Below are 72,089 nucleotides of genomic sequence, written 5' to 3'. Positions count from 1 at the left end.
ACAGTTAGGGGTGACCGGGCCAGCAGAGGAGGGCAGTTGCGGGGGACCAGGCCAGCAGGGGAGAGCAGTTGAGGGTGACCAGGACCACAAGGGAGGGCAGTTAGGGGTGACCAGGCCAGCAGGGGAGGGCAGTTAGGGGTGACCAGGCCTGCAGGGGAGGGCAGTTGGGGGTGACCAGGCCTGCAGAGGAGGACAGTTAGGGGTGACCAGACTGGCAGGGGAGGCCAGTTAGGGGTGACCAGGCCTGCAGGGGAGGGCAGTTAGGGGTGACCAGGCCAGCAGGGGAGGGCAGTTAGGGGCAATCAGGCCGGCCGGGGAGCAGTTAGGCGTCGATCAGGCTGGCAGTGGAGTGGTTAGGGGGTGATCAGGCTGGCAGGCAGAAGCGGTTAGGTGCAATCAGGCAGAGGCAGGCAAGCGGTTGGGAGCCAGCAGTCCTGGATTGTGAGAGGGATGTCCGACCGCCCGTTTAGGCCTGATCTAGGTGGGATCGGGCCTAAACGGGTGGTCGGACATCCCTCAAGGGATCCCAGATTGGAGGGGGTGCAGCCTGGGCTGAGGGACAGTCCCCCGCCCCCCCGTGCACGAATTTTGTGCACCGGGCCTCTAGTTAAATAATAACACCTTAATTCTCTGCATTTGGTTAATCTGCGTTCACATGCAGGAACTGATCTGATGCTCTCAAGAGTGATACTGGTTAGGGAGACAGGAAAATGATGATTATAACAATAGCCAGTAGTAATAAAAACAGCAGCAGCAATCACAACCACCCTTATTGCTCTTTTAACTATGTCCTGCACTATGCAAAGCATATGACACCTATGAAGACAATGAAATTCACACCCCCATTAAGAGAAATACTCAGGCCCATTATAGCTCAAGACAGCAAAGACCCAAGCACAGATTTTTCTCACACTAAATTCCAGTATAAATTGTAATGACAGTGTGCCAGACACTCCTTCCAACATTCTTTTTTTTTTTTTTTTAATTATCCTCTCTCCACCACCCCCACCATCTGTATTTTTATACTGGGATTTGCCTTGTGTGTACCACATGACTTTAGCTTGGTGACAGTTGATGGGTACAGGGGTGGTCTCTGTACTCAAGCTAGACAAATCAGATTCCTCGCTAAAAATGTGTAACAGGCGCTAAGGCAGGTCAGATTAATCTTTCTCTGGATAGCGGATTGTAACATGTAGACTGGGAATTGTTGGCAGAAACTACTTTCATTGTGTGAAAATGGAGAAAACCAGACTGTGGTAAGAAGGGAAAATGAGGGAGAAATGTAAAGAGATGTATAAGTAAAGTGTTCACCAGTGAACCAATCCCGCATTCTGTTCCTGAGACAGGGGCAAACCTGTCCCTGGATTCCATGAATACTTCAGGAGCTTTCTAATGTATATCCTCCCCTACTTTAGGCTACCTCTACTTGGTCCTTGTTTCAAGCAAACAAAGGTCCTAAGTTGTAGAAAATAAATGGTATGAACAGGTATCAAGCCCTGCACTAGGAGACCTCACAAACACTGTCTTTATATTTTGTCTACTCAAGCAGTACCCTTCTCTCCTTCTGTAGCACTGCCCTCTCTATTTGGGAAACTGTTCCTTCCACTTTGCTGGCCATGTGGTTCCAGGGGGGATGCTTCCCAAGCCCTGGCTACACTTTATTAATATAACCCACAGACTCTACAACTTCCTTGTGAACTATAATTATAGCTATTTTTAAATGTGGCTTAAAGAAATTCAATATCTTGCCCCAAATTACAAAACAAATAAATAATACTGCCAGGATTTGAACCAAAATATCTCTGACTTTAAAAATCTATACTGTTTTCAATATGCCCCTTTCTCTCCCTTGTGACTTATAACATCTTAATTTATGAACAATATTTAGTGGCCACTTTTTGTACTTGGTATTACAAAGTAATGGGAAAAGAAATGCAATAGAATGGGGGGGAGAGGACAAATGTAATTTTTTATTATAAATGTCAGAATTTCCAAGTTATTTTGGATTTTGGGGGGTAGGCAAAGTGGGGAAGACAGGTAGGTAGGTGTGTGTGTATTATATACTGATGCCCAATGAAAGCACTCATCTACTGTGACCCAGGCAGAGTAACCTCAGTTCTAAAACACTTTCCCATGATTCCTGCGAAAATAAAAAAGTAATTTTCTACAAAATCTTACAGATAATTGCCTAGGGACACAGTTAAATGCTACACACAGACATTTTATCTCTAATAGAAAAAAATTAATTTAAAGAGAAAAAGCACCCAATATGTTTACGGTGCCATTTTTCAGCTAGTAAACCGTAGCAGTTAACAATAAGTGGATTTCAGACCTTGTTTAACCTTGCAAGCCTTTCTTTAAACAAACTGTTATATGGAAAACGCAGGAATAAAACGTCTAAAAGCAGACCCTGCCCACACATACACCCAAGCCTCATACATCCAGGAACCCCTGCATCTTCTCAGAACACCTCCATACTGCAATATTATGAAAGTTGACAATCAGGTAAAGTATACTCAAGTACATGTATTACAAAGCAAAGTGAAAGCATGATGTTAAATGTTACAAAGAAGGTGGTTTTTACTATCTAGCATAAACATTAAATTATTTTTGAAAACCCAGATATAACAATAAAATAGTAATAGCTATGGATAAAAAAGCTGTGGTACATTTACACAATGGAATACTATGAGGCTGTAAAAAAGAAAGATCTATTATCCTGTTTGATAGCATGGATGGACCTGAGGTTACTATGCTAAGTGAAATAAGCCAGTCAGTAAAACACAAATATCATATGATCTCACTTATATGTAGAATCAAATGAACATAAAATAGGTCCAAAAGCATGGAAGTATGGAATATACTGACAGATGTCAAAAGGGAGGTGGGAGGGGGGATGGGAAGAGACTAACAAAGAACATATATGCATATATGCGTAGCCCATGGACCCAGACAATAGAGTGGTGAAGGCCTGGGGTGTGGCAGGGGTTGGATGGGAGGGGGAGAAAAGGGGTGGGAGACATCTATAATACTGTCAACAGTAAAAAACAAAAGAGACAAATAGTTTCTTTCATTACTATATGCCAGACTTTCAAATACTTTACATGAATTCTCTTACTGAGGCCTCACCATAATTCTAGGTACCAGGTACCCTTACTATTCCCACATTGTAGATCAGCAATTTTCAACCTTTTTCATCTCATGGCACACATAAACAAATTACAAAAATTCTGTGGCACACCAAAAATATGTATTTTTTGCCGATCTGACAAAGAAATAGATATAATTTTGGTTCATTTCCACCAATGGCAATTGTTGGTTTGGCTGTTGTCATTTTTCTATTTGACAATCTAAGAGAAAAGAGGTCTGTGCCCCCTGATTAAATAGTCATGTGTTGCACGTAAGAATAAGAGTCACTGGGAACTTTTTTTAACCAAATCTTCATGATGAAGCATGCTGCTAAACTTCAAAACTGACAAAATTAGCCCTAGCCAGTTTGCTAAGTGGTTAGAGTGTCTCAGTTCGATTCCAGTCAAGGGCACGTACTTTGGTTGCAGGCTTGATTCCCAGCCCTGGTCAGAGCGCATGCAGGAGGTAACCAATCGATGTGTCTCACATTGATCTCTCTCTCTCTCTATGTCTCTTGCCCTCCCTTCTACTCTCTTTGAAGATCAATGGGGGGAAAAAAGTTCTCAGGTGAAGATTAACAAAAATAATAGTAATTTTAAAAAACTGACAAACTTAAAATGACTCCATAAACTTACACTTAAATTTAAAGATATACTGTATTTAGTCAAAAGAATACATTTCTCAAATGTAATCAAAAGAATATTTTTTCTGTGGCTGGCTAATCATATTTAAAATTAATTAGGATTAATTAAACACTAAAAAGTTTTGTCTAGCATATGTACCTCCTATATAACACCTAGTAACTGCAAAACTTTAATCTCAGACTTTAGTAGCTAAGTCTTTAACATCTAAGTAATTCATGTTGGTGGCTGATATTTACAAACAAAATTTAAAGCATGTTTCAAAAGCAGCTACATAAGAGTAACTGTTGACTTCCAGTCCAATAAAAAAGACTACTAACCAAGTGTGAGGGCAGTTGTTTGGTGTTTTTTTTAATATATATGGCAAGAAATATCACAAGAATAATGTAAGTTCTCAAATTATATAAAACATTAATTCATGCTTCTATTACTAAGATATGCTTATAAGTATTCTAAACTTAAGTTTGAATATTTATAATAAATGCAGTACAATGACAATCATCATTGCCAAAAAACCCCTTTAAAGACTAAGATGATCATATCATGATGTAAAGTATTTATGAATGTTTTATGCAACAGACATGCTTCCTTCCAGACAAAATGTTTTATAAAAATTGCAAAATTTATAAAGATAAAATACATAAATATGATTTTTAATTTTTTAAAAATTGAAAGGTAAAAAAGAGAGACAGAGATAGAGAGATATGATAAACAGAGACAAAGAGATCAAAGAAATATATCATCCAATGGAATGTCTAAGAAATAAAGATATACATTATAAAGTCAAAAAGAAATATACGTAAGTTAATCATACATGCACATTGAGATTTATTTAGGCTAATTTAGGATGGCTCTAAATTATTATCTGTATCCTCTTCAGAAGAAGAAATAAATGGGGGATTTCTTCTACCATTGCCTTCCTATCCGTAAACAGACCTTTGAGCCACCTAGACAAATTGTTCTGACTTTTCTTACAAAGATAAGGCAGCAACAATAAGTTTGAATCACCAGATCCCTCATTTCAGATAAAGAAAACAATGTCCACAGAGCAAGAAAAGCTTGTAAGTCAAGGAAAGAACAAAATCCAAGCCACTATCTCCTAATATAAATTAGCTTCTCAGCCCCTTCCAATTTTTGCAAAAATGCCAGCTTTTAAAATGTTACTTGAAACACTGCATTGTTTGTCAATGAAAAGATCTTCAAATTATCACTAGTTCTTCAAGGAACATCAGACTCTTCCCTTGTCACTTATTTTTTATAGTTACTAGGCTGAATTAACTGAGTCAAGGTGATGTTCTCATATTAAATGGAGACTGCAGGTGTGTACATAGCTGTGGTCAAATGCACCACAGGGAGGCTCAGCCTGCAGGGCCAGTGCTGTTAGGATGCTGGTAGGAAGGCAGTGCTGGCCTGCTTTTGTGAATTCAATGATGTAAGTGCACAGGCTAGAGGAAAGCAACTTCCAACCTTACAATTCCAGCCTTTTCCTTCTCTAACTGTATAAATGTATTTATGTATAAATTTCATAAAATCAATAACTAAACTTAATAATTTATCCATATAGAACATGTAAGTAATTTAACATATAGTTTCTGACAAAGAATTAACATGAAATTTCTTGTCCACAAATGATCAGTGCGTTCCTCATTAAACATCTCTGAAATAGATGACACCCCCCCACAAATGCAGCCATACAGAGGATATAGATAAACACTCTCATATAGAGAATCAACTGTGTGTAAACAAAGGTATCAGAGTATGATAAGTGTCTGTTTTCAGGTCATCTTCCAACATCTGAAAGTGTTTACCGTATCACTAAATTCTTAAGGCAGAAATGTTAATGTTTTTAAATAATGACATTATCTGGGAATAGCTCTTTGAGAATGAAAGGAGAAGTGCATAACATGGAGACTGGGGAAGATTTATGACTCTTTCTATATAAAACATACAGCTAGCAAGCTCATGACTTGATACTCAGAAGTTCTAAATATCTCCATTAATGTTGCAAAGCAAAGCTGTGAATATAACTTCAAATGGTCCAATTTCATATGTCCCAAAACAAATACTCATAGAAAGAAAATCTCACTGAATAAACTATGTTATGTCAGTAATATTTTGCTGAATACAGATGTTTGTTTTATGTCCATAAATACTGGGAAACTATCAAAATGCTAGATTTTCTCATTATTAGCCTGCTTTTTTCTAAAAGATTCAAGATGGTAAACTTTTGCTTTTAATGAAAAAGTATGAATTAATTGTATCCCCACAACCACAGGAAGATCTCATTTTACTCTAGCCAAAGAAACCACTATCTATGGAACAGATCTCTGCCTTACAAAGAGAACAAACAGCAGTAACTGGTAGTGAGGGTTCTAACCAAACCCTCCAACAAGGCATGAAGCACAATTCCCTAACAGAGCTCTGGGCCACAGGCACCAGAAGGCAAGCAGGAGGGAGGCTCCCCCAACAGTAGCTGAGATCCAGAACCTGGACACCAGGCCCTGGAGCTCACCTTTTCTCTAAAGGTCATACAGAGGCTCAAAACGCCTTCTCTTCTGAGTAGTCAGAAAACTTATTCACCATATATGTACTCCCCAATTTCCAGTAAAATATAGAAGAGAGTGTTCTAATTTCAATTTACCTAGAAATAATCACCGGGAAGGCCAAAGAAACCAGCACAAAGACACCCTGCTGCCATTACCAATTTAGCTAATTCAAATTAATTCTCTTGAGGAAGAAGCCTCAGATACTTGGCAAATGTGCCCTTGCTGGGAAATGAGTCTAGGAGGCTGAAGGATTAGCTGTCAGGGTGCTGCCTCCTCTAGGGCTCTCTTCTTCCTGGCCCCGCACTCAGAGGGTGTTTCTTTTCTTGGCCTCTCCCCTCTCCTTTAAACAAACATGCTGAGCATTCTCTTGAAAGCTGGGGCCAGGACAGGCAGCTGGTGGTCTCTTATCACACAGCCCTGCACCAAGTGGCTGTAGTAGCTTGTGTATGTTCATCAGAAATCTCCAAAAGCTACCAAGCCTAAGGCAAACTGTTCATAAAGCACTTTGAGGAAAAGGCCATTGCCGTTTGCAACCCCATTCTCAGACTGTCCAGTGTTAATGGTCACAAAGGGCTGTGGTTTGCCTTTGAACAATTACCAGGAGCTTCACTCACAAAATGTGGATGCAACATTACCTCATTTAGTCCTCACCACAACGCTGTGGGGCAGATATTAATAACATAGCCCCATTGTATAAAGAAATGGAGGCTCCACAATTAGTCACACAGCTAATAAGTGGTGAAACTGGAATTCAAAACCAAGTTCTGAGAGAAATGTAGAAGAAAGATTTTGTTGGGAAAACTTCCACTTGATCTTGTCCAAGGATGCCACATCAGCAAAATGCCCTTGGAGCTCACAGGGGAATCACAGGGAGAGCAAACACATAGGCCTACCTCCATCAAAGGCGCAGTAGTGTTGTTTCCCCTTCCGCCTTCTAAGCTCTCCTCAGTCACCTACACCCACTAATAATCTGCTTCACAGTGCTCTTCCATGAGTAGGAGTGAAGCACCCTTTTACTTATGTTTACCTGATGTCAACAGCATAAAAATGTGTGAGGTACAAATAGAGGAGAGAAAAACACCCACCGATTTTTGTTGAAGCCATAGCCCACATACTCCCAACCCAGGTACTTCCCCAAAGAAGGAAAAGCAAAATCAATTGGGTTTACTACTTTGCTAGAGACAGTGGGGTTTAGAAGAATAACAACAGCTACACAGCTGTTCATTGTGTGATGACCATCCACCAAGGACTCTTTTAAGCAGTTTACTCATTTGACTTCAAACAACCCTGAAGTATAGATATTATTATTATTATGGACGAAAGGGACCACATGCTGACCTGACAAGCTCAGGGGAGGCCTGCATGGCAGTCTTGCAAACTCAGAGACCTAAAGTAACCACAAAGGATGGTCTGAAATTAAACTTTAATTAAACGCAGTTATGGTGGGCAGTTACATCCTAGGCCAGTATCTTCATTGACAAGGTCAACCTTTACCTTAACTGAGCCTATCTGTCTTTTTGCATCTATGATAACATACCCTTGAAATGTCTGGGTAACTTGAAACTTCACTTTTTCTGGAGCCCCTGGGGCACAACCAAATGTGGTGGGCGCCAGGACAGATACCACAAATTCCTTCATTATCATGTTAGTGTATGTGTCCATCATTTTACTTTTTATCTAATCCCAGGGGTTTCCCACCACTTTGCTTTATCCCACCTCCTTAATCTATCACCAATGAATTTCATGTAACCCACCTATGTCTCTCCTTTGATTGCAATGTATAAACACAAATGTAACCCGCCATTCTCCAGAGCATTATCTCAATTCGTTGAGGTTCTGCTTCCCAGCATATGTCGACAGTTTGGCTCAAATAAACTCACAAAAATTCTTTACAGGTTCCAATGTTTTTTTTTTTTTTACATTATTATTCACATTTTTCAGATGAGAAAACTAAAGCATAGAGAGTTTAAGAAACTAAAATTACACAAAAGTAGTATGCCACATAATCCCTGACTTTCGAAGCTTACAACCCAATTATGGAAACAGGATTAATTCATTTAAAACAGCTAACAAACAAAACTGTCTAATTAAAGTTCTATACATGATATGGGCAAGACCTATAGTAATTCAAATGAGAGAAGGTAAGTAAGTTTCTGACTCTTATAGAGATGCTTCAGGAGAAGTAGGGCTAAAACATAGCAAGGGGCAGTAGTTGTCAACAGGGATCATTCTGTCCTCCAGGGGACTGGGGGTGGGGGTATTGGCATCTAGTGGGTAGAGGCCAGGGATTCTGCTAAACATCTTGCATAGCACAGGGCAAACCCTTACAACAAACAGTTATCTGGCCCCAAAATGTTAATAACTCTGAGGTTAAGACACCCTAAGCTAGAGGAATGAAGAGTATTTAGACAGGGTCATTCCAGACAACAAAATAACGTAAATGCTGGCTCAGACACCACAGATAAAAGCTCAGATACACAGGAGATGATTTATTATGGGGAATAAGAGGAAATGTTGTTGCTTAGGAAGGTTTAGTGGAGGGCTCTGAAAGCCAAGCAGAGGAATTACAACTGGATTTGGCTGGAAATGGGGATATATAATAGATTTGTGATGACACTCACAGGATGACAACCAATAGTCCGGGAGTTCCAGAGCCCAGCTAGAGGATTTATTATAATAGCCCAAGTGTAAGTAACAAAAAGTACCTAGTGGAGAGGAAAGAAAGTAGCAAAACACATTATAAAGAAAGAATGGACTTGTTTCAGTACTAGATACAGGGCTGAAGGAAAGGATAAGGTCAGGTTTATTCTGTCTGCTTCCTTACTTGTGCACCCCATCGTCATGCCCAGGACAGTGCTTAGCGGAGAACATGAGTAATTTATGATGCATGAATCATCAACCCAGTGAATTAACATCTCACAGGATGTCCTCATGTGAAGGAAAAAATAATGCACAGTCAGAGGGAGACACTGCTGGTTCTTCAGCTGAAGGCCAGCGGAACCAGCTGGCCTGTGTTTAGGGGCTACTGCGAGAAAACCATGCATGGTGTTCAGCAGTGTGACAGGCTCAGAGGCCTGCAGGAACTGAGCACAAGTGGAGAGAAGCACATTTCCATCTCTCGCCCCTGGTTCTGGGGGGAAGGGGGTCACAACCACTATTGGCCAAAAGAGATGAAGGCACCTAAATTAAATCAACATTCGATACAAAGGGTCTACTCTATGTACTGAAGAGAAGAGTGGGGAAGCTTGAGAAAGGGAGGTAGATGGTGCTTCTGACAGAGCCTTTCCCACAGGCCTACCACTGACTCTCCCCACTTGCATCATATTGGGGTTAAAACATTGCCCCTGACCATAAGAATATTTTTATTCTGTCTACTCAAGATAGGTGACTGTGGAGCAGCCCTCTCTCATTAACATTTCATCAGGATGAAGATGTTTATCGTTCTTCATTTGTCAAAATGGGTAAAGTACTCCCTGTGCACACAGCATTGAGCAAGACCCAGACACACCAAGGAGTACTGTCTAGTTGATTTATTAACTTAAACCAGAGATCAGCAACCTTTTTCTTTACAAGGCCAGACAGTAAATATTTAGGTTTTGAGGGCTGTAAGTCTTTGTTGCAACTACTTAACTCTACTGCTACAGTGGGAAAGGAGCCAAAGACATCATGTAAATGATGGGCATGGCTTTGTGCCAACACAAATGTTTACAAAAACAGGCAGTGGGCCCGACTTGACCAGTAAGCCATAGTTTGCCAACCGTGGCTTACACCAGTTCTGTTAGCTGAGTAAATAATATAGATGGCCAGGATTAGCAGAAGCTCAAAAACAGAGTTCTGAAAATGTAGGTGAAAAGCACACTATGATGGGAGAGGAAGAGCACCACACCTGCTGCCATGTGCATCAAACCCTGCGGAGAGCCTCTTGGGGATTTGAGGATGCTCAGAGCCCAGGGCAGCTTAGTCCCAATTCCAAAATATGCAAGCATAAAACACTCTTCAATCCTAAAGAAAGCTAACCCGGCCTGGAAAATAATCATCAGAAATTTCACCCAAATCCCTACACGAACAGATTTTATCTTTCAAAACTGGTCCACAGGACTTGATAAGGCAGGACAGCTAGTGCTTGGTAAGAGTACTTAGAGCAACTTCCTAAGTCAGCTATAAATTCATATATCACTTAACACGTCACCAGTGACTGACACTATACTTTCCGTCCGGAAGACAAAACAGGCTGGGCGCTTAATGTGTTAACTGAGATTAAGAAAATAGATGCAAACCTACAATGAAGCAAAAAGCCTACTTTGATCCTAAAACCTTGTGTTCCTTTTCAGATCGCTGTAAGGAAATACCTTTTTGAAAATGCCTGGATCATGAGCCCTCCTCAATAGTGTTTCTTCACCTTGTACTTTGATGCAAGCAAGACCTGATCTAGACCATTTCTTAGGGTTGTTTAGTCCAGCAGTCCCCAACCTTTCGTACCTCACGGACCACCAGTGGTCCAGTGACCACCGGTGGCAACCGCTGGTTTAGTCAGCTAGTAACCTTGACAGATGAATCAACCTCTCCGCCCCTTTCTCCACCTCCTCCTCTGCCCTGTCACCCCAGGAAGACTAGACTTACTTGCTGCTTGGTATAGAAGTGGCAGATGCCTCTCAGTGTGTAACTCAGCTGTGATGTAAGCACACTGTGTGCACAGCTTCCATCTGGGCCATATCAAGTTGCCCCTGTGGGGTTTGAAGAGCAAGGGAAACCGACATAAAAATGCTGATGCTAACTTTTGTGCCAAAAGTTGTAATCCCTTTATCTCTGACCTAGCAGTCTTGTGTCTTCTGCCAGCATTTGTTGAAACAGTAACAGGGGAACTTCTCAGTTTGTAAGTAGGGCAAAATAAAATCTCATAACCAACAATAATTCTCTTCAATATTAAATAGAAATTTTCAACTATTTTCTTTTCCTTTTTAAAAATATTCATTCTCTAGCAAGCTTTCTTATATTAAGGGTGATCAAAGATCCTGGTTTACACAGGATAGTCCAGTTCACATCTGCTGACCTACTATTTAGCATCCAGTAAGATCCCCCTTTCATTCTCAAAAGTGTCCTGACTTTTTTACTCTTTTTTATTGAATTTATTGGGGTGACACTGATTAACAAAATTATACAGGTTTCAGATGCATAATTGCATCTCTCAGAATGGCTATCATCAATAAATCAACAAACAAGTGTTGGCAAAGATATAGAGAAAAGGGAACCCTCATGCACTGTTGGTGGAAATATAGATTGGTGCAGCCATTGTCAAAGCAGTGTGAGTTATCTCAAAAAAATTAAAAATGGAACTGTCTTATGATCCATTGACTTCTGTGAATTTGTCCAAAGAAACCCCAAAAAACTAATTGGAAAAAATATATGCACTCCTATGGTCATCACAGCATTATTTACAATAGCCAAGATTTGGAAGCAGCCCAAGTGTCCATCAGCAAATGGATGGATAAACAAAATCTGTGGGTACATATACATAATGGCCATAAAAAAGAAGGAAACCTTACTATTTGCAACAACATGGATGGGCCTGAGAGTTTTATGGAAAGTGTTCTGACATACATTAAATTATACCACCACTAACTTATAATCTAATGGACAGACATATATTTTTGAAAATATATAAATTACTTCAATTATTTGTGATCATTTTTCTTTAAAAAAATGGAATATGGTCTGACTTAAATTCTTTCCCTTAAAACACATTTACCATGAGAAGCATAGTCAATAACATTGTAATAACTATGTATAGTATTAGACGATGGATAATAGACTTATCAGGGTGACCACTTTGTAAGTTATATAAATGTCTAATCATTATGCTGTACATCTGAAACTAATATAATATTGTATGTCAACTGTAATTGAAATTATTTTAAATTTTAATAAAATATAAATACCAAAAAGTACCTTTTATACCAAGAATTTAGCCCTCTATAATTATATTTGGCAAGTAATGGAGAGAAAGATTTAAATTCAGTATCCTCCTGACACAAGCTAACAATTAATGCTTGTTAAATGCTTTATTGTTGCAAAGCACATTCAGACATGAATTATTTTACCATTTAGGAAATCATCTAAACCTGGGAATGATGTAAAAATCATATACAGATGACACTTGAATAACACCAGTTTGAACTGTATGGGTCCATTTATATGTGGATTTTTTTCAATAGCTAAACAGTAAGCCATCTATATCCGAGATTTCAAATCCACAGATTCAACCAAAAGGGATCAACAATAGTATTCTCAATCCACATTTGGGAATCCATGGGTGCAGAGGGCCAAATGTATGCATTGATCTATGCCATTTTACGTAAGGGACTTGAGCATCATAGATTTCGGTGTCTGTAGGAGTCCTGGAACCAATCTTCTGTGGATATTGAGGGACAATTGCAGTTAAGTTTTGGAGGAGTCAAAGGTTATACTTAGATTTTCAACTGGGCAGGGGTGGGTGCCCTAACCCCCATGTTGTTCAAGGTCAACTGTACATTAGATTGTGTTTTATGTTGATATATAAACATGGGTCCTTGCACCACAATATTCTGGTGGGGGTGGGAAGTTCAGTAAACTTGAAAGTAATAATAAAAATAAAAATTGTTTGTTTTAATCTAGGAGGCAAAGCTAAACTATTGTTTTGTGTGTTTTTAAGGCTGGTTCTTTAAAATTCATAGCAGCAATAAAACTATATATTTAAAAATCAGATTTTAAAAAAAATTCTAATCTTTTCCACATGTACCAGTGGTCTTCTAACAAGTGAAAGTAGACTAAAAATTCTTCTGGGTCGCCCACATTTAGCCCATGAATGCACACAGTCAGCTGCACACGTCCTACTTGCACATCCTCCTGCATCATCTTCCCCAACAGCCAACTGTGGGACTAGAGTCTCTGGGTTCAAATCCAGCTCTGCCACATAAGAGCTGTGTGACTTAGGCAAGTTGTTCATCTTCTGTGCCCAAGTTCCCTTCTGTATAAAATACTACTAATAATAGGGCCGACCTCACAGAGCTGTCATGAGGATTAAGTGTGTTAATATTGGTAAAGTGTTTAGAACAAAGCCTGGCACACAGGTTTTGTAGTCCCCTTCTTGAGATTTTTTATGAAGACCCATGAAGAGAGCTACAAGGTAAGACCCCTTCTTCTTCCCCTTTTACACAAAAGGCAGGATTGGCACTTACTTCAGTTGCAAAAGCCACATTTTTTGGTAAGGTAATGCCTAACAGTGTCAACAAATATGTGTGGGACAGAAGATACAAAAAGCTCAAGAAAGGAAGAAAACAATCACCTCTTCTATTACATTTAAAATTCCAAAGAGCTTATTAAGTTCAAATAGCCAAGGTGGTAAGTTGGGGACTGAATGATATCTTCTCCACTAACAGGTACTTCCTTTCCACAGCCAGTCCTGGTTCCAATGGAAGCACCATAAATCCATTCGTCTGCCTGCCTCTGCCACACCACTCCCTTCCCATAATAAAAGTGGACAGTTTCCCACTTACACCATCACCCACACTTCCCACTGTCATTGTCCGCAACACCACATCTTCTATTGCCAGTATTTATCGCCAATACTAAAACACGAGGCAAAATGAAATTTCTAAAGGAGCGTGGCTTTCAATTTCATATTCAAATGGAATTCATTTCAGACCCAATTCAATAAAGCTTTCATATTCTGAAGACATTCCCATATTATGAAAAAGTGTTAGTTTCCAAAAAAAATTCTGCTTTAGTGTGTTTGGGAAATCTGGGCTGATACTATATCATAATTCAAATTTGATCTGATAAATTAATTTAGATATCCATACAGGAAACTCAAATTCTGACTCACTGGCCCTTTTCACTGGTAGCCTCCTAGATTACTGCATCAACCTCAACCATCACTTAACTCTAGTCTTTCTGCCCTCTAAATCTACTGTCCGTATGCAGCCATAAAATGCCCTTATGAACTCACCTCTGCCCTGTTGATCACCCTTCAGTGGCTCCTGTTGTCCCAAGGTAAGGTCCAGACTCCCTTGCTAACTCCCTACCAGCTCGCTGACCTCTAATCCTGCTAGACCATGCTGCAAACATACCTTGCTCTCTTCCCACCTCCCACCTGGAACATCCTTCCCACCTCCATCTGCCCTTTGGTATCATTTCCTAAGGTACCTCCCAAGTGAAGGACACTTGCTACAGGCTTCCATAGACAGCTTTTTCCTTAACATGGCACCATATTGCATCACTATTTTTTTAAATTCATCTGTCTTTCTTAATAGACTATAAGCTCCAAGAAGGCATCTTTATTGATGTTTCTCCAGCACCTTGAAAAATGACTGGCATTGAGGCAGTAGGAAATAAATATTAGTTTAATGGGTGAGGTGATAATGGATTAACCACAACAGTTAAGATGAAGAAATAGAGAAAAATGCACACAGAGCATGGTAGAATCAAGAAGGACCTGGTGATGGAACAGAACACAGGCAATAATAAATTAAAGAAGGGTCTACAATGTCAAATTTCCACCTTGGGTAACAAAATGAATAGTGTCATTCACTAAGAGCTAGGCAGAGGTGCAAGCTCAGGGGATGAAGTAATGAGTTTATAGTTTTAGACATGTTGAATTTGAGGTCCCTCAAGACACCTGTTTGAGAGGTCTTGGCTGAAAACATGTCATTCATCTGCTGAAGACATGAACAGCTTCCCAATGCACTTAAACTCCAAGTTCATCACTGTGTTCTCCAGAGCCTGCAAGGACTAGCCCTCTCTAACTCTCTGACCTCATTTTCTACCATCTGTTTTCCCATTGTCCACCTCCCTCTGGATCTCACTGTCCCTGAGAAGTGATAAGCAAGGTGCTCCTTAGCATCTCCGCACTCACTGTGCCCTCCGCCTGGAACACTTTGCCTAGATCCTCACATGGCTTCCTGCTTCTCATCACACAGGTCTTATTTAAGATACCACCTCCTCAGGGAGGCCCTCCCTGTCAATCATAACAGTCATCCAAAGCAGTCCTCCCTGCCAGACTGTTCTAGTTTCATCACTAAATACTTGATAAACTTATTTTATTTGCTTGTTTTACACACTTACTGTCTGTCTATCCTGTATACATTCTACAAAGTCTGGTCCCTCATCCTTGTTCTTTGCCAGCATTACCCTCTCCTCTCACCCCCAGCATTTAGAATAACATCTGGCCCTTGCTAATAGTTCAACAAGTTCATTGAATGAATAAGTGAACAAATGGATAAAGATAGCAAGACAGGCTTTGCCCTCCTCCTGCCTTAGCATTGGAATAGTTGTGAAAATACAAAAGGTAATAGCAAGTGTCAACTATACAAGAAAACTGAAAATGCTGACTAGTCATCTCACAAATTCCAGGAAGACTCCTACTAACAAAAGACAAAATAAAAGCTCTTGAGAGGAGCAACAAAGGGGAGAGGAAGAAGAGGGGTAATGGATTTCTACTGCCTCTACAGGCCTCCACAAGGCTGACCACTAGGAGTACTGTGTTTATTTTGTTTTGTTTACTTATTTTGTTAAATATTTATTCATTATTTTATTGAATAAGTGACATATTCTGGTTCAAAGGCTGAAACTATAAACAGGTTCATATGGAGAAATCTCACTTCCTCTCCTTACCTGTTCACTCCATTGTTCATAAAGGCTACAATGGGAAGTTTTCTAAGGTTTTTGCTTTGATAAGTCTCTTATGTGACCTGTGCATGTATTTCAGGCACTGGCTGCCATAACTGTGGAATAAAAACCTTGAAGTTAGACTTGAGGATAACGTATATTTTAAAAGATATTACCAAATTATCTCCATACAGAATATGCCATTTTATCCTTGGGAAATAATTAAAATAAAAATTCCCAGACCCACTCCAAGCCTATCAGATCAGAAACTCTAAGGGTAGAGGGGAAAATTGGCTTTAAATAAAACAGGTCCTTGTCACTGTGATGATCAGTCATATTTGGGAACTGCTGTCCTCCAACAGAGAGGAGTGGTCTTCACCAATCAGAGGGAGGAAGCCACTGCTGCCCTACTGTGCAGATCATGTTTACTAGAGCCCTTAATCTCCATATCACAATTTCTCTTCTAAAATATATAATCATACGTAGGTGGTTATATATACATATACACAAATACATATATACATATATATACACATACATGTGTTTGTGTATACATACACATGCATATACATATTCCTGTATTCACATGGAAATGGAATTTCTCTGGAAAGAAAGATACAAAATGGTTACATGGCTATCTTCAGGAGTGCAAGTGGGTAGCCAGGGTGAAGGGAGACTTACCACCCCTTTGAATTGTGTACTGCATGCATATATTATAACCTATTAAAATCAATAAAATTATAAAGCTCACTCTTCTTGCACTGAATCTGAGACATCATACCCAACAATGCTGTAATCATTTTAAATTATGTCCACAAAACACTCCCACATCAAGAGGTAGAATCTAATTCCACAGCCTTGAACGCAGGCCACTTCCACCAAAGAGACTGTGGAAGATGTGCTGCTCTGTGCATTCTAAGCCTGGTTCATAAAAGAGCTTCCACCTGGCCTGCTAACCCTTAGATAACCCACTCTGGGGAAAGCCAGCCACCATGCTGTGAGGACACTCAGCAGTCTGTGCACATGTGGAGGGACCAAGAGGAAGTACTTCTTGAAAGAAAAGGAACTGTACAGACCTACCTGAAGACGCAGAGAGGGGTGGGTAACAGCTCTGACAGAACCTCAGCCTGGGAAAGATGGAAGGACAAGTCTTCTTCTGTGGTAGAACAGAAGTAAGAGGTACAGAGATGTTGATGTAGAAGGGAGGGGATTTGATAAGTTCAAAGCAACAGATCTCACTTTTTCTGTGGAGCTAGACAGAGTGAGATAAAAGTGAAAAAGAAAAAGTAAAGATTTCTGAAAGTCACTAAAATATAGGGGGGAAAAAATAGATGACTAGGTTACCATTCAGAAGCACCATCTTCAACCAAGTTATAGAATTCAGCTCTTTAAAATTACTACTACCACCTTATTCAAAGCAACAGTGGTTTACTCACTTTTAGAGATATCCAAGAAAATATTTCAAGAGCTTTAAATTTATTAGTTCATGGTTCTGCCAAATGTTAAAGCTCAATTCTTAGTTATTATATAAATTCTTTATCCTTTTGAAGGGAAGAGTGATTGTTCAACATTACTTTCAGAAAACTCTTTCCTATTCCTAAATCACTCTCCAAAAGGCCAGATGAATTCAATTCCCATATGGTCCATTTGCCAGTCCTTTAATTTCTAATATTATCTTTAGGAAATTACAAAAGCTTGTCTTCCTTACATCAATTAGAATTTGAACCTGTCTCTAAATTTGAGCCAATGCCATGAATAAAGGCTTAAGTATCATTCATAATTCATCTCAATGATCACTTCACAAGTACCTGGCATGCCAAAACACCAGAACAAGCGCTAAGGGAATAGAAGGATTTCCTAAAGGCTATTTCAATCCAGGGGAGAGATAAGTCATGTATATAAATAGCTATAATACAAGACAGATGGTAATAAACAGAACTACAAATAGCACACTAGGCACACGGAGAAGACTGCTTAACTGCAACTTGGGAAGCAATGGTTTCATTGAAGAAACTGCATTTGAGTTGAGCTTGAAGAATGGGAAAGAGAAAATGTGAACATTGTGAACAAAGGCATAACAAGAAGGGGAGCATAACGCCTTAGCACAGCTGTCATGTAATCAATGTTTGCAATGTCATATCTGACCAGAAACAGTTTAGTTCAACTGGAGTCAAATATCAAGGGCCAGGAACAATATAGAAATATTCATTTGTTTATTCAACAGGTATTTTATTGAGCACTTACAAAGTACTAATAAGCACTGTTCAGGGCACTACATATATAACAGTGAACAAAAAATAGTCTCTGTCTTCATGAGCTTATAATCAGGGACTAAACCACAAACAGATAAATATATAACATATATGTCAGGTAGTAATAAGAGCTAAGGTAAAACATCTCTCTGATAAAGTAGAATTTGAACTCAAATCTGAATAATTGATTTAGTGAAAATTTGACATATCTATGTGAGGAGTGTCCCCTGCAAAGAAAGTATAAAAGTTCTGTCATGGTTACTTATTAATCTGCTCAGAGAATAGCAAGAAAACCAATGCAGTAGAGCAGAGTAAGCAAGGGGGAGAAGGTAGAAGATGGGACCATAGAGGTAGTGATGAATCAGATCATGGAAGACCCTGTAGATCACAGAAAGAGCTTTCATTTTATAATTAATAACATATAAATGGGATTAAGTGGTCTGGACACAGAAAAGCCCTTACGTGACCCTATGGGGACAAGGCTATAAACAAGGAGGCCAATTAGGAATCTAATGGCAGCAATGGTCCAGGTTTGGTGGGGTACAGGTGGCAGCAACAGAGGTCATAAGAAAGGGCCAGATTCAGGATATATTTCAAAGGTAGTGTCACCAGGATCTGGTGACAGATTGGATTATGGAGAAAAAGAAAGGCTCCAAGGTTATGGCCTGAGCATACACAAGAGAAAGTAAGGGTGGAAATATAGCTTGGAAATGACCACAAAAAAAGTACTTCTCTTTTATCATCTTGTAAATACTAAATATCAAATTAGTCTTGGGAACCACAATGAGAGAGTGTGATATGAGAACTTGTGAAAATCATGTCATCTGTCTTGCTACCACTCCCTTGTCTATAAAATAAAGCAAAGTAGGAAACTGCTCCTCAAAGTAGGAAGCCCATATGAGTACTCAAGCACTGTTTAGGGCACTAAATTTAAAAGGGCTCTCACTAGAGATGTGTGGAAGAAAAAGTAGCCTCTTGCTTGGGACTGGATACAGATGTAATTTTAGAAAGCAGTCTGAGATTTGTGACTTCATCAAGACAACAGAGTAGAGGACCTGAGCCCTCATCCCTCCAAGAACAGCAATTAGCTATCCAGGAACTATGTTAATAGCTCTGGGAGATCTCAGAAGTCCACTTAGGGAGTTTCATCAACACAATGGAGCAAAAGCCTTAGTATAACCACACAAAAAGAGTAAGGAGATGTTTCACTTGGCCTGCATCATCCCATCTGCTCAGCACCAAGAGAAAACTCCCAGGCCCAACAGAGCTCCCCCACCATGGAAAAAAGAGAAGAGGTGAGCCACCAGCTTCCTCAGCCTTTTGAGACATATGCACAAAGGATCTGTTTTGGTTTCACCCTCCCAGAGACTGGCATAACTGAGATATCTAGAGATAGCTAGGAAAAAGGAAGGACAAAGGCCACCTGTATCAGCCATGTGGTTGGAACAGCTGTGGTCCTCAGGGTCCTTCTCTGCAGAGGATCCCAGCTTTCATCACTGAGGACTTAGTCACAGACTTTAGCTCTGCAGAGGACCCCAGCAGCTTTTGCCACTGAGAAAAGCAAGGGTCAGCATAGTCACCATAGACCCCCTAGAATGTTTGCTGCTAAGGACTCCATAGGTTTTTGTGTTAAAGACACCCAGTTGTGTGAAGTACTCCCCATACCCCACTCCTCAGCCAGCCCAGTTGTAACACCACAGATGCCCCAGGCCCCAGATCCATACCGGCTGCCAGCCCCAGCCTCTGCGGCTTTTCCACAGCCAACCCTCACCTCCACATGCATGTCACAGCTAGCCCCTGAAGATACAGGAGTGCACACCGACAGCCTAGGTCCTCACAGCTACTCGTGCCCCCGGATCCAGCCCAACTACTGTCACCACTTCATTACACTAGTGCACCTGCAGCTGGACCCTGCAGCCATGCACCTGCACACCCCAGGCCCAGATTCCTGTCACTGGCCTCACTGCTGAGCACGTACTCAAGCCTAATCCCTACAGAGGTACAAGTGCACACCAATAGCCAAGATCCCCACAGCAGCTCATGGGCCTATATCTGGCCCCAACTCTGTCACTGGCCTGGACCACCCACACATGCCTGCAGCTAGCACCTGCAGCTCTGTACCTATCCAAAAAAGTCTAATACTGGCCCTCCTGCATGCCAGCACCCTCAGGCCTTAGGGGCATTCTTCTAGCTGCTCTGTCTCACTGGAACTCTAGCCCAGATATCATTCTCTTCACTGGAATCTCATCTCATGGAGGCCTATATCTGATGCCCAGCACACCCAGTACTTCTCTTTTATCATCTTTTAAATACTAAATAAGTTACCTATTTATTATTTCCATCAGTTGTTGACTGCCTCTCCCCCATTGGAATATAACAAAAGAATTTTGACATATTTTGTTTACTGATGTACCCAAAGGCCTATAACAGTGCCTGACACACAGTAGGCTCTCAATAATCATTTGTGGAATAAATAAACTAGATATGATATACCAGATATTAAGTAATTCAATTTGAAATAGTGCTACTATAATTACTTAATTCATCAACTTTTTAAATCTAATTTAAGCAAAAACCAACATCCCCCAAAAGAGACAGGGAGAGCTCCCACGTTACCACCAAGAATAAATTAGTCCAATTCTCCCATAGTTATACTATTTTTTAATATATATTTTTATTGATTTCAGAGAGGAAGGGAGAGAGATAGAGTGATAGAAACACCAATGATGAAGAGATTCAGTGATTGGCTGCCTCTTGCACACCCCACATTGGGGATCGAGACCACAACCCAGGCATGTGCCCCTTCTGGGAATCGAACCCATGACCTCCTGGTTCATAGGTCAATGCTCAACCACTGAGTCACACCAGCTGTGCTAGTTATACTATTTTTAAGATTGCTTATTGCACATATATGGGACAAAATACAGATAAAGATCATTTGCTTACCGATTTTTCAAATGTAATCTCAAGAAAATAAATTTATACCCTCTCAAAACACAAAAGAATGTAGCCCATTCTTTACAAAACTGATTGTTCTCAATACCTTGATATACATGCAGATTTCTTTCTCTAATGTCTGTTCCATTATTTTATAAAATACTACATGAGGCTGATATTTCCAGGATCACCTCTGTTATTGATAAATGATTATTATTCATGAACCAACAAACTTGTTTCTTCCATCATATTATGCTAGGTTAGCTGACCATTTGGCTCATTTCTATTCACTATATTCCACTTTCCACGTATTTCATCAAATACTTTTTCTGGGTTCTTATGGAAAAGATGACAAAAACATTTGATCCACCCTTATTAACATATAAAGTGGGGAAAAGAGGAAATATGTATGCATTGTGAAGATATACCTAAAGCAAAAAGGTCAATTCAGTCCAGAGTCTGGAAGATTTGTCTTAATTTTAAGAATTGTATTATTAATAAAGTTATATGTCTGACACAAAATTTGTGACAAGTGCACCTATGCCCAATCTACTGTTCTCAGGACTAAAATATGCACTGCAATATGTTTGGTGTATTAATTTTCATCACAGATCTCAAAAATACAATTAGTAGTAGCAGCATTTGAAAAGCTCACATAACTTTCACTGTTGGACACTTAAAATCATATTTAAACACTATAAACCCTTTTTGCTCCAGACAGCTAAGTACATTACCATATCACATGGGTATTCTATAATCAGTTTTCCTTTTGACTGATTTTATAATTTAACCTCCAGGGATATTATCTGCAATAAGGGAGCATAAAAGAGCACAGCATTGTAAAATTATTTCTTTCCCAAAGTCCCATAATTAGCATTATGCAAGACCAAGATTTGAACCCAAGTACATCTAGTACTAACACTGGCATATCCTCAATGCATATTAATCAATGTTTTCTTCTCTGTTTGGGATAAAAAACAAAAAAAAAAAACAAAAAAAATAACCCAACCTATATGGATTAAGAAAAAAATATAATTTTGATCTTATTATCTACCTATATAAGAGGCTAATATGCTAAGTGTCCAACCCTCCAACCAGTTGCTATGACATGCACCGACCACCAGGGGGCAGACACTCAATGCAGGTGCTACTGTGACATGCACTGGCCATTTACAGAGAAATGCTACCACAGACCTGGCGCCCACAAAGCAACACTCAGCTTCCCCCAGGTAGGACACAGGCCCGGCCACCACCCCAAAGTGACACCCTAGCAAATCACAGCCAACGCTGCCAAGACCCCCATGGTGCAAAATGCGGCCCACAGCCCAGCCCGGAAACAGTCGCTGTGGGTGCCGGGGAATGATGTCACATAGCAACACCTGGCTTCCTCTCCCTAGCGACTAGCCTCATTCAAGTTTCTTTAGCCCAGAACATGACTTGCTTTATAGCCAGGTGCAAACATTTTACACTTTAACCAAATGTCTGTGAAGCATTTTCCCGTGCCTCATTTCATTTGATCCTCACCGAAGTCCTGGAGTAGGTAGATAGGAAACTTGGTAGAATCCTATTTTCTTTTCATTAGCCAGAAAATGGAGATTTAGAAAGCTTAGTAACTTGACCCAACTGAAAAGAAGGAAGAAATGGTGGACCTTGGAAATGACTTCAGGTTTTCTCACTGTGCAGAATATAGTCAAATACTGCTGTAGTTAAATATTTTACCCTTTGTTCTCCCTGTGTGATCTACAATAATAATCTGCTTTGTGTTGATATTTACTGTTGTGTTGCTGACAATTACCTGAAAGAGAAGTTGGGGTGCTTCACTGGGCTGGAAAAAGTTTAGCTAAAGTAGAAAGTAGGTCTATTTAAGCAAGTTTATTCTATACATACAAAAGGCTAAGTTGACACCTGCATGCACAATACATATTAAGCTTTCGCTGGCGCCAATCGCACGCATATGTTCCTATCTGTCATTGTCAGTCGTGAATTTGGTTGACACTTCTATTATAGAGAAAGGGCAAATAGAGATATTAAAATATTTCTTCTAATTAATTTCCTTTCAATGTGCACGAATCTATGCACTGGGCCACTAGTAATAAATAAAGATGGGTCGCATTCTGAAAGTGAATTATTAGTATTTAAGAAATGAGTCATAAAAAGGTATCTCCCAAATGCAGATTTGAACAGAGCACTTTTTTTAAATTTCACAATTCTTTTAATACCATTTACACAACTTGTAAACAGTTGCTGTGTAACTGCACGGTTAATACAAAGTCTCAAGGAACCCATCGTGTAGACCAGATGGGCCTGCCACAAGTCTCCAGAGGGAATCTTGACTGCATGGTGTTGAATGATCACTGGGGGCCTGGAACTTCGCAATGTGGCCCTGAGTTCCAGGTATTGCCCAGAGAGGGAATGAACAGTCCCTTCTGCAGCCTGGACACCCAGGTGCCTTTCTGCCACCACTCACATGGTGAGCCCTGGTTGGCACCTCTCACTCCACCTAGAAGAATCCAAATTGCTCTACACAATGGGGTTAAGGAGTAAAGGATTTTGTGAGCATGCTGCAACTAACTAATGAGGAAGCACCCTGTGATCTACCAGGTGAAAACCACTCCTGTGACTGACAGGCAAAGGCAGTCTCCTTCCTTAAGAAAATTTGTTTCTCAGAATGTATTTACTTATTCTTTTGGGGAATCTCTCTATATGTAAAAGCCTAATATACTAAGTGTCCGACCGATTGGTCAACCGTTCTGTCGAGTATTTGGCCATCCGCTCAACCAGTCACTATGATGCACACTAACACCAGGGGGCAGATGCTCTGACCAGTAGGTTAGCTTGCTGCTGGGGTCTGGCTGACTGGGACTGGACGAGATCAGCCTGACACACCCTGGAGCCCTCCTGCAGTCCTTCCCCGGCCAGCCAGCCCTGATCAGCCCCAGTGGGGACTGGGTGAGATGGACCAGGCACGCCCTGGAGCCAACCTCCTGCGGTCCCTCCCTAGCCTCTAAAATATTTCTTTTAATTAATTTCCTTTCAATGTACACGAATTCATGCACTTGGCTTCTAGTAAGTATATAATGCTGCAAGTATGTAACTAAATATATAGCCCATTTGGGGCAATATTAAAGTACATTCCTATAAAAACAGATAATGAGATTCTGACAGGTAGGAACAATAGCTATTTACGGACTATGTTCTAAAGTTTTTATGCTTAGAAAGTCATTTAATCTTCACAGAAATCCTTTTGCCATCCCCACCTTACTAGCTGAGGAAGCTGAGGTGCATTAAATAAGCTGTCTCTGTTTACACAGCTACAAAGCCTTGTTGAGCAAGGAGTCAGAGCCCAGTGGGGCATTTCTGAACATTTAATTAAAGATTAAAACGTTTTAAGTGTAAAAATGCATGTTTAGGAATTTTGAGAAATTAAACAAAAACTGCTGATCAATAGTGAGCAGAAAAACAAACTACTGAAATGAAACTCAGATGAACAAAGGCACCAAAGACAGCGAGGAAAGAAGTACAGCAGGAGGCAGGACCAATCCGAAAAGGACTTCAGCATCCACAGACTAACCAGCAGACAAGGCCACAACACAGAGCACTTCCCCCGAGTGCCATAGTGCAAGACACTGGGGCAAACACTAAAAACAGCAAAGACACAATATTTCATTTTAAAATCTGCAGAGACTTACAAGCAGCCTATATCATGCAAAGTACCAGCTGAGCAACTACTTGCCCCTTTTTCTCAATATCTTTATGTAACTGCAGTTTTTTTAATTGTTATAAAAAAAATCAAAGTACTAGAACAACTGGACATCCATCTTTATTTCAAGTATTGCCCACAAAGCCCCAAATTAAAAGATCTATATCAAGAAAACAATTTATGTGAAACATTGATGTTACAGTGTGATAGCATAAAAATAATTTTTAAAATTATACTAAAACTTTTCACATCTAAGTTTCATCATAGTTCCCTTTCTTCTTCTTCTGTGTCTGCTTCCTAAAGATTGCCACCTATCTTTTCTTGGAACAAAAATATCCATTGTTCTGAGGTGATTTCCCTCCTACATTTGTGTGGTTAAGGTGATCTTCTTAAGAGAAGGTTAGATATGAGAGCTGGTTTCTTATCTGTTCATGGAAAATAAAAGGCTTGAAACTCCCCAGAAGCTCACATAGAGTTTTATTGGTATATGGTAAAACAGCCCCCAAATCTGGGACCCTCGCTTCAGATTCTAAGTGTTCTAAGTCCATAGCACAAAAAAGGGATAGATGCCTCTGCAATGGAATGAACTGAGACTGGTTAAGACACCACAGTGCTGAGTGGAAAGCAGATATCTTTCCTTCTCTGCAGGTGGACAACTACTGTTTGATATCCTGCAAGCAGGTGTTGAGTGAAATATAACTCCCTATCTCGGGTTCAGGACTAACTGGGCATTATGTCAGGCTTAGAGCCTCTTCATAGAGCTGAGCCCCATTATCAATTCCTTAAACATCACATAGGCAAAGAAAAGCCAAGGTTCTCTGAACGCACTGAAACAGCCCTTTCTCTCCTGCCTTCTTGTCTCCCTGCTCCCTGCATGTGCCAGAAGTCTCAGACTGCCAATCTGGACCCATTTCAGTCCTGCAGATGTTTTGTTTGTGCCTCAGACTATTTAAAACCCAGGAAATTACACACACATTTTAAATAATTCGATTTCTGACTTCAAATGGGGCAGAAAAAAAAACAAACACACGCAAATTAGGCATGTCAACAAAAGACTTAAGGCTAGCACGCGTGTGCGCTCCCTTGGTGCAGCTGGTCTGTGAGCGTAAGTGGGAGGTGGCAGGCCTCAGTCTCTGGCCTTGTCTACTGACTGATCCAGCGCGACGTCTCCAGCCATGAACTGGTTTGGACCCTGGTTAGTGGGAGCCACGGCGATCCCGTCACCGCCGCCGAAACCCCTAAGTAATGAAAACCTCGACAAAATTGATATGTCTCTGGATGATATCATCAAATTGAATCGAAAGGAAGGAAAGAAGCAGAATTTTCCACGACTAAATAGAAGACTCCAGCAACGTGGTGCCCGACAATTCAGGATGAGAGTATGGTGGGGAATCCAACAGAATTCTGGTTTTGGTAAGAATAATCTGAGCCGTAGAGGAAGAATGATGCCTGGGAAGAGACGTACTTATGGAGTTATCACTCGTCTTGCAGCTAGGAAAACAGCTGGAATTCGAAAAGGAATTAGTCCTATGAATCGACCGCCTCTAAGTGACAAGAATATAGAACGATATTTTCCAGTGTTAAAAAGGAAGGCAAACCTTCTGAGACAAAATGAAGTGCAGAGAAAACCAGTTGCACTTCTTAAGAGAACTAACCAGCTAAATACCGTAGAAAAAGTAACATCCCAACCAATTATCCCAGGAGTGGAAATAAATTAAGTCATCAGAAAGACAGTCATTAAGCAACTTTTCTTTTCAGAAGAGGCCTGAAGGTTCAGGCCCAGTTGAACACAGAACAACTGCTAGATGATGTAGTAGCAAAGAGAACTCATCAATGGCAGACTTCCACCACAAATGGAGGAATTTTAACTGTATCCATTGATAACCCTGGAGCAGCGCCGTGCCCAGTAACGCTGTCCTTATTTGCAGATGACATGATATTGTACATAAAAAAACCAAAAGACTCCATCAAAAAACTAATAGACTTAATAAATGAATTCGGTAGTGTAGCAGGATACAAAATTAACACCAAGAAATCTATGGCATTTCTATACACCAATAGTGAACTTACAGAAGAGGGACTAAAAAAGCAATCCCATTTACCATCGCACCAAAAAAAAATTAAGATACCTAGAAATAAACTTAACCAAGGAGGTAAAAGACCTATACACAGAAAAGTACAGGACACTGAAAAAAGAGATAGAGGAAGACGTAAACAGATGGAAGAACATACCATGTTCATGGATTGGGAGAATCAACATCATTAAAATGTCCATACTACCCAAAGCAATCCATAGATTTAATGCACTCCCCATTAAAATACCAACAGCATATTTCACAGACCTAGAAAGAACTCTCCAAAAATTCATCTGGAATAAAAAAGACCCCGAATAGCCACAGCAATCCTGAGAAAGAAGAACAAAGTAGGTAGGATCTCAATATCAGATTTCAAGCTGTACTACAAAGCCACTGTTCTCAAAACAGCCTGGTTCAATAGAATAGAGAATCCAGATATCGACCGAAACCACTATGCTCAGGTTAATATTTGACACAGGAGGCATGAACATACAATGGAGTCAAGACAGTCTCTTCAATAAATGGTGTTGGGAAAATTGGACAGATACATGCAAAAAAAATGAAACTAGACCACTAACTTACACCATACACAAAAATTAACTCAAAATGGATACAGGACTTAAACATAAGATGGGAAACCATAAAAATACTAGAGGAATCCACAGGCAGAGAAATCTCAGACATATGTCGAAGCAATTTCTTCACCGATACCGCTCCTAGGGCAATAGAAGCTAAAGAGAAAATAAACAAATGGGACTACATCAAAATAAAAAGCTTTTGCACAGCAAAAGAAACCATCAACAAAACAACAAGAAAGCCCACTGTATGGGAGAACATATTTGCAAATGTTATCACTGATAAAGGTTTAATCTCCAACATCTACAGGGAACTTATACAACTTAATAAAAGGAAGATAAATGATCCAATAAAAAAATGGGCAACGGACCTAAATAGAATCTTTTCGAAAGAAGACAGAAGGAAGGACAAGAGACATATGAAAAGATGCTCAAAGTCACTAATTATCCGAGAGATGCAAATCAAAATGACAATGTGGTACCATCTCACACCTGTCAGAATGGCAACCATCAACAAATCAAACAAACGACAAGTGCTGGCAAGGATGCAGAGAAAAAAGAACCCTCGAGCACTGCTGGTGGGAATGCAGACTGGTACAGCCACTGTGGAGAACAGTATGGAGTTTCCTCAAAAAACTAAAAATGGAACTCCCATTTGACCCAGTAATCCCACTTCTAGGAATATATCCCAAGAAACTAGAAACAACAATCAGAAAGGATATATGCACCCCTATGTTCATAGCAGCACAATTCACCATAGCTAAGATTTGGAAACAGCCTAAATGCCCATCAGCAGATGAGTGGATTAGAAAACTACGGTACATCTACACAATGGAATACTACGCTGCTATAAAAAAGAAGGAATTCTTACCACTTGCAGCAGCATGGATGGACCTGGAGAGCATTATGTTAAGTGAAATAAGCCAGGCAATGAAAGAAAAATACCACATGATCTCATTCATTAATGTAAAATAAAGAACATTATAACCTGATGAATAAAAAGATAGATACAGAGGCAGTAAAGCACCGAACAGACTGTCAAATAACAGCGGGAAGGCTGGGGAGTGTTGGGGAGGGGCGATAGAGATCAACCAAAGGACTTGTATGCAAGCATATAATCACACCAATGGACACAAGACACTGGGGGGGTGGGATGAGGGCATGCGACAGAGGATAGGGGAGGCTGGGGGAAGGTCAATAGGAGGGGGGGAAAGGAGATATATGTACTAATATATGTAATATTTTAAACAATAAAAAAAAGACTTTTGCGCGCGCACACACACACACACACACAAAAAAAAAAAAAAAAAAAAAAGACTTAAACTCCCCAAGGTACCAACCCACAGACCCTGCATGTGTCGCTGGACACCACAAGCCCTGGACTCCCGCCCATCCCAAACCCAGGCCACTTCACCTACCCAAGTTACCTTCCCAGGGCCCCAGAAGACACGGATGTCCCTGACCCTTGAAGCTTGTCTTCAGCAACTCTAGAGAGCACACCAATGTTTGTTCAGCAGCCATTTACTTTCTGCACATGGGTTGGAAGATACATCAGTTACAGATGGGTGCTGGATCTTCACCGCAAACTGGTGTCTAATTCACTTTTCCTATTTGTTTGTAATCTGGCTAGACCTAAATAAGGCCACGTGAAACCTCTATATATTTTAATTCCACTTAGTCAAACCTTTGAAAAGAAAAAGGAAACAGTGCCACCTAACTGTATAAGTAGCTTTGTTCTTAAGGGGTTTTTTTACTGCATAGCAATTGTCAGTCATAACCATTTATTTCCAAATCATTTTCATCTCAAGTGCCTGGATATAATTTAGCAAAGAAAGGTCAGCAGTTGCCATCTCAAAAGCTAACAAAATGTTAAGTTTCACTATATTTATATCTTAGAAAATAACAAATTCAAACTCTTTTAGGTAAGAGAGCTAATAGGGAATTAACAGGATAAATTTTATTCAGCTAATCTTAAGAAGACTTTTCATATGAATTTTCTTTGTATGATACACTGAAATATTCAGAATAGTAATCATTTTAGTTCCATCATAAAACTATTTCTTCTATTACATAAATTCTGAGTAGCTGATGACCTGCAAAACAATGTTTTCATTTGATTAAAGATTTTTTTAAATAAAAACAAGGATTTCTTAGACACTCTGGCTAGGAGTCAATGGCCACTATACCTCTGATCTTGAGAATTATCACGATGTAGCAATGATTTTAAAAAAGCACATGTTTTAAAAAAGTAGTAATTGGCCCTGGCCAGTTTGGCACAGAGGTTAGAGCATTAGTCCATGGACTGAAGGGTCTTGGGTTCAATTCCCAATCAAGTACCTGAGTTGCATGTCTGATCCCACCGGAGTTGCATGTCTGATCCCACTGGGGCCCCGTGTGGGAGGCCACCAATTAATGTGTGTCTCTCTCACACTGATCCTCTCTCTCTCTCTCTCTCTCTCTCTCTCTCTCTCTCTCTCTCTCTCTCTCTCTCTCCCCCTCCTCCTCCCCACCCTACCTTCCTCTCTCTCTCTCTTCTCTAAAGATTTTTAGAGAGAGTGGAAGGTAGGGAAATTCCACTCTCTCTAAAAATCAATGGAAAAAAAAAATAAAAGGTAGTAACTTAAATCCACAGGAATGTGTTCTAAAAGTATAAAGTACTATAGAAATAGCAAACTTTAACAATACACCTTATATAGTACTACAAAGAAATGTGAAGTAAGGTTATCCTAAGTTAGAATGTTCTGCATTACAATCTTGAAAGTTATTTTATGTTAAAGCTATCAAAAATTAGGCTACCAATAAGCCTTCCAGAACACAAAGAGTGAGCCTTAAACAATTTTATATGCCAATTTTCCCTGCTTCCTTTACTTCTGTTTAGGTATAAGCCCATATTAGTTGATAAACCATCAAATGCATTCTGTGCAGGTTATTTCCACAATTAGCCTATAGATATAGAGTGAAACAAAATAAGAGACCAAAAAAAAAGAGAAAGGCCAGAGATGATATAAAAAAGGAATTACTATAAAAATCTGTGGGTCTGATTCTTGTAAATTACTCAGAAAGCTTACCAAAAGCTCAGCACACGGAGGCTATGATCAAGAAAATGGCTTAATGTTCACCCCCAAAATCAATACACACCTCCTGAGAACTGTAATCTACAGATGGGTTCAGAGAGGCACTGGCCTTTGAACTTCCTCCTCAATGCAGACAGTAACAGAGGCTAAACCCACTAAGCCACCCTCTTACATTCCCATGTATTCCTCATCCTCACACTTGAACATTAAAGCTAAGGCTTATTATAATGCGCCCCCTTTGCACACCTGGACTCAGAGACACTTTTAAGTTACTGATGGGTTAGCTACTCTCACCTCATTTGTATCATTAGAAAAACAGTTCATAACACCACAAGCCCTACTCTTTTAACACAATCTTAAATTATATTTGATTCTCATTTTACAATGGCAAGCAAATTGAACTGAAAGAGGAATATACCTTTATATCTCTCATAGACAGTAATGGTCATCAAATCAATAATGAACCAAAAACTGTCATATACAAGTGTGAGTGTGTAGGTGTGTAGATGTATCAGTACCTGGCCCATATTAGTTTTTAGTCCTTATAAGTACATTTATAGACATCACTATATATTCATCTTATATATTAAATTTCATTCTCTGAATTCTGACTAGTTGTCAAACATCATTAAAATAGTACTTTGTGGAAATTTGAATTCTTATTGCTTCTTACATTATAGTCAAGCCTTAAGAATGTACTGGAATCCAATCCCATCCCCATTCTTACCGCAAATCTCAAAACCTATCCAAGAGTAACAACTAAACTGGGCAAGAATACAGCCTATAAGATGCATACTAGTATAAAGTACAAATGAGGAGGAAAAATAGTTTGCATATAAAGACAAGTATATTCTAGCTGAACCATATTTCAGTGAACCCCATGTACTAAAACTATTTTTTTCTTAATTTTTATTTTAAAATTTAAAAAATGGAATAAGATTCTGCAAAAGTGAGAGTCTCACTTGACATTTAGATATATGGAAAACCTATTTATTCTCCTCTAAATCTTGAGCATAACTCCATTTTATTTATAACAAAAAAAATATTTAGTGTCTTTCCCAGCATGCAACTATGTGAGGAAAGATCTTAATTTGTTTGCTGTGAAACTTTAGCAAATATTGTCCACATTTCAGAAAATGATACCATTAAGCACAACGCTGCTCAGATTCCCCTTCTATGATACAGTCCACCTATGTCAGCATTTAACTGGTCACTTTCACATATAGGTGAATATAAATATGGATATAGGCATCCAACTACTTCATTTTATTTTCTAGACTAATCATGTCCAAACACTTTGAAATATATATAATTTTATTATAAATTACCTTCCATTTATATCTCTATTTTATTATATATGGGTATTATACTGACATTTTTAAAAGTATGGATAGATAAGTTATTTACCTATTAATTTCATTTCAAGTTACTAATGGGGATATTCCAATTATGTTATCAAAGTGTTGACAAAGTTGAAACTCCTGATCTATCATATAATGAACATTCTTCTACTTTGGTTCTTCCTATATTAGGTTTAACATACATACCAGGCCATTCATTTGAGCTTTTATTTTATGCCTGGAAGGAAGTGGAAGTAAGTTCAAACTCTGGGAAAAAATAAAAATTTTTGTCCCCTGTTTAAAAGATTTGCTCAATTTTAGTACCAGAAGAAAGTTCGTCATTGCTTGTAGGAAAGTGTGATCTTGAGGAGGGACATAAAAGGGACCTGTGCTTTTAGTTAATTAGAGGAACCTTCATTATAGAAAGTTTGAAGTGGATTAGATGAAAATCAGAATAAATTTTAAAATGTGAGGGAATCAAATAATCTCTTTAAATAATTTATAAACTATTTTTTTCAGTCCTGACTTACATTTTTAGTTATTCAGCCTGAGGAAAAGTTGGAAAACTTTTTTAATGCTCACACAGAAGGGCCTAGATATTTTACAGAATTTGTTTCTTCATTTGCAATATAATAGTGAGAACATTCAAAGATGAGGACAGATTTTTCAATTTTCAAAAAGTAAACTTACCTTTCTTCCTTTCTGCCATATGCTAACAGTGGCCACATAAACAATGCAGATATAACACAACCTTGAAGACATTACTTAGGGTTCATTAAAACCTTGGCTGTTTCTTTGTCTGGGACATGTGGTCTCTGAGGTGAGTGCTACATGACTGAGCTGACAAAGCCCGGAGCTGGCATAAAGGAAACTCTACCCTTCACTGTGCGACCTTCCACACCCAGCTTCTCATGTGCCATCTGAGGAGCAGCAGCATAAAGCTTGTCAATTACAGACTTGACGGAGGTAGTCTCACTCTCAATAACTTATAGGAAGCATGGTCACCCTCTCATCAGCGTATGCACTGATATTTTCCACACATCCCTTGTAGAGTCTGAGGCCCACTCACTAATCCCATTCCCTCCCAACTTTATTTCCTGGACAAAAGGACAGAGTACCCAGTGTCAGTGCCTGGCACACAACAGGTACTCAAAAATGCTGCTGAATGAATAAATACAAGAATAAAGTGCATCTTTTCTAATGTGATACAGAGAAGCCTCAAACTGGAATCTCCATTCCTAGTTTTGAATTTCCTGGGGGCCAGACTAGCACCCCAGTGTCTGTTTGCCTCGTCATCTCCCACACCCTAGCACATCCTTAGCCAAAATAGACACTAAATAAATGCATATGGGATGAATAAATGTATTTTTACCTAGCAGATATTTGTATTACTAGCTTCATAATTCCCAACTATGCAATCACACAAATTATTATTACTCTAGAAAAAAATCACCAAGCCACTGAACACAACTTTACTGCAAAACAAAGGTAAACATACTGTAATAGAAACTGCCTGGCTTGGGTTCAGGAAGGTCGGGTCATAGTTCCAACTCTGTCATTACTCAGGTGGATAAATGTGGGCAAATCAGTTCTTTCACTGGGCTTTCATTTTGGCATCTCTGCAACAAGGGGTCTGTATTAGAAACACATGTGACAAGATTTTTTTTATCGTATTAGAAATTTAAGAGGTAGGTAAAGAGCATAAAGCCATAAGATAAAACTCAAAATTAAGTAATTTTAAATACTTTTCTTATCAATATGGTAAAATTTCAATTACTTTACACCTTGTTTAGCTTTCAAAGTGCTATTAATTTATGTCTTTAAAAGTTCATGCCTCTCCCATGTGTACTTCCTTCCCCTCCCAGTTGGGGTGCCTTAGTAACTTCACCTATCTGGGTTCCCCAGTTTATTGCCCCATGCCATGGTCCCAGTCCCTGTCTATCTAGCTTCCCTCTGTCTCCTATCTATTTTTCAAATTTAAATTCTTTATTGTTGAAAGTATTACATATGTCTCCTTTTTCCCCCATTGACCTCTCCCTGGCCGCTCCCACCCCCAGCACATACCCTCTACCCCCCACCCCCTTACTGTCTGTGTCCATTGGTTATGCTTACATGCATGCTTACAAGTCCTTTGGTTGATCTCTTACCCCACTCTCCCCTGCTTTCCCTCTGAGGTTTGAAGGTCTGTTCCATGTTTCTACGTCTTGGGATCTATTTTTGTTCATCAGTTTACATTGTTCATTATATTCCAAAAATGAGTGAGATCATGTGATACTTATCCTTCTCTGACTGGCTTATTTCTTGTGTTGGGCTTCCTGTTGAGGTTCAAGATGGTTCAACTCTGCATTCATTAACAGAAGCTCCAGACCCAGAAAAGCAACAAAACCAGACCAACAACCCATGGATGCCCTCAGGACCAGCTGCATTGAATAATAACTCCCTGCTCTGGTGCTGACCAATCAGTAGAGACCACAACCCTGAATGGTCGCACCTGGAAAGCTGCTGAATATTCTATTAAGATCTTCCCCTGGGAACTCCCCTAAAATCTCTACCCTTAACACCCTTAGGATGAGGATCCAGTGATTTCCATAATATAAAATTGATTATGATGATGGTTGTACAACTCTGTGAATTATACACTTTATTTTTTTAATCCTCACCTAAGGATATTTTTCCATTGATTTTAGAGAGAGTGGAGGAGAGAGGGAAAGACAGAGAGAAACATCAATGTGAGAGAAACACATTGATAGGTTGCCTCCTGCACAAGCCCAGACCAGAGCCCGGTTCCAGCCAGGAAGGAGCCTGCAACAGAGGTACTTGCCCTTGACCAGAATCGAACCCAGGACCCTTCGGTCCCCAGGCCGACCCTGAGCCAAACTAATTAAGGCAATTATACACTTTAAATGGGTGAATTGTGTGGTATGTAAATTATATCAATAAAGCTGTAAAAAATAAATAAATAAAATGCTGTATCTTCAATTTAGTTGGCAGATACCACATTTAGCTATAAGCATGAGTTTAATCTTCCACATAGAAACTAAACACTATGATATACAGATATCAAATTATTACGTTAACTGAAACTACTATAATGTTATATGTCAATTTAACCTCAATATAAATAAACAAACAAGCAGAAAATGGCAAATTCTAAGGTCTGGGTCATTTTTAAAAACCTGTATTTATATATAAATTTGTAAGTTAACCGGAAAAAGTGAAAGCCAAAGGAAGGAACGCTGGCCTAAGAACCAAAGAAGGCTTCATAGAGGAGGAATTACACTGGATCACGCAGAATGCATACAAGTTTTCTAGTTTGGGAGGGTTAGGCACTGGTGGGAAGAGCATGAATATCAGCACTGTCCAATCTGGACACTACAAAATAATCTTTCAAATCATAATCACCTCTTTTGATGCATGAAACACCTTTCTACCTCCAAGGCCCCCACACTCCTCTTCCTTCTCCCTGTCAATCTATACCACATCCGCATTTCAAGACTCAGTCCAAGGCCCAACATTCTCTGTGCATCCTGTTCTGATCACTCCAGACCCCAAAGACCCTCTGCTTGCCAAACCCTCTGGTCACTGTCGGTTCACATCACTGGCATTTAATTTTAGACTAGAGGTGCAATGCACAAAATTCGTGCAAGAGTAGGCCTTCCTTCCCCAGCTGCTGGCACCGGCTTCCCTCGGCACCCAGGACCTGGGCTTCCCTCCCAGCCCTGGCTTCATCCGAAAGGTCATCTGGAAGGACGTCTGGCCTAATTAGCATATTACTCTTTTATTATTATAGATTGTTTTAGTCTCAAATCCTATTTAGTTCCTTGTCATATTTTGTTCACAAGTGGTTTGGTTGGCATGTTTTATCTCCCCAACACTTTTAGTGGCTTGTCATATGAATGTTTGAACATATGGAGTAGATGGTTTACTGTACAAACAACTGAAACTTTAAGAAAAATAAAGATGAATTAGAAGTGTAATTTAAGATACAAGTCACACAGTTACTGTGATGAAATACATAGATGTAGAGCTCATCTAAGATTCTTAGGCAGCTCCTAACTTTCCTTAATTCTGTCTTCACCAGCTCAGCTTCCCACCAATGTGCTTTCTTAGAAAACAAATTGTGAGCTTACTGTAGAGGTAGACCAAGCTTAATACTATTTCTTTTGACCCCAACATAGTTCAGCAAAGTGCTAAGTAAACAATTCCCCAGTCAAGGACTACCTGCCATACAAACTCATCAATGTGCCTCAGGACCTGAGAACATAGCAGTGTTAAGCTTATCTTACTTCCAAATCAACAATTACACACCAAGTGCATATAGCAGAGTCCAATCAATTTATATGCTCCAAAAATCTCTCCTCTTTCAAACATTCCTCCAGATTCTATGGAACCTTGAGGAATAACCTTGCTAAGAGCTAAATGTATTCAACGTCTTTGTAATATTGAGGGTCTATAACGAACTCCACCCACGACCCCCCGTTTGCCACTTTAACCTTTTTTGACTTAGTGGGCTAGAAAACACCAGGAGACCTCACTGCACTTATTGCAGCTAAGGACTGACTCTGGAACCTGCCACGAGCATCTTCCAGAACCACTCCACCCGCGGGATCCAGAAGGCGTCACGGACCAAGTAACTCTGAAGTGAGAGTGAGCCACCCTGGTCCCGGTCCGCGTGGAACTCTCCCAGAAGAGCAGGTCCAGGTAACCAGGCTGACTTCCTCTGCCTTCCACGCGCTGTGTTCTGCACAGTAAGACCAGACCTTTTAATTTAGTTTTCACTTCGGGCCATGGACAGATCAAGAATGTCCCTCTCCGTGGATAAAGGCATCCATAAAATAAAGCGCACTCTGTGGACTTCAATCAAACCCACCGAAGTTCCGGAATTTGGGGAAACGTGTCATTCACGTAGGTAACTGCTGCGCTGGCCCCAGGTTACGCCCAGCTGGTTCGCCCCGGCCTCGGCCCACCTGGACCTCGGCTCATCTCTGGAGGAAGGCGAAGGAACCTTCCACGGGGGTCCCCTCGCAGTCTGGGGGCGAGGGGAGCGCTAGTTCCTACCGCCAGATGCCCAGATGCCAGCCACGCATCCGCCCTGAGCTCACTTCCAAGGCTCCTACCCCGGGGCAGGCAGAACTTGGGGGGCAGGAAAAGGAGGATGAAGCGCTCGCGGGGTCATCGCGGGAGCCCAAACCCCGGCACCCACGACAGTTGGCCGAGGGAAAGAAGCGGGAAGACGCGCAGGACGTCGGTCCCCAGAGGGAACAAAAGCCGAACACCCACCGGAGAGTCCCGCCCCGCCCCCGGCCGGGCCCGCGGAGCCGGTCCCTCCGCCCCAGTGACGGCGCCAGGCACCCCGGCCCGGCGAGCGGGACAGCGGGCAGCGCCCGTCCAAAGTAGGCGACAAGTGGGGCAGCGCCTCGAGGGGAGCCCGGCGCGTGCCCGGCGGCGAAAGAGAAAGAGAAAGAGTGGGGACGGGCGGGGGCGACTCCTAACCGTCACCACCCCCCGGCCTAGCCCCGTCGCGGGCGACGCACACGCCCCTCGGCCCGGTGGGCCGGGCCAGTCCGGGCGAGGTGGCCGCGGGCGCCCGCGCGATCTCCGACCCGACCACTGGGGCGGGGCGCCCTCCTTACCCCAGCGGAGCCGGGTCCGCAGTGCCCACTCGGCGACAGGCGGGGTGCGAGCCGCAGCGCCCAGGTTGGCCGGTCCTGCTGCGGCGCCGCTGCCCGGTGGTGCCGCGGGGGGAGCGAGGGTGCACGCGCGGGTGGGGGCGCGAGCCTCCCCCTGCCCGCCCCCCGCGCGCATGCTCCCGCCGCACCTGCCTCGCTCAGGGTTCCGCTCCGGAGGGGTCCTGGGGCCCACAGGACTCGGGTCTCACGTGGGAGGAAGGTGATTGCGGCTTTATTTTCAAGTGCCTTTTTCTCCTTATTTGTTCCCTGAGAAGGAGTCCCCCAGACCTTGGCTACTTCCTGGCTGACTGCCCCTCCCCTCCTGCAATGCTGTCCCAGAGCCCTCACCCCTTCTTCACCTAGCCCTTAGGGTTCACCTTCCAATGTGCACCTCTCTCTTCTGGATTCCTGGCTGTCCCGCTGCTCCTCCTGATTTTACAGCCTCCTCTCAAAGCCCCTTCCCCAGTCTTGACTTTGCTACATTCGCCTACACCGGTATCATTTCAAAATAAAAGATACTCTTTTCTAGTGAGAGAACCAAAGTTTACTGACCCAGAGCTAGCCTCCGGGATTGAGCAGGAACCAGGAGCACCGAGTTCCTGCCCTCAGAAAACTTTCAGTCTGACTAATGAACTTTAGACTTTTACAAACCACTGTGGTAGATTTAGAGAGGAACTTATTGACTAGTTTATTTTGGTTTATAATTCAAAGTAGATGGTAATTGAAGACTGTATTTTGTGCCTTTAATTTCTTTAAGATTTTTTATTGATTTTTAGAAAGGAAGGGGGGTAGAGAGAGAGAAAGTGAGAAATACTGGGATGGAGCCCACAACCATATGCCCTGACCAGGAATCAAACCAGCAACCTTTCAGTGCCCGTGCTGGAGGACTCCCAACCAACTGAGACACACAAGCCAGGGTGTGATTTTTAAGTGGAATTTTCTTTCATGGAGGTGCCTTGTGTATAAACCCCAAGGCACAAATAATAGCTGGTAGGTTCAAAGTAAATATTAGTTTGCTGCTTTTGGCAAGAAATTCAATAATTTCACAGGATTAACAATAATATCCAAAGTGATCTTTTCAGTTGGTTGTTGACTACCTTAAACCAGTAGTCGGCAAACTGTGGTTTTCGAGCCACATGCGGCTCTTTGGCTCTTGACTGTGGCTCTTCCACAAAATACCACGGCCTGGGCGAGTCTATTTTGAAGAAGTGGCGTTAGAAGAAGTTTAAGTTTAAAAAATTTGGCTCTCAAAAGAAATTTCAATCGTTGTACTGTTGATATTTGACTCTGTTGACTAATGAGTTTGCCGACCACTGCCTTAAACCAAGAACTAAAACTGTTTTCCATGGGTAGTGTGGACCCTGAGAAAGAAGATATCTACTAAAAAAGGCGCCCAGTGGTTAACTGGGCTCAAATTTAAGAGAGAGAGAGAGACAGAGAGAGAGAGAGAGAGAGAACAAAAAAAAAAAAAAAAAAAAAAAAAAAAAAAAACCCAGAGCCTTGCAGCCATTTCTGCACATGCACCTGTCATGCAAACTGCACTTCAGGGAGAAGCCTGCACTGAACTGCCTGCCTGCACTGTGCTCCTGCCATCTGAGCCAGCCATTACAAGGGAGTTTCTGGGATCCTATTTCAATCCATAGGACTGGGACTTTCCCCATGAAATTAGGAGCAGCACAGGTCTATATCTCTGTCAGCTTCTTCACCCACCAATCAGAATTATTCCATTCTGACCAATCAGGACAGAGCCTTTTGGACCAATCAAAGTTTGAGGATTTGAAGTCCTCATTTGTATGAGGATGGACAGTCAGGGACCAGGGGCAGGGACTTTCGTCTACATAAGTCAGCTTCCCTCAGCTATAGGCATACACTTTACCTTTCCACAGAAGACTGAAGACTGAAAATCTCATGGCTGAGCTGAAGCATAAAGATGTCTTGCCAAAACAGAATCCAGGCCAGAGCATGCCATAGCAGAGAGCTATAATTCTGTGAACACAGCCACACTTCAGGGTACTGCTTATGCATGCTTACTTACCTGAAAACTGCATGAAATTACAATGGGACTCAGTAGGTGGATGAGAAAGCATTCTCCCTGATATATACACGAGCACAAATAGTGCATTAATCATTGTTGTTTATGATGAAGGACACACACTTCAATTATTGCAGAGTAATCCAGTCCTGCCAAGCAGTGTTTGTTTACCTTTAAAGACTAAGTCTTAGTGATATTAACATCAAAATGTCCCCAGCAAAGAAAGAGTTAAGGGCACTTATAGTTCCACCTGCTCCTTCGAAAAATCGATATAAATATACAAAATCAAAGAAAGCAGGATTGAAATCCAAACAGAGTGAATTTATTTTACCTTATCTTCACTTTTTGGGGGAAACAGAATTACCATCTATAATAATAGAAGCATAATATGCTAATTAGACCAGACATCCTTCTGGACAAAGCCCCGGCAGCCAGGTCCGAGGCAGAGGCAGCAGAGGCCCCCTGGCCGCTGTGGTGGCAGGAGGGCCGAGCCCCTTGCACGAATTTTGTGCATCGGGCCTCTAGTTATAATATATGAATATATTTGGCTTACCTTTATGAAAACAGAAACACTATTTCCATGGGTTAGGTTTAAATAAAGAAAAGGATGCACCAATAAAACAGATGACACAGGCAGAGAACCTCATCCAGGGTTACTTAAATGTAAATGCATGGGTGCCCAGTACTAACAACAAAATATGATTATAGTCAAAGAAGCTGACATCTGTTTTAAACTACACTGATATTCAAATTATATGGAAATATAAGCAGCTACACATTCGTACACTTATTACAGAATTTCTTTAAGCTTTTGCAGTAAATCCCCTTTATTTGAACAACTGAGATTAAAATGAAATAGCCACATTGTTTGATTATTGTAATGTTACTAATGGGGTTTACAACACCTATGGCTACTAGGCATTTTATTTTTATAATTCAATTGAATCGGACATATTCTAAGTAGCAAAGTTGACTTTAACCAGAAAGATAAGAACGGTTTATCCTTGAGATAGGAAGCCCAGTGGCATAGTAAACACAGAAGAACCCCTTTTTGAAGGTCATCAAAACATAACAGAGTCAAAGCAGTTTTATAACATATCTAGCAATACACAGTATCCATGTCTGTCTATTGTGGGTGAAAATGAAACCTGTCCATTTGCTAAGATAGTGATTGACTTTATATAAGGAACACTCCATTTTTAAATTTGCTAAATTTAATTACTTTTTTCTGGTTGGGTGTTTTATTTTTATGTTTTATATATGTTATTTTTATATGTCTATGTAATTTTTTCTAAGAATTAAATTACATTGATTTATTATTTGATGCATAACAGGATTAGCTGTTAACACAGATGGGTATTTAAGATTCACAATTGTTTTCTAGCATATACTTAGGACCATTTGTGAGAGTTAAGAACAGAGCAAGTTCCTTTACACACTTCAGTGTGTTTAAGAAGTTAATGGGGAAAAAAAGGAGATATATGTACTACTATTTGTAATACTTTAAACAATAAAAAAAGTTATCTTAACATCATCCTCTGCTTGCGTCATAAACAGATTATCCATTGCAGCTAAAATTATATTATTGGTCACTATCTTCACCAAGTATTATTATCAAAATTTTATTTTCATATTAATGCCATTGTTAATAATTTTACCCACACCACACTATATGTTCTGTTACACATTATATTGGATGGTGGATTATTCAATGTTAAACTTTCTTTAGTGGCTTTAAATATGAATAACTATTTATAAAGTTCTACTTGTATGTAAATATTGGTTCAGAAAAAAAAGTTGTGTAAATAATGTTGAAGAATTAAAACTAATTTTTTAAAAAGATACCAAAAAATTTCAGCCCTGACTGGTTTGGCTCAGTGGATAGAGTGTCGGCCTACGGACTAAAGGGTCCCAGGTTTGATTCCAGTCAAGGGCATGTACCTTGGTTGCGGGCACATCCCCAGTAAGAGGTGTGCAGGAGGCAGCTGATCGATGTTTCTCTCTCATCGATGTTTCTAACTATCCCTCTCCCTTCCCCTCTGTAAAAAAATCAATAAAATATATTTTTAAAAAATTTCTTAACCCAAATAATATGTACATTATGATATTTTGAATTAATGACTTAAATGTGTATAGAAACAAAGCTATCATAAAGAGGCATAAAAACACTGGTTTCAGGTATACTCCCTTGAACTTTTAAAAATCCAACTTATACACAATACAGTTGTCCCTTGAACAAAGCAGGTTTGAACTGTGTTGGTTCACTTATATGCGAATTTTTTCAGTTGACTTTTGCAGTTCAATTGACAGTACAAACCTTCACTTTTCGAGGGTCAACTGGCAGCTGGGAATCTGAGCATTCGAAAGGCTGACTTAAGTTATATAGGAATTTTCGACTGGGAGGCTCTTATAAGCCCCATGTTATTCACTGGCTAACTATATTTCTGATTATGCTTCGTCTGTACAAACTGAACATAATAAGGATCCTCACATCAATCGGCAAACTTCACTTCCCACTATTTTAACACTACTGAATAGACTAATAGGATTTAGAGAAAAGCGTGAAAACTGCAGAAGGAAAGTGAGCAATCCCTTTAATTTCATTTTCATAGATACTGGTGACACAACCATACCATCTCCAAGATGCGAGATGTAGGAAAAGAAAAAGAAAATCTTCAGAGGCAGGCAATTTATATTTTCTTAAATAGCAACATGTCCAAAATAGCTGTGTAGCTAGGCATGCATTCTATAAAAATTAGCAGCAGCATGATATGTAGAGCTCGTAGATATCAGGAAATGTGATGTTTATTCCTACCTCACCCATTGACCCATCATGGGAGAAGCCAGCTAGTTCCACAGGATGTGTCTTACAGAATAGCACTTGCTTTAGAGATCAGCAACTTCAGGGTCTAGGTCTAGTTCTCGGCATTGTAGGTCCAAAAACTTGATTTTGTTAATGCTAGCAGATGTAATCAGGCTAAGGCAACCAGCCAAAAACAAGAATGCTAATTATACTGACAGACATAAATGCCAAAAATATCAATGTTTTCTGGTCAGCACATTCCCACCACTTATAGTCTACAAAGGAAGGCTAATTATGTTAGATTGCCAAGTGACGATGAAATCAGGACAAGAGAGTTGGCTCCTCTTAATGTGTAGTGTGGACAAGTGACAACTGTCTGAAAAAGCCATCCTCATAGAAGGATGTCTCCAGCCAAGAAACCAAAGGCTGTGTCACCTGGATGTGGTATGACACTCCTCACTAAGGTCCTGTTTCCTTTTGCAAAACAGTCCTTGGGATAGTTATTCCCTGGTCACTTTGATGGGATTTGGGTGCTTTAAAAAACTCGTCAGCAATATACCTACAAACAAACTTTTGGGGTGGGCTGCTTCTACAGAATGATAAACCTGTTTGTTTACTTATTTATTTACTGGCGGCCCGGTGCATGAAATTCGTGCATGGGGGGGTGTGTCCCTCAGTCCAGCCTGCACCCTCTCCAATCTGGGACACCTTGAGGGATGTCCAACTGCCCGTTTAGGCCCGACAGTCGGACATCCCTCTCACTTCCAGGACTGCTGGCTCCCAACTGCTCACTTGCCTGCCTTCCCGATTGCCCCTAACTGCTTCTGCCTGCCAGCCTGATCACCCCCTAACTACTCCCCTGCCAGCCTGACTGATGCCTAACTGCTCCCCTGCCAGCCCAATTGCCCCTAACTGCCCTCCCCTGCTGGCCTGGTCCTCCCAACTGCCCTCCCCTGCAGGCCTGTTCCCCCCAACTGCCCTCCCCTGCTGACCCAATCACCCCTAACTGCCCTCCCCTGCCAGCTTCATCGCCACTAACTGCTCTCCCCTGCTGGTTTTGTCCCCCTCAACTGCCCTCCCCTACAGGCCTGGGTCCCCCCAAACTGCCCTCCCCTACAGGCCTGGTCCCCCCCAACTGCCTTCCCCTGCAGGCCTGGTCCCCCCACCCCGCAACTTCCCTCCCCTGCAGGCTTGATCACCCCCAACTGCCCTCCCCTGCTGGCCTGATCGCCCACAACTGCCCTCCCTTGCAGACCTGGTCCCTCCCAACTGCCCACCCTTGCTGGCCATCTTGTGGTGGCCATCTTGTGTCCACATGGGGGCAGCCATCTTTGACCACATGGGGGCAGCCATCTTGTGTGTTGGACTGATGGTCAATTTGCATATTAGTCTTTTATTAGATAGGATAGAGGCCTGGTTCACGGGTGGGGGCCGGCTGGTTTGCCCTGAAGGGTGTCCCGGATCAGGGTGGGGATTCCCTTGGGGTGTGGGGCGGCCTGGGTGAGGGGCCTGTGGTGGTTTTCAGGCCTGCCAAGCCCCCCGCAACCCAAGTGGAGGCCCTGGTATCTGGAATTTATTTATCTTCTATAATTGAAACTTTGTAGCCTTGAGCAGAGCCAAGCCTCCTGCTTGCTCCGTGGCCATAGCTATTTTTGTTGGGATTTATTTATCTTCTATAATTGAAACTTTGTAGCCTTGAGCGGAGGCCAAGGCAGGCCAGTGCAGGCGGAAAGTTTGGCTTCCTCCATTGCCAGGGGCAACTCAAACCTCCTGCTCTCTCCAGCTCCGTGGCTGCCACTATTTTTGTTGGGATTTATTTATCTTCTATAAATAAAACTTTGTAGCCTTGAGTGGAGGCATGGCCCAGCCACAGTGTGGGGAAAGGTTGGCTTCCTCCATTGCTGGGGAAACCCAAGCCTCCTGCTCGCTCGGTGGCCACAGCCATCTTCGTTGGGTTAATTTGCATACTCGTTCCTGATTGGCTGGTGAGTGTGGCTTGTGGGTATAGCGAAGTGATGGTTGATTTGCATATTACTCTTTTATTAGATAGGATAACATTAATTTTATTTCTTTTCTCTTGGAGAAAATCAGCAACTAGTTAGGTGTTCCTTTTCTCTAAAACTTCAATGTTCTATAAGTTCAGCATTTCTGATTTCAGGAAAAAAAAAAACATAGGAAGCAAATGCAGCTATTTATGTTTTGCACAAATGTGGGCAGTATGTAGAATCATCACTCTCCCTTATATAGCCATTCTCTCCTATGTACTAATACTCTCCCCTTAGTCTACACAGATTTTCAAGTGTTTTATCCTGAGTGAGAGCACAGAAGCCTTACTTTGACATTTCTTCTTTCTTAGGCAGCCTTATTCCTCTTCTTCCTTTATTTACCGAACTCCTATAAAAAATCTAGCTTTAATTTATACTTTGGCTTTAACTCCTATAATACTAGTATATAATTTATACCTGGACATTTGCCACCAGTGCGCTACTTAAATAGTTCTTATAAATGGCACTTGACTTGTCCAGATTTATTTCATCATCTGGTTATCCACTTACTAGACTCCACTGTAACTTTTGAGGATACTAAACCTGATCTCCAAATCCTATTCCTTGGCCTTGGTCTGGGACAAAACTACTCTGAAGTTGCTTAGAAAAAAGGGAGCTTTACCTGGTAGAATCAGGGGTCTATTCAAACTCAAAGTCTAGAAGCATGGCCTGACCTCACAAAGCCCTGGGACTTATCATTCCAGGTCCTATCTCTCAAGTCCTTTCTGTTCTCTGTTGGGACATAGTCTTTCTCTACATCAGCAGATACACTTAGCCAATTCTAGGCCCACACCACTCTAGGCCCAACTTCATATCCCTTCCAATTCAAGCATTAATAGACTGATTTGCTTTGCCAGATTTCCGTTTATCATTCTTGGGAGAGAAGATGAATTGGCACAGTTTGACTAATGTGTCTTAAGCCAGAAGTGAGCAGGGATACATATTCAAGATGCTATAATGTCCACATGTGGCATAGGTGTAGAATAAGATGGGCAGATACTATATCCCCAAAACTGTCTCCCCCAAAAACCTTCTCAAAAACCTTCTGTGGCCCCAGCCAGTTTGGCTCAATGGATAGAGCGTCGGCCTGCGAACTGAAGGGTCCCGGATTTGGTTCAGGTCAAGGGCCAGCACCTCGGTTGCAGGCTCCTCTTCGGCCTGGGGCCTGGTCAGGGTGCGTACAGGAGGCAACCAATCGATGTTTCTCTCTCACATTGATGTTTCTCTCTCTCTCTGTTTCTCCCCCTCTCACTCTCTCTAAAAATCAATGGAAAAATATCCTCAGGTGAGGATTTAAAAAATAAAACAAAACCTTCTATGGCTGTTCTTAGCCTACAGATCCAAGTCTAAATGTCACCCTAAAACCTTTCAAGGCCACCATGCTTCATCCCATACAACACAACCTGCTCCATTTCTCCTTTCATTGTAATGGACAAGATACTCCTTGTTTTCAGAATAGCTGCAAGTTTTATCAATTTGCCCATGGGAGCACTTTTTAAAAAAATATTGAAATACAACATATCTCTGAGGACCAACACAGATTAAATATCATCTTCCCTGAAGCATTTATCAATTTTGTTGCTTTAGTTTTTCTTCGATATACTCATAGCATTTTGTTTATGTATTTACATTAACTTTAAATCATTGTTATTTTTACTATAATGACTTGCTAAGTTATATATAATACATAGATATTATGGTTTCCTAAAAAGGAGGCTCATGTTTAAATTTTTAATTATCTGTGGGGTTTTGCTTTTAATATTTGTCCTTTTAAAAAAAGTTTTTCCCAGAAAAATGCAGAAGGTATTGCAATTAATGCCCATGTGTCCAAAATCAGAAGAAACATTTGTAAATAATTTATAGTTGCCATTTTAAAGAAACAAAACATTATATATAAAGTTGAATTTACCAGCAATAAAGTACAAATAAGAGTACATCATCAAAATGACTTTAAATTAAAGATGTTTAAGATGCTCCCATAAATAAAGGAATAAAATCTACAAAACAAGTAATGATGAAAGGGGAAAAAAGTGACTATCTCAATAGAATTGAATGGGCCCCCCAAGTCCTGCCCTCACCCTCACCCCCTTTGTCTGTGTTGTCTGCGTCCATTGCTTATGCTTATATGCATGTAGATAAGTCCTTTGGTTGATCTCTCCCCCTTACCTCCACCCTCCCCTACTCTGAGCAAACCCCAGTTGTAGATATTGAGTCTGGCCCCAGTTCTCCAACATTATATGAAATTGAATTCCCTTATTGTCCTTTTATGTGTCTCTCTCAGCCTCGTTTCTCAGCGGCAACCGCTATGATGAATGTGGTACATGTTCTTTTATGATAAGCCTTTATCTACATGATTTCTGAATTTTGTATCTTTTAAAGAAATTCCTCCTTTACTCAAGATTATAAAAGATAATGTTATTTTCAAGATTTCTAATTGTAGTGTATTAGGACTTCCAGCATTTATTGACCAGTAGGGGATTATGAGCAGCCCTATTTTACTCCTCACTCTAATGGGGATGCTTCTAAAGTTACTATATGTACTGCAGGCTCGTATAAAAATGCCTTTTCAGGTTCAAGAAGTTCTATTATGTTTTGTTACTATGCATTTTTGTTTGTTTTTACATGAACAAGTTTGCATATTATCAGGTGCCCATTCAATTCTATTGAGATAGTCACTTTTTTTTTCCCTTTCATCATTACTTGTTTTGTAGATTTTATGCCTTTATTTATGGGAGCATCTTAAACATCTTTAATTTAAAGTCATTTTGATGATGTACTCTTATTTGTACTTTATTGCTGGTAAATTTCTCTTCCAATTTTGATTGGTTGGCTGTTTTCCATGTTAATTATCCTCGGAGTCTTTGGGCAGAGAGCTGTTTTTTCCTCTCCCTCTTTCCTCTGCCTCCTCTTTGGCCTCCACCTGGCCCTCCCCTTCTTGTCCATATTCCGGTCTTTTCTTGACAGCCCTGGTCTTCCATTCCAATATTGTGGGTACTGCAGACATAGTCACCAAGACAGGGAGGAACCTGGCCCAGGTCCTATACCTTCCTCTTTCTGGCTGCTCTGCAAGAATGCAGCAAAAGGAGCAGTTTTCTGGCTCCCTTGGGGCTAAGAGAGAGCATCCAAAACCCAGTTTTATTTGTTTCATTTTTTTCTTTATTGATTAAGGTATTACAAATGTGTCCTTATCCCCCCATTGTCCCCCCCCCAGTCCTGTCCTCACCCTCACCCCCTGTTGTCTGTGTTGTCTATGTCCATCGCTTATGCTTATATGCATATATACAAGTCCTTTGGTTGATCTCTCCCCTCCCCCTTACCCCCACCCTCCCCTACCTTCACTCTGAGCAAACCCCAGTTTTAGATATTGAGTCTGGCCCCAGTTCTCCATCATGCATAAAATGCTGTTGAAAGGAATGGCAATGCCATCCATCTCTGATATTTCAGGACCTAGAAACTCCTTGTGTTAGCCCCTGCATTCCACTGTGTGTTTGTATTTGTGTGTCTGGAATATGGAAATGACTGCCTTATCACTTTAATTTGTTTTAACAACTTTGCTTGCATCAGGATGGATACCTCAAAGATGAACTCAGTGACTTTTCCAAGTTTGCATTTCTAATTTTTTAATTGGATTTTTAGGGTGAAATTGGTTAATGAGATTGTATATGTTTCAAGTCTACATTTTGATTATACATGATCTGAATATTGCATTTATGTGCCCACCACCCAAAGCCAAATCATTTTCCTTCTCCATATATTTGACCGCCTTTACCCTTACTGCCCCTTCCATCTGGTAACCATCATACTGTTATCTGTGTCTATGAGTTTTGTTGAGTCTTGCACAGTACATTGTATATAATAAGTGCTCCAAAAAAGTTTCTGGAACACAAACCACTTCATCATGTTCAAGGGGAAGCTCAATGAATGCTAATCAGAAATATACTGTGGAGGAAATTCATTCATCAATACAGACTTGATTTGGATGAACTTTAAATATTTATGTGTTGAGGATTTTAAGATTCCATCCTAGTATACATGATCAGAGTGGCTCTGAAGAGAAAGGCACATTCAAACAATTGCCAGAACAGACAATAACTAAGTACTTGAAGATAAGAGGATGATATAAGAATAGTTGCTGAATCTACAATTCAACCCTAAGGTACCTATTTGATATTTCTTATGTATGTCTTCATTATTATATCTTCAGACTTTTTCTTCCTGTCTGCCTCCACTAATCATTATTATGGTGAAAAATGTCTGCAAGTAACCAGCCTATTTGTCTGGGGTTATAATCTTTAATCACTATCTCATCTCCCAAGCTAAATTAATTCCACCTCTCTTCCACCTCTTATTTTCTTTTCCTTTAGTTCTTATCTCTGTTTAGTGCCAAATTTTGGGCCTTGAGACTTAGAATGACCCAGAAGCTATTAAATAGAGCTCTCGACATACAACTTGATAACCTCCATCTTCCAAAACCAAAATCTGGTTGCTTTTTTGGAATCTTAAATTATCTTACCTGAGGTTCCAACTCAACACATTAATCTTGATACTCACACTGGTTTCTATTATAGAGTTCCAATCCATAGGCTAGTCTTCTCTCATCTTTTATACACAAGGCTCTACTTTCAACCTGGGATGAACTACCACCAAAATAAATAAATTAGGAACATGAGTCAAAAGGTGGGACTCCTACTTTGCCAGCAACAGTCTTCATAATATTGATACCTTGTGTACAGGTACCAATAAGCCAAAGTACCATGCATTGATTTGTGTTAATTTGTTTCACTGTTTACTCAGCATGTAGATAAGGTCATGCATTCTACTTTTATTAGTATTCTACTATATTTATTATATTCCAATAGTATTTTCAAAATATTTGTGCACTAATCTTCTTCATAGAAGCTTTGGTCAAAATTTATTGAGGTGTTTCTTTTTCAATATAGTTATATTCCATTTTAAGCCCTGTGATTAAATAGCAAATCACAGTTGTACAATACTGGCTTTTTCCCAAGGTCTCTTTGCTGCTTTCTTTCTAAGTATTTCACTCCATCTTAATATCATCTGTCACCACATTGAGTTATTAGCATAATTTTTCTTATTTTACAAATGGAAAAATAATTATGATTTCTATGGATTTCCTTTATTTCTACAATGTCATTAACTGAGTTTCACAGATTTCTGACAATCCAGCCTTGAGAGAACATCCTATCTTAAATAACCGGATATCTGATAGCTAAACATTCAGAGGCATTTTTTTTTTTTTTGGTAGATCAACAAATAAACACATTATAAAGCAATGGTTAATACTATATGTTATTTTTCATCAAATGTAAGTCTCATCTTTAGAAGATTATTTATAAAATTATCTAAAACTCTTTCTCTAATAGTAAGTATAAATGTCCTATACCTTGGAAAAAATTACTGATTTTCTTTTCTTTTTGAAATAAAGTTTAAATGTACAAAGCTTATGAGCAAAGTAAATGTTAATTCTTCTCCCTCCTTTCATGGCTAATGCTCTCATTCAAATCCCCCCATTCAGTGTGTATGGTTGAGCTCCACTTCAAAATGGGAGTTTGTGCCCCTTGTCCAGGAGTGGGCAACCACGTCTCAAAAGTACAGAAAGATATATGGGCATCTTTCTGGAACATCAGTTTTTCTCTAGCTTTGGCAAGGAGGAGAATTAAATTATTGAGCTGATGACTTAAAACATTCTTTTTATATTAAAACAAACATGGATATATTATAGAGGCAAAATGTGCCTGAATTTTTAAGATAAAACAGGAGACTTCAAAAATAATTTTTTTCTTTGAGAAAAAATTATTTACATCTTCTCTATCCTGGAGAGCTAACTTTATTTTTCTAATATTATCTTTTCTGAGAATTTTACCTCCTTTATAATTTCATTTACACATTCATTTATAACAAAATATTTTTAGCAAGGGTACTAAGCTAGATTGTGGGATATTTGTTCCGTTCACTCAGGTTATTTCTTCCTTTTGATCCAGGTGGAAGACTAACCTTGGCTATGGCATAGAAGGACCTGTGGAGTTCTACATGAAATACAGTTGTAGCTCACAGTGATATGATTGTTATAAACTATTCTAGTCAATGTTATACAAATGGATTTTGTAGCAGCTATATTCTTTTCAAAATAAGAAATGAATCAACAATTATTACCATTATAAAATTGTAACATGGTTCATTCGGATGGGACATATCTAGGAGGAAAAAAGGAGTGTTTCCCAGTACATGTGGTTACTTACCTAGAGGATGAACAATGTCAGAAAAGAAAGATGCTTTCCAATCACATCACCTGGGCACAGACATGTTTGTTTATGTATAAAATCATTACACTGCTGATAAAATCCCTGTGACCTTATTTTATTAATGAATACAGGTCAACTTGGGCAATTTTAAAGGAAAGAATAATAATCTAATAACCCCAACTCATTTTATTATTTCCCTCCAAATTCTCTTATCTTTGTCAAATATTATTGTTTTTTTCATAGTGGAAATCATGAAATCAAGAAATGATGTGCTCTGCTCTTTCAAATTAATTTTAACTTATATTTCCATGTGTCAGCATGGTTTTCACAGTTGACATTTCTATAGCACTGCTTTACAAAATTAATTTTATTTCATATTTTCCTGAATCAGGATGAGCCACACAGTTGACATTTCTATAGTTCTGCAGTAATCTTCTTTCATAATATTACTTGTTTTGCTTAGCTAGCTCCTATTCTTAGACATTTGGGTTTTCTCTGTTAAGTTTTGTTTTTGCAAACATAAATAGCATTACTATAAATATTTCTAAGTAAATAACTTTTTAGTATGCTTACTTCCTTGGAGAATGTTTTATATAGTAGGATTATTATGCCAAATCATATCCAACATTTTTATAGCTCATCATGTTCTTTTGCCCAGAAACATTAAAACAATTGAAGATATACCCAGAAACACTTAAAATTTATATCATTTAAACATTTAAAATATATATCATTCTCAGATCTAACAGATCCAAAAATTGACATTTTATAATTTTTATTTATTTACTAAAATAGATATATAATGGTATTTTAATGTTGCTAAAATTTATATTTACTGCATAATTATAGAACTATGGGTTAATCTGTGTGATCATTTCTTATTTGTCATTCCCTGTCATTGAATGCTCAATTCATTCCTTTAAGCAATTATCAAATGGAATTTTAGTGTTAGCTGTTACTAATTTCTCTCAATTATTCACATATTTTAGAAAGCAAGCTTTTAAAAAATATATATCAAACATATCAAACACAGAGAAATGTATTAAAATATATAAACACACCCTTGAAACACCACATAGGGAGAAAAATAAAATACAATTGATGTAGCCCTGGCTGGTGCAGCTCAGTTGGTTGGAGCATTATCCCAAAAACCAAAAGGTCATGGATTTGATTCCTAGTTAGGCACGTGTAGGAGGCAACCCACTCATGTTTCGCTCTCACATTAACCTCTCTCTCTCCCTTCTTCCCCTCCCTCTCCCTTCCTTTCTCTCTAAAATCAATAAAAGCATTTCCTCAGATGAGGATAAAAAAGAGGCAACCATCACTTCAAATGTAGTGTTTACTATAATTGTATGCATTTTTATGCTATTCCTATATGTGTATGTAAACATAAAACATAAGTTATATTTTGCATGTTTTAAAAATTTAGGTGGCATTTTTAATATAGCATGTTTTAATTTTGCTTTGTTTAATGTTAAAATATGTTATTTAAATGTTATTCATTTTAAAACATGTATATCTAGTGTTTTATTTTAGTAGTTGTATATTATTCTAAATTATTTAGTTGTATCTAATTGAAGATTATGTCAACTTCTAATCTTTTTAGTCTACAAACTACAATTCAATGAAAATTTTCTTGCATCTTTTTCATATATATATATATATATATATATATATATATATATACAAGTATACATATATACATACACATACCCATATACTATGTATATACCAAAAATTTAAATGTATATGTACATACTTATAAGTGACATGATTAAGTTTTTATTAACCCATTGCTCTGAAAAATAGTCATGATTTTTTATCAATCTGTGAATTTTAATTTCCACAATTGCAAGTGATGCTGACCATATTTCTAACATTTGTCAGAACTCTTCCTTTTTCACTAGTATGCTATTTCTGTCATCTATCTGACTTCCACATATATGGTTGTACTTTGGGACTCTTTCTTCTGGTTCATTAGTGTAACACTCTTTCACCAAACTTTAGCTCTATTATAAGTTTGATATTTGATATGATTATCCCCTTTGTTCTTCAAAAGTTTAATGTCAATTCTTGGCTCTTTGCTCTTCTCTCTGTGTGTAGATACACACATACATATTTTAGAATAAGTCTATCAAGTTTTTAAAAAATTGTTTTTATTTCATGCATCAATTAGCCACTTTTCCTGTTTTGAGTTCTTAGAATGTCTTGGAAACTTGGGGAATAGCACATACCCTAAAGCTGGTGGTTGGCATGGTTCAGTTCTCAGTGCTGGGGCTGTGTGTTCTCCCACGTGTCTAGGTCGTTAGCTTGCTAAAATTCACAGATTGAGAGGGTGGGCAGCTACCCTTTCCTTCAGCCTCCTTTTGGAACGTTGGAGCCCCACCCCAGCTTGGTCTGGCCATACTATGTGAGAACTCTTCAGCCCTCCTACTATGCTCAGAAACTGAACTCCTTGGCTCCACCTCCTCATCCCATACCTGGAGCAAATTTAGTGGTTGTCTTCATTCCTATTCGCTGCTCTGAGTTGCTCTTATAAAGCGTTTTACTTGCTTATGAACCTGGATTTTCTTTGGCATTTTTTCTTTTTTAATATGTTTTTTCTTTATCCGCTTGTTGCTAAGCATTTGAAACTCAAGGAATAATTCAAAGTATGAACTCAGTGTGCCATTATGGTAAAGGGTAAAATTTTTGTTTTAATTGGGATGTAAAAATATTCATTTACTTCTTATTTTGTTACATTTTACTTTATAATTTAATTTATCCAACAGGTGTATTCATTTTTTTCTATTAAGCTGTTTTCTTTTAGTTTTTCTTAATATATTTTTATTGATTTCAGAGATGAAGGAAGAGAGAGATAGAAACATCAATGATGAGAGAGAATCATTGATCAGCTGCCACCTGCACGCCCCCCACTGGGGATGGAGCCCACAACTTGAACCTGTGTCCTTACCTAGAATCAAATGTGAACTCCTGTTTCACAAGTCGAAGCTCAACCACTGAGCCATGCCGGCCAGGCATTAAGTTCTATTTTTAAATACTCATGTTTATATCCATCTCAGAAACTGAATTAACAATAACTGGATTTTTTGTCTCTTTTTGTAGGGATTTAGTTGTATTTGTGTGTTTGTCTGTGTGTGTGTGTGTGTGTGTGTGTGTGTGTGTGTGTGTGTTATAATAAAGAGATAGTTCTAGTGTGCATGTGACCTTGGGATTATTGCTTTATTTCTCTGTACTTCAGTTTCCTTTCTATATATAATAATATCTTCTTCACAGAGTTATTGAGCTAAGGTATATAAATGAGTTACATTAAGTACAGTACTAGACACCTTGTAATTTCTGTACGTTTGTTATTGTTGCTAACTCTTTTAGTTCTCTTAATTTATTCTTTTAAGGCAGAGATATGGTATTTGTCTCATTTTTGTTCTTATATTTATCTTCTTTCTTATGAAGTTTTAATTTTTAAAAATGAAATCTGATGTTCGAGTTGAAAACATTTTTAGGAATCAAATATTTTGCCTTTGCTATGAAGAGAATCTCTTATTTTCTGGCTTTGTGTTACTTATATAAATGAATATAATCTTGTTGAACATGTTTATTCTAATATTTTTACTATTTTGGGGGAATTTAAAAATCTATACTCATATCATGATAGTGATAGGTGCAATTTATTACACTCTATGAATCAACACAATAATAGGATTACGTAGTAAACTCTGTTATTCAGATAATAAAATTCCTCTGTCAGTTAGGATTAGGTTTAACTGTAAAGGCCAAAATTTCGAAAGAATAGTGGCCTAAATAAGATATAAATTAATTTATCTCCCATGCAACTGAAGACCAGAGTTGGGCATCTGAGATTGTACGGCAGCTCCTGAGTTTTTAGGGGTGAGGCTCCTTCGGTCACATCCGTCTCTCATCCTCAACACATGGTTTCTACCTCGTGGTTCAAGGAGGTACTAGGAGTAGGGGCTAGCCATCCTTTAAAAATCCTTGTTAGGAAATTATTTTATAGCTGATGCCTTTGTAACTGATGGCCCAAGTAGTTAATAGTATTCCCTGCCTAAGCACCAAGTTCATGACTAAACATCAATAGATTGTGCTGCGGTTTGGTTGTATACTTACACAAAGAGAACATTCCCTGAACTGCTACTACATCATCTCATGTACATTGCCTCATCTCATCTTTACAGCAGCAATTTCAGGTAGAGATTATTATTCCCATCTTACAGACAAAGAAGTGGAATTTAAGAGATCCAGAATCACAAAACTCTCATGTGGTTGATACAGGATTCGAGCCAGTCCTTGTGAGTCAAGGTGAGAGCACTTGAACTTTTAAAATGTATTCTTATACATGGTTACCTCATAAACAATAGGATGGGGTCACAATAAAAGCTTGGAAACAAAGGAATTAATTTAAAATAAATTTAAAAAAATACTACAGGTGACTATTCATATATGTTTACTACTTAACTGTTGACATAGCCTTGTAGGTTTACTTGTTATATACTGAATGGTTTCTGCATAAAATTTGTATGTTGAAGTCCTAACCCCGAGTACTTCAGAATGTGACAGTATTGAAGATAGAGCCTTTAAAGAGATAATTAAGGTAAAATGAGTTCACATGGGTAGGCCCTAATGTAATTTGATTGTTTGACTTTAGGAAACAAACTCATAGACCAACTGAAGACCCAGTGAGGACCCAATGAGCCAATTTGCAAGCCAAGAAGAGAGTCCTCAGGAGAAACCAACCCTGCTGATACCTTCTCTACCTATTTTATCTTCCCTCAGTTACATTATTTGATGGATTTCCAGCCTCCAGTACTGCGACAAAATAATTTTTTGTTATTTAAGGCACTCAGTCAGTGTTATCTATAATAATAATCTATAATAATAAAAGTGTAATATACTAATTAGACCGGACATCCTTCTGGACGCCCTTCCAGGATGAAGCCAGGGCTGCAGCCACTGGATCGAGGCAGCTGCCACTGCTGTGAGGGAGGAATCCAGGCAGCCACAGCTGGGAAGACCTTGCATCGGGTCTCTAGTTTTGTTATAGTAATCCTGGAAAACTCATACATTACTTTTCAATCCCACTGCAAGAGGTTGGTAAATTCTCTTTGCCTAGGGTCCAGCTCTTTCTTCTGGGTCCTCCAAGTTTTCTTGTAGTGGTTTTAAGAAAACTCCCTCTAAGAAAGTTAGGACTAGAATAAACATTCATAAAATGCTTATTCTATGGTAGACACTAATGAGTTACCATTTAATGAGAACTTACTATGTTTCATACACACAGCTAAGCACTTTACATATATGATTTCATTAAATACTCCACATAAATCTGCAAGTAAAATGATCTGTCCCAAGTTCCTCAGCTAGGAAGTGATGGAACAAGATTTGAAGCCATACAGTCTGACTGTACTACCTCTATGCTATGCTGCCCCTCCCCACCTGAGCTCATTTTGGGAGGGCCCAGCGGAGTCTCATTGGTGAGCACAGGACTTTACTGACTCTGCCTCCTCCTCTGTTGTAGAGTTGACATGTCTTCACACTGTGCATGCCCTTACAATGGCTATCCTACTTGCTCTCTTCAATGTTCCTTCTCTGTTCCTTCTTTCACAAAGATTTTCTTTTACCTGCTGGATAGGGGGAAATGGGCTTTGTTATTTTTCAAAAGATGCATCTTGCATTCAAACTGTTGTTTCCTTGGCAGGAAACATCCTTTACAACATTTGAAATCCTTGAACTCTCTTCTCTCCTGCGACATACTGGTTAGAGTTATTCAAAATTAACCATCTTTTGGAAGTATGAATACCACCTCAGAAAACATATTTATCACCATTCTTGGCTCCTTACAGCACCTCCTCTTTTCATAGATTTGTATATAATCCTCACCTCCTCCTTCTTTTGCAAGTTCATTTATGCTCCCTGAAATTACATTATCTGATGTGCTAACAATTATTCCAGAAATAATGATACTATAATACATAATCCACTCCTCAGTCTTCAGAGCTGTATCATATCACTTATAATTTTTGAAAGTGAATGAAAATATCAAATAGCTCAATCTAGCTTACTTTAATGTATGGTAAAATGACTCAATTTTATTTTACTATAAACTTTGTTTTTAAAAATACCATTAAATGCTGATCATATCTTTTATAACTTATATGCACCTAGAATGTGTCTCAGTAGGGCTGTGAACTGCATTGCTGAGGAATTTTATGTCAATAGAATAATATATGACTGGCAAAGCATGCTAATAAAATGGATTCTGTCCCTATTTTAAGTTTTTTCACCCCACTACTACATTGGCAGATATATTCAGACATACCTTAAGCAACATTTCCTCATAAATAACAACTCTAAATCTGGTATAAGAGGCAGCACACTGTAGTAAAAAGAAGTTTAGCCCAAGGAAACAAAATATCTTGATTCCTGAATGACCTTGGGCAAGACATTTAAATGATCTGACCCTCAATTTATCCTATAAATTTAAAAATTATAACTGAAAATTTAAAGGCTTTTTTAACTCTACAGTTTATTTGGTATAAACAAACAAAAATTTTAAATGAGACACTAATATATTATATGCATTTTGAAGAATGAAATATAAGTTTAGGAAGAAAATAAAGATTACTTGGTAATCATTTTTATTGGTTGCTCTACTGCATTTTAAGGCACACATATAAAAGAGTTAAAATGGTACCTTTTCTTTAGTGAAAATATTCAATTTAACATGAACACTTAATAACTAATCATTAATTGTATGTTTTTTTTCTTAATATATCGCTCAATAATATGAAAGCAGGCACATTGTAATGACTAATTTTTCTAAACATGTAAATGAACATGCTTTCTCAAGCACTCAGCTAGCTAACATGATATGATGTGGACGTTGGGAGAACAAAGGCTGTTACCAACAATGAAAACATTATAAAGGAAGTAAACCTATTTCTGCTAGAAGAGAGAACTGGGAATGCACCATATCAAAATGAAAACATATGTGGCAGAATAATACTTGACATATTAACTCCCGTTAGGGCATCACTGCATTTCTGTTCTTGTGTTCCCAGGACCTCCTTTTTAGACTGCTGGATGTAGGTCTTTTGTGCTACAGAGACCAGAAACATCAAAATTCTTAGTTTTAGGAGACTGAGGTAGTGGCCTGTACTCACTGCCTCCTACAACCACATCAAAATTTATAACTAAAATACAGAAAAATCATCATCCAGAACCACCTGAAAGCTGGCTGAATGGAAGTACCACAATTAGAAAAATAAAGAAGAAAGCACAGAGACTGGTAGGAAACACAGAGGCGAGGAACAGGCTGATCCAGCACCCACATGTGCCACTTTTTTAATTGGGAGGGAGGTTGTCTCTACAGAGGCTGCCCAGAGGAGCAAGGGGTCCTAGCCCCACCCCAGTCCCACAGCCCAGGATCCCAGAGCTAGAACAAGAAGTCCCTATGGGCAGTAAGAACTATGGGCTGTAAAAACCAGTGCCGATTGGGGCTCAGTGACACAGAGGTTGCTGGAGACCCAGCTGCTTCTCTTAAAAGGCTGGTACCATGAACTGAACTTACAAGGTCCCACTTCCTCTGAGCTCCAGTGTCAGGGTGAGGCTCTGGGGAACACAGACACATACGAGGAGGAACTGGATTGTCTGGCATCAGGGCAGGAACTTGGAGGAGGCTTTCTTCCAGATGGAGTTGCTCTAATAGATCATTGTTCCTATGCTTGGACATTCCCAGTCCAGGGCTGACTGGGAGCCATTTCTGTTTGCTCCGCCCCAGTGATTCCCTGAGACCTCACCCCATCCAATTTGTAGCTTCATCCAACCTGTTTGCAGCAGCTTTTGCATATGAATGGCCTGTCCTTGCTCAGGCTAAAATCTGTCAAACAAGCTTCAGCTTGGTCAGGGAGCCCCAAACTTATCAATAAAAGGCCCAAGACCTGGCACCAGCACCTGGCTTCACAGCTGGGCCACATCTGGGCACTTCAAACCTGATACAAAGAGGAGGAATCTGCAGATCTCTCTGGAGCTCCTGCTGGGTGGCTCTATGCAGTGGCTGAATTTGCACCTCCCTGGAGACCCAAGAGCCAGTGTACCCAGTGGTTAGTGTCAGATCATATCAAATTACAACTCTACACATCCATAAGTGACACATTCAAGGGGCAGACTCAGTAAGCACCAAAGCCCCACTGAAGCAAGTCCTGCTCCATAGGGTGTCTCCTGGACAGCAGCTCTCCCACTGTAGTTGCAGTTGGTCTTCATAGCCAATTGGCCTTGAGGTCAATTCCTCCCAGTGACACCAACAGCAATCAAGTCTCAACTACAACAATACTGTGCTCACAGTCCACAAAGGGGTGCACCTAGAGTGCCCAGCTCAAATAACTGGGGAAGCTTAGCCACTGGGCCCTATAGAACACCTACTACACAAGGCTACTCTACCAATGCAAGGAGACATAGCAGCTCTACCCAATACATAGAAACAAACACAGGGAAGCAGGCAAAATTCAGGGACAAAGAGACATGTCACAAATGAAAGAAATGGAAGAAAGCAAACTACTGGATATAGAGTTCAAAACCACAGTTATAAGATTACTCAAGAATCTTCTAGAAACCTCCAAGGGACTTAGTGAGACTTTCAAGAATCTTAGTGAGAATGTCAAACACATAGGAAAGGACCAATCAGAAGTTAAGCATACACTAACTGAAACAAATAATAATTTACAGGGATTCAACAGTAGAGTAGAGGATTCTGAGAATCAAATCAATGATTTGAAATATGAGGAAGCAAAAAACACCCAACCAGAAGAGCAAAAAGAAAAAAAAAGATACAAAAATATGAAGATAGTGTAAGGAGCCTCTGGGACAATTTCAAGCATACCAACATGAGTATTATGGGGGTGCCAGAGGAAGAGAGAGAGCAAGATATTGAAAACCTATTTGAAGAAATAATGACAGAAAACTTCCCCTACCTAGTTAAAGAAATAGACTTACAAGTCCAGGAAGCACAGAGAGTCCCAAACAAGAGGAACTCAAAGAGGACCACACCAAGACACATTATAATTAAAATGCCAAGGGCTAAAGACAAAGAGAGAATCTTAAAAGCAGCAAGAAAAAAGCAGTTAGTTACCTACAAGGGAATGTCCATACGACTGTCAGTTGATTTCTCAACAGAATCTATACAGGACAGAAGGGAGTGGCAAGAAATATTCAAACTGATGAATAGCAAGGACCTACAACAAAGATTACTCTACTCAGCAAAGCTATCATTCAGAATTGAAGGTCAGATAAAGAGCTTCACAGACAAGGAAAAGCTAAAGGAATTCATCACCTCCAAAACAGTATTATAGGAAATGTTGAAGGGTATTATTTAAGAAGAGGAGAAAGAAAAAGAAAAAGATAAAAAATATGAACAACAAAATGGCAATAAATACATACCTATCAACAATTGAATCTAAAAACCAAAGTAAACAAATAAGAAATCTAATGAACAGAATAAACTGGTGAATAAAATAGAACCAGAGGCATGGAAATGGAACAGACTGATGATTTTCAGAGGGAAGGGGGGTGGGGAGTGGGAGGAAATTAAACAAAGATCTTATATGTATACTAGAGGCTCGGTGCATGAAACTCATGCATGGGGTAGGGGGGGTCCCTCAGCCCAGCCTGCACCCTCTTGCAATCCCAGTCCCCTCAGGGAATATAGTTGGACATCCCTCTCACAATCTGGGACCACTGGCTCCTAACCATGCTGCCTGCCTGCCTGATCACCTCTAACCACTAGCCTGCCTGCCTAATAGCCCCTAACTGCTCGCCTGCCTGCCTCATTGTCCCTAACCACCTCTGCCTGCCTGCCTGATTGCCCCTAACTGCCTCTGCCTTGGCCCCCCGCCACTGTGGCTTCATCCGGAAGGACATCCGGAATGAGGTCCAGAAGGTCATTCGTCTGTCTGGTCTAATTTGCATATTATGCTTTTATTATTATAGCTATGCATTACCTATGGACACAGACAATAGAGTTGTAAAGGCCTGGGTGGGGCAGGAACCAGGTGGAGGGGACAATGGGGGGAAGAGGGACATCTGTAATAATCTCAACAAATAAAGATTTTTTTTTTAAGTTCTTAGTTTTAGGAGGTGCAAGACAAACAAACTGCTTGGCCCAGGTGTCAGCTGACAGATCACTTGAAGCGCAGTTGTTGTGCATGATGGAGAGAAGTGCTCCTGAGGCTGGCTGCGTGGTGAATCTTAGAAGGGAGTCCTGTGCCCCACTGCCCCCCCAATGAAGCCAGTTCAGCTCCAGAAAATGTGCTGGGTGGGTGCAACAAGAGAGTCCCCAGAAAATTTGGAGAGCTCAAGGTAGAGATGACTTGTACGGCTCAGAAATGTCACGAAAACCAGCCAGAGTGGTGTTGGCAGGTGTAGGCTAACACAAGCTGGGGACAGTCACATTGAAGGCCATAGGGAGATCTTAAAGCTTCCCACCGCCACCCCAAAGGGGAATGAGTGACATAAGAGAAGGCTGAGGCACCCAAAGGAGCCTTGGGGTCAGGTGGAGGAAGACTGTACCCATGGAACTCTGGCGTCCACCGCAGGGCTGCAGACCACTATGCAGGTGTCAACAGTTGTAGGTGCCAATGGGAGGAATGGCCCCAGAGGACCCTGGGAGGTATGGGTGATGGCTCAGCAGATGCCAGCAAAAGAAAGAATAGGCCGAGCACAGCAGAGGACTTGTGCCACCCCACTCCTGTAGTCCCAGACTCATGACTCCATAGCCAACCTCAAACGGAATATACCCCCTCAGAAAGAAGGCAAGATCACAAGCTAACTACAGATTAAATCTGAAATACCAGAGAAATAACCACAATTTATATCATTAGAAAGAATGATGTCTGTAAATGTAGATTAAGGACAATTATTAGAAAAATAATGAAAGTTATACATGTGTACATACTTGCAAATGTGGAATGTAAACATTGTGTTCAATGTACAAAGACACTGTGTGTTGTCTACACGTCTCTGGAGCCAAAATTTTAGAATCTGGCTGACTATCTTAAGAACAGACTTTTGACCACTGGTCACAACATCCATGACATAAGGAACATCTTTTTTGGTCAAATCACCATCCTATAGAAAACAGCACCTTCCTTTCCACGCCCCCCCTCCCCCCCCCCCATAGGATAGATAGCATGTTTACTCATTTGTTCACTGTTTTTCTCTCTCCACTAGAATGTAAGTTACAGAAGAGCAAGGACTGTCAATTTTGTTCATCAGTCCTGGAAGAAGGCCTGACACATAGTAGGCATTTAATAATTATTTTCTGGATTTTAAAATAAATGTTATGAATTTTATATCTCAAATAGAAGTACATATATGTGTATATGTATACATACATTTATTATGTACATGCACATTTTATGTACACTATGAATTAAATTATGTACATAAATCAGTATGTATGTTTATATGGTTTTCCATTTAGATAGACTTACTACTTTTCTTCGGGAAATTCAAGTTGAGCAAAATCATCAAAACAATCATATTTCTTTGCTGACTTGATATTTGGCCTATCTCTAGAGGAGAGTGAATTTCAGTGATTAAACCAGATACAAACTGTACTTTCTCTCCCACTTCTTTGCCCTTGAGATACATCACTGTCCACTGTTCCAGGGAGAGATAAGAGACTAGATGTTCCTGTGCATTTCCAGCCCCAGCCGGCCCCACCTAATCATCAGGGCTACAAGCCTTCATTTGGCCCTCAGATTGTGCTTTCCAGAGCTGGTTTCTCCTTCAAGGTCTGAAGCAGTCTTGACCAGTCTCTGCAGAAATGAATGGGAGGAGGGGACAGGTCATGTGATTGGCCCCAGCCTGCTCTCTTGAGGATGCTCCATTTGGCATCACTGATAATTTTGAGAAAAGTTTAAAAGAAATGTAGCCTGGCTGTCGTGGTTCAGTGGTTGAGTGTCGACATATAAACCAAGATATCACAATTTGATTCCTGGTCAGGGCACATGCCCAGGTTGCGGGCTTGATCCCCAGTTTGGGGCCTGCAGGAGGCAGCCAATCAATGATTCTCTCTCATCACTGATGTTCCTATCCTCTCCCTCTCCTTTTCTCTCTGAAATCAATTTTAAAAAACCATATATAAAATAAATATAAAGAAAGAGTCCCATTAGTGATATCAAAGGGAAATCAACACCACTGTTGTTGAATACAATAATAATAATAATAATAATAATAATAATAACAACAACAACAACTCACACAGTCATGGCATGCTTACTGCAGCCCCGGCGCTATACTAAAGTGTTAACATAGGTCTTCTCATGATTCCTCAGAGCCACCCTCTAACAGGCTGGATAATGACCACCTAAAGAGATCAGGTCCTGATGCCTGGCACCTTAAATGTTACCTACTTTTGGAAAGAGTTCTTTGCAGGTGTGGTTGAATCAAGGGTCTTGAGGTAGGGAGGTTATCCGGGATTATCAGGGTGAGCTCTAAATGCCATCACAAGTGTCCTGATGAGGGGGAGACAGAAGGAAATTAGACAACAGGCAGAAGATCTGGGGCAATGTGACCCTGGAGGCAGAGAAAGGCATGCCAGCAGCCACCAAAACTGGAAGAGACAAGGAATGGATCCTTCCCTGAAGCCTCTGGAGGGAGTGTGACTCTGTCACCACCTTGATTTAGAGCTAGTGATAGTGATTTCCGCCTTCGGGCACGCAGAACTGTGAGAAAATAAATTTCTGTTATGTCAGCCACCAAGTTTGTGATAATCTGTTACAACAGCCATGCAAACTAATATTAAATAATTCTATTAGTCCTATTAAGTGAAGACTAACAGATCTTCATTTTAAAAGGATAACTGGCCCACAGAATAGGAGAAAGTATTTGCAATTCACATATTTAATAAGTTATTAGTATCCAGAATACACAAATAATTCCTACAATTCAACAACAACAAAAATAAAATAACACAATTAACAAATGGGCAAAGAACTTAAATATACATTTCTCCAAAGAAAATATACAAATGGCCAAAATACACATGAATAGATGTTCAGTATCATTAGTTATTAGGAAAATGCAAATTAACACTACAACGAAATACCACTTCAGACCTATTAGAATGGCTATTATAGAAAATAAAAAAATAAAAAACAGAAAACACTAAATGTTGGCAAGGATGTGGAGAAATTAGAGCCCTGTACATTACTGGTGGGGCTGTAAATTGGTGCAGCCATTGTGGAAAACAGTGTGGCATTTCCTCAAAACATTAAAAATAGAATTACTACCTGATCCAGTAACTTGACCTCTTGGTATGTGTACAGAAGAACTAAAAGCAGAGTGATGAACAGGGATTTGTACACCCATGTTCATTGCAGCATTATTCACAAAACAAAACAAAACAAACAAACAAAAAAAAAGATAGAAGCAACCCAAGTGTGCACTTGACAGATGAATGGATAAGCAAGATGTGGTATATGCACTGGAATATTATGCAGCCTTCAGAAGAAAAGAAATTCTGACACACGCTACAACATGCATGAACCTTGAAGACATTATGTTAAGTGAAATAAACCAGTCACAAAAGGTTTTCCAGTAAGTCCTTACTTAAAGTCATCAAATAGGTTCTTGGAACTGCAGCAAAACCACATATAAAGAAACCAATTTTACCATAGGCTAATTGACATAAGCAAGAGTTAAGTTCCTAAGACATCTCAGCAATGTCACAATGAAACAACTTTGAACCAAATGACATTATTCAAGGATTTGCTATACTAAACAATGCCACAAGTAAGGTAAAGTGATCAAATTCACAGAGACATAAAGTGAATGGTGGTTACCAGGGGCCAGGGGAGTGTGGAATGGGGACTTGTTTAATGGGTACACTTGGGAACATAAAAACAGTTGTGGAGATGGATGGTGGTGATGGTTGCACAACATTGTGAATGTACTTATTACCACTGAACTGCACCACAATTTTTTTAAAAAAGGTAGCTGGGTATATGGAGCTGCAATAATTCTAAATTCTAGAGCCAAATTAGAAACCAAGTTTACTGATTTTAGGATCTGTGCTCTTAATTTCTATGTTGTAGTTTTGAGCCAGATCACGAGGAAAATTTTTACCTTTTAAATTTCACTTCTGAGCAATACTAATTAGTGGAATTTCAAAATTGGTGCTTAGATTCCCCTCCTCCAAATAGTGGTAAGAACCAAAATGCAACCTCCCAGCCACCTAACAATTCAGGAAACAAAGCAATGGGACTTATAAGGGCTATGTGGTTTCATATGTTCACTCAGAAGATATTATTTTTACAACTTGACCATCTCACATGTAATCCTTAATTATGAAACGATTCATAAAATTAGAGAAGTGGAAACAGTTGGGAATATCTAACTCAGTGGTTTCATCCTTTTGGAAGCAGGGGTACACTGATTAAAAAATGTTTTGAAAACCAATAGCTGTTTCCTCAAAGAAATGCTTGCCTGCAGGTACACAAACAATTGCATTTGATGTTAAGGGGGCCACCGAGCCCTCAATCCCTCGCTGCATGGATCCCCTGTAGTCCCATGAACACCACAGTAAGAACCTTTGATCTTCTGGTTCTGCAGATAAAGGGACATTTTCAACAAAATATGTATCTACAAAACAAAACTATTTTTTGAAAGCTGTGCCCAACACACTGAATAGCTGCATTACATTAGAAAGAGCACTGGATTTAGAGGAACAAAACAGTTTTAAAATGAGGCTCGGCTCTATAGCCCTTATGCTGACCACTTAGCCCTGTTTTTATGCCTAAACAAAGTCATGTGTATGAAAGGTTTAGTGAATTGTAAAGCCTGATACAACCTTGCACTATATTTAACTGTGTTTTAGCTTCATTACCAAGAAGAGACATAAACATGTCCTGCTTCTGAGAAGCAACAGAACAAATGAGCTGTCTGTTAAGGTAACGTGAAAAATTCAGTCCAATAAATGTACATGTATTGCCTATTTCAAAAATATTTTGTTCTGAATTAGGTACCTATGTGATATAAAATAAGTGTTTTGGGTTTGAGTTAAACAGGAAATAGAACCAGTTTTCCACTTTATTTTTTATCTGTTGTTTCAGTGGCAATCCCACATATTAGGAATGCATTGAAATTTATGGGTAACTCTGACATACCCTAATTCATCCTCTGATACACATGGAGTTTGTTTTTCTGTGTCAACACTCATATACATACACATCAACTCACAAATATTACTAAGGTTAGGATTCACCAAATGTCAAAAGCAGGCCCCAGTTTCAATGATTCTCAAAGGAAAGTAAAAAGGAAGAAAGAATTCACAGATAAAACCAATATCTTGATGAATATAATAAAATGTACTTATTGCTTATTAATGGTTATAAATTATACTAAATAATAAGCATATAAAATCTGGGACTAAAAATTTGTAAATTAAATATTTTGCATACTTGTAGCTTATTATGTATAGATTATTATGTTATATATAATATAAACATATATCAAGACAATTTAAATTCTCCAAAGTCACTTTTCCTTTTAGGAAAGATGTTAATGAGCATCTAGTACCTTATGTGCATTTTTTAGAAAGTGCAAAGATTTGCTAGAGAACCCGGTTTATAGAAAGATAACAATGATTACACTATGTTGATATGGCCAGTCAGGAACAGTGCTGTACTCATGTAAGGAAGTCCTCCAATATGACTGAATAAGTGAATATTTACTTGGAGGTAGGACAGAAAAATGGTTAAGATTTTGGATTCTGGAGTCAAATTGCTTGGGTTGAAATCTCACCTCTGCTGTTATTAGTTGTGTGAACTTGGGCAACTTACCTAGCATCTCTATGTCTGAATTTTCCTCTCTGGAGAGTGGGGCTAAGAATACCTGACTCTATAAAAAACTGGAGCTGTTCTGCCTGAAGACATTTCTCTCCCTACGGTCTCACCATTCTTCAGTGGGGTAGGGATCATAGATCCTCTCTGCTCCTTGGATCCCATACACTTTTAGGCGTCTTATTGCCTCGACAGTATTCTCTCTAGGAACTACTCATCTTTCTCCATCTTTTTCTTTCTTTCTCTTTCTTCCCATCAAGCCTAAGGAAATTAATTTCTAGTTTCAGAGTTATCTGCTGTAACTACAGTTGACCCTTAAACAATTTGAGGGTTAGGGTGCCAACCACTACACAGTCAAAAGTCCGTGTATAACTTTTGATGCCTTAAAACTTACTAATAAGCCTTACCAATAACATAAACAGTTGCTTAACATATATTTTGTATGTTTTAGGTACTATATACTATATTCTTACAATAGAGGAAGCTAGAGAAAAGAAAATCATAAGGAAGAGTAAATACATTTTCATGTTTGTTGAAAAAAAAATGTGTGTATAAGTAGAATATGCAGCTCAAACCCCTGTTGTTCAAGAGTCCACGGTACTTCCTCTACCATAGGGAATCTTTATACTTTGAGGGTTTGTGTCTTTTTGTTTTACAAAAGCAGCCATCTTTGGAACCTTCTGGATTTTCTTCCCTGCCCCGCCTCCCCTGAGTCCATGCGCTGGACTTCTAGTTTGGCTGCACAAATAGAAGGTGAAAATGGAGGTCAAAGAAGGAGGAGGATACCATTAAGATATCTAGTCAGGCTGTTTTCTATTTATTAGGAGGTGATTTGATTTTTTTTTTATCCATCTGCCCCATGAGACTGTACTTTCATGAAGGCTGAACCCATATCCATTTTCCCTGGACATTGTAATCAGGCAGCGTGCATAGTAACTGGTAAGTGGTGGATACTCAATAAAGATTGAGAGAGTAAATTAATTGCGAGAGCAGCACAGAGATCACTATAAACCACTCATTTATCCAAATCTTTGCTAGAATGACACTTTAACCATCTGGAATTCATGCCCTCTCTCCAAATCTCATGAATTCCCCTATGTCCGTTTGCAAATTTTCCAGTGGTTCTCTCTTAACTGTCAGTAAGTATTATCTCAGAGCTTATCTAACTCTCCTACTTAAAGATGTCTATTTCTTTGGATATGCCTCCTAGAAAAGGCTAATCACTAGCCACAAACCCTTTCGACAGCTCTTTGTAGACTTGAAAACACTCAGGTCATCTCTCTACTGACTTTTCCATACAGCAGGCCAGGCTGAGGGACCGTCCCCGCAACCCCACCCGCCCTGGGGCATGAATGTCGTGCACCAGGCCTCTAGTAATCTAAATAGATACTGGAAAAGGAATTTGATCAACATCAATACCTATTCCTAATAAATTCATGGATGATGGAGACTATGTAGTTTAGATGGTCCTTTAGGGTAACTACTAGAAACAGTCCCCTGCATATCCAGAATAAAATGAAGGAGCCCAATATAATGATTACTACTTACTATTTTAGGTAGTTTTGTCAATAACAAGAGGTCATAAAACAAAAATTAGTTGCATAGGAATAGAAAGGAAAAATATAAAACTATTACACCTTGTAGATGGTATAATTTTAAGCCTAGAAGTATCTAAAGAATCAACTGAAAAAATTATGAGAATTTCACAAATCCAATGAAATAATGTACTAAAATTAATAATGTCCATATATATCAGCAATGATCAATTTTAAAGAAATTGTAATTTTAAAAAGTTTCCATTTATATTAGAAACTGACTAGAGTGACAGTATGCCTGAGTACACAGTCTTAACAAAAATGATTGTGTCTAACATGGAGCTTTAGAGAGATTAGAATAAATGAAGCAATGTACTAGTAAGTGAGGATGGGGCTCCTGGGACCCTGAAGCAGCCTGGGAGACAGGACAGTGGGAATTGCCAAGCCTGCTCAGGTGGTGTTGGGGCCATCAAACATTCTAGGCAAGCTTCTCCCAGGGCCTGGCAAGCTTGGCTTTCTCTGACTGGGTCTTTGGTCAATCCAGAGATATCCTCACTGCTCACTGCTCACACCCCGCTGGCTTCCTGCCTTGGTGCAGAAGTCACCTTCTCACTGAGCCTCACTCTGATCATGCCATTAAATTGCACAGTACCCCCTTTTTATTTCCTCCATTGTACTTATCTCCTACAAGCATATTTACACAATGTGTTCATTTGTTTGCTGTCTCCCCTTACCAATGTAAGCTTCATGAGGGCAGGGATTTTTTAGTCCATATTGTTCATTGCTGCATGAATGAATCAAAATATGCATACATTTAAAAGACAGAAAGGAAAACACTAAAATAAAACATTAAGTATGCAATGGACATGATGTTTTGAGTGATTTTTTTTAACTTTCCAAACTTGCTGTAGTTTAGATTATTACCTTTATTTACTAAAACAAATTTTAATATATATTAAAAGGGTTATTGTTCTGCCTAGCTGGCTCATTTCCCAAGTTGTTTGCTAGGAAAAAGAACTATGCAGGGAACAAACAGGCTCATTATGCAGTTAACAACAAAAACAAGCATACAATCTATTTTCATTAGGCCTCCTTTTTATTTCATTGCCTAAAATCAAATTACATGTTCTTAACTATAGCTGTTATCTGTGTCTTGAGACCATATTTTTATCTTCAACTTTTAATTACCATTATTTTTTCAAATGGATCAAACTTTTCCTATCTAAATTGAACACCTCCAGCTAATCTCACACTAAAATTAGTTAATAAGATTAATTACATTTCATCAAAATGTTCTCAAATGTATGCTCTTTTATTTCAAGTTGAATCCTTTTTTTTATTATTATTAGTGCTCAGTGAATTTTCTGTTTTAGTTTTATCATGGCTATATGACCTATTGCTTTATAAAGCTGACTCACTCTTAGCACTTACACACATTTTGGACTATTATATTTTTAAAATTGAGTTATTAAAATTATTTATTATGTGGTAGTTTTAAGAAACCTTTGGGTTTTAGATCAGGTGCGACAGTTGATGATGGTCACGAGTAACTCCTGAAGGAAAAGATCTTGTCTTTGTGTATATGAGGGTCAGTTTGGAATCTAGTCACCTAGATGCTTAGAGGAAGTCTTAATATTTATGCCATATGCTGGGATCCTTTTTTAAATGTGAGGACCCTTAACCTTATGGTTATTCCCATGAAAAGAGACTTGAGGTCTATTTCTAAAAATACTTCTTCAATATATATCAAGGCGTCTCTAAGAAGGCAAATATTGACCACAGTGTGGTTCCCAAGAAAGACCCTACAGAGTCTAATTATGTTTTTCTTATAACTTGGTGATTATGGCCTGGGGATAAACATTTACATGATAGCTACATTTAATTTTACTAAAATGTCCATGTATTCTCCTTTCTACATTTTCTCGAATTGTTTACAATTTACTACTAGGCAAAGCCCAAGCACTTTTGGAATTAGGTGATCTCATAGCCTTCATGAAAGGGCTTCTTAAGCATTCAGAAACACCAAACATTCCCACTCAACCAAGCATTACATTGGCAACTGCCCTCTCCCTCTAAGCAAAGTTTAAGCCCTTGTAGTAGACAATTCCTGGACTATTGTTTTCACATTTCCATTCAGTGACCCGAACAAGCGCCATTAAGGCCATTTTGTGAGGTCTTGACTCCTTTCTGTGTTCTCTTCACCCCATAGAGCTCATGATGTGATTATCCGGCAAAGCAAGCTTGTCAAGAGATGTTTGTTTGGCCACATTCCCACCAGTGAAGCTATCACACTTAAATACTAAAGCAACATCACAATGTCCAAGACAGAAATGTCACAGCATATGTGAGGCTATTCTGCATGATTAGACCACGCCCTCATATCAGAGATCGACTATTACATTCTTTGTCCAGATCAGACCTGTTGGGCCTGGTTATACCTGTTGCAGACTATATGTGAGGGCAGTACTCAGATGTAGAAAATCTCCAGGGTTGGGCCCAAAAGGGAGCTTAAATTAGAAATATCCATCCAACTAGAAACTGCTCCCAAAGAATAGCTATTAGTGAAACCAGGAAAAAGGAATCTCTGGTTGATATCCAGATTCTTATCAGAATTGAGTCACTATACTAACATTGGTGAAAATTAGGAACATAAGGTATATTCTCTTGAAATATCTTTCATACAATAAAAAGACTGACTTCTGAGCATATACTAAATTATTAAAATACTAGAGGCCCGGTGCATGAAATTCATGCATCGGGGATGGGGGGGAGTACCTCAGCCCAGCCTGCACCCTCTCCAATCCAGGACCCCTCGCAATCTGGGACTGCTGGTTTCTAACCGCTCGCCTGCTTGCCTGCCTGATCGCCCCTAACTGCCTCTGCCTCTGCCTCAGCCCCCGCCACGGTGGCTTTGTTCGGAAGGACGACTGGAAGATGTCCAGTTGACTTGGTCTAATTAGCATATTACCCTTTTATTAGTATAGATTAATCTGCTCAGACAGCCATAACAAAATATCATGAATTTGTGTGGCTTAAACAACAGAAATATATTTTTCTCACAGTTCTGGATGCTGGAATTTGGAGTTCGGGTACCAGCATAGCATCGTCCCATACACCAGAAAGTGGTGAATCGATTGCCAGTCAGGGCACATGCCCAGGTTGCAGATTCAATACCCAGTCCAGTGAGTGCAGAAAACAATTGAACAATGTTTCCCTCTCTTTCCTTTCTTCTCTTAGAGATCAATTAAAATTAATGATAAATAAATAATGTTCTCTATGATTTTAACAGGAAAGACATTAGTGATCTATGAAGTAAAAAACTCATTATAACACATATATACAGCATGACCCCATTTTTAAAAAAAAAAATTTATTGATTTCAGAGGAAGGAAGAAGGAGAGATAGCTAGAAACATCAATGATGAGAATCATTGATCAGCTGCTTCCTGCATGCCCCTACTGAGGGTCAAGCCCAAAATTTTACCAGGAAGTATATCATGACCTCCTGGTTCATAGATCGATGCTCAACCACTGAGCCCCACCAGCCGGGCCCCATTTTTATCAATACCAGGCACATGAGGTACATTGGCAAGATCTCACTCCTAGACCAAAATCTGAAATTGCCCAAACTCCTTTGCAGCTAGGTTTCTGGATATGAATTTGTTTCTGCCGATTGGATGCGCTTGTACAATGTTTTGAAGGCAGAAGTGGAATAGAGGAATCTTCCTGCAGTTTGGGCAGTTTGCTGCTGGTGATCATGTTTGCAGAGATGTGGAGGTTTTCTGCAGCAGAATCCAGGCTGTGCACAGGCAGTTGTGGCAGAGGCAGTGTCCAGTGACCTGTTTTGTGGGAATTGAAGGGCACTTGCGGGGGCAGCAGTTTCCTGATCCCCGGGTCACAGCTGTGTCAGAGTATCCTAGAATTCAGTTGTGTCTGAGGGGGCAGATCTTCCCGCTGGCCAGGGAGTCTTTCCTAGGGGCC

At 39.7% G+C, this 72,089-nt stretch overlaps 1 protein-coding gene across 1 annotated transcript; it reads left to right on the top strand.

Moving 5' to 3' along the window:
* Window positions 1-26,022: 26,022 nt before the first annotated feature.
* Window positions 26,023-37,308, top strand: LOC308255928 (UAP56-interacting factor-like; the record flags this gene model as incomplete). The annotated part of the gene is given in 5 exon segments (XM_080683789.1): window positions 26,023-26,511; window positions 26,514-26,585; window positions 26,589-26,753; window positions 36,419-36,552; window positions 36,843-37,308. Coding segments are annotated over 5 exon segments (1,326 nt in total).
* Between the last annotated feature and the right edge of the window lie 34,781 nt (window positions 37,309-72,089).

This window comes from Plecotus auritus (assembly GCF_963455305.1).
Source record: "Plecotus auritus genome assembly, chromosome: 8".
Taxonomy (NCBI): domain Eukaryota; kingdom Metazoa; phylum Chordata; class Mammalia; order Chiroptera; family Vespertilionidae; genus Plecotus; species Plecotus auritus.
This window is presented reverse-complemented; position numbering and strand designations above follow the sequence as displayed.